A 69,866-nucleotide genomic window follows, 5' to 3' on the forward strand; every position below is an offset into this window, starting at 1 on the left:
TGGCGAACCTGGTGGTCTTCTATGACAAAGTGACTTGCCTGGCTGACATGGAGTGGGCAGTGGACATTGTCTACCTGGACTTCTCCAAGGCCTTTGATACGGTCCCCCACAGCCTCCTCCTGGAGAAATTAATGCGTTATGGCCTAGACAAGTGGTCTGTGCAGTGGGTGGGGAGCTGGCTGACTGGCTGCACCAAAGGGTGGTGGTAAACAGACCTTTTCCAAGTAGCAACCTGTCACTAGTGGAGTCCCCCAGGGATCAATATTGGGCCCAATGTTATTCAATATCTTTATAAGTGACCTGGATAACGGCATCAAGTGTAGCCTGATGAAGTTTGCGGATGACACCAGGCTGAGTGGGGAAGTAGACACTCCAGAAGGGAGAGCTGTTCTGCAGGAAGATCTGGATAGGCTGGAAGAGTGGGCCAGCAAGAACCTTATGAAGTCCAACAAGGAGAAGTGTAAGGTCATGCACCTGGGAAAACATAATCTGGGGGTGCAGCACATTCTGGGATCCACCTGGCTGGAGAGCAGCTCTGTGGAAAGGGACCTGGGGGTCCTGGCAGACAGAAAGCTCAGCATGAGCGAACAGTGTGCTGCTGCAGCCAAGGAGGCAAACAGGATGCTGGGTTGCATCAAAAAGGGCATCACCAGCAGAGAGAAAGAAGTCATTATCCCGCTCTACTCAGTGCTTGTCAGGCCACACCTGGAGTACTGTGTACAGTTCTGGTCCCCGCTGTATAAAAATGACGTGGACAGGCTGGAAGGTGTCCAGAGAAGGGCCACCAAGATGATCAAAGGAGAGGGAAGCCTGCTATACCAGGATAGGCTGGGAGAACTGGGTTTGTTCAGCCTTGAGGAAAGGAGGCTCAGAGGGGATCTCGTCACCACGTACCAGTACTTAAGGAGCAGCTACAAAGAAGATGGAGACTCCCTTTTACAAGGAGTCCCATGGGGACGACAAGGGGGAATGGACACAAGTTGCTCTTGGGGAGATTCCGATTGGACACAAGAGGGAAATTATTCACAGTGAGAACAGTCAATCATTGGAATAATGTCCCCAGTGCAGTGGTTGACTTGGCCATGTTGGACACCTTTAAGAGTCGGCTGGACAGGGTGCTGGGCCATCTTGTCTAGACTGGGCTTTTCCTAGAAAGGTTGGACTAGATGATCCCTGAGGTCCCTTCCAGCCTGTGATTCTGTGATTCTGTGTGATTCTGTGACTCTTGGTGGGACACATGGAGTTATCTTCTCCCTGTTTAGTATTTACTTTTGGGCACTACTTTTCACAAATTATGTGTAATGGACTTCAATATTAGTCATAAAATTGTCAGAACTGGTTTTTGAAACTCTAGGATAAATTAGCCCTAGAGAAAGCAACACCTCCCTCATGGATGTTCTCTGACGTCAGGTCAGAGCTCTAAAAGATGTAGAGTTGCTCTGCTTTGGGCGTGGGAATGGACTGGATGACTTTCCAAGGCCCCTTCTAGCTTGCTTGGTGCTCTCAAAAACATGCAAAACCAAAATAATCTCTAGGAGCCAACCACTGCGTTCACACAACAGGTTGGATCTTCTTCAGAAGCTGCTTCACAGAGAAGTCCATCTACACATGAGACCAAGCATCTGGGAGAGAACCAATGTTCCTTAAGCAAGGGTGGATGTAGCCAGACAATAGTGGTCCACTTCTGTGTGCTCTCTGGTGACCTTCCACTTCCACCATCTAAATGTCACTCCACCGCTCCATTTCTTCTGAAGGTCCATTCCTGAACCCTTCACATGCCATGTGTGAGTCTGCCACTGCCAAAACAGGACTCATCAATTCCTGCCTCCCATGGAGTGCAGCTTTCCAGCAACTTTACTCTCTAACCACTAACAGGCTGGCACCAGTGGAAAACTGGGCTAGGAAGGAAGTGATGAGTGATGTAACAGAACGAGCAAAAAAAGACATTACCCAACAAAGTGATTTTCTGTGATAAGGTCAGGTCTCTTAGGTGCTCTTGTCTTACAGTAATACATAGCAACCTGCCTGCCTTACCCTCATTCTTCATCCCTCTAAGTCCAAATTCATATTTGGATGAGGGCAATAAAGCAATAGCGACTGAGGATATACATTTGCTTCTATTTATTTTTTGCCTTGGTCTGCCTGCCAGATTTTGTTCTCCCAGAGCAAACTGCAGGTTCAGACCATTCACTCTTCAGCAACTGCCGCCTTTCCCGGGGGCTCCCAGCCCGACCTCACCAAGCAGCAAGGTCCATCTGAGCATCTGCTGCAGCGGTTTGCTGTTCTTTGCTATATGCTATCCTCTTCTGTACACTATCCTTCGCTTAAATGTTTTGTTGAGCAAACTTCCCCAGACAGAGACCTCTCTATGTGGCTCAAAAGCATCATCCCTGCCAGGAAAGGATTAGGGTTTCCGTAATTTTTATCTGTTTCATCTGATTTGAGCACCTCTGTGGTTGGCCTCCTGGAGCACACAGTCACTTCTGCAGAAGCTCTGTCCAAGCTGTTTCATAGGCACCTGCTGGTCTCCGTCTGCCCATGCCAGCTGCACCTCTACCTGGAGGGAGAAGGTAAACAGAGAGCAAGGCGTTCACACCATGCGTAACAAATGGTTCTTGGTACCGAGCTAGGAAAATTATCTCACTGAAACAGATAAAGGAAAAGGGTAGGTTTGTATGGCATAGACCAGACCTCCCTGACTCCCATCCGTGACGTAGGTTGTGCCTCCAGCTAAAAGTCCCTTCTGCCCTGGCTTCCTGCCCCAGACCCGACTTGTGGAGGCTTGTGTGCGTTGAGGACCTGCCTAGTGAGTGCTCGGCGCCATGTCTGTGACAATATGCCAGTCCATGGGCTTTGTGGTGTCCGCTTTAGGAATAGGAGGCATTATTGCATCAACATGCATGGACCAGTGGAGCACCCAAGACCTGTACAATAACCCGGTGACGGCTGTGTTCAACTACCAGGGCCTCTGGCGCACATGTGTCCGGGAGAGCTCTGGCTTCACCGAATGCCGCGGCTACTTCACCATCCTCGGGCTGCCAGGTAGGGCTTGCTGGTCGCAAGGGCAGAGAGGTGGGAGGGCAGAGCCATGGGCATGTTGCCTCCCACCTGTGTTGTCAGAAGCCATGTGTGAGCAGTGGTGATGAGTGATTTCCAGTGCAGAGTGGGGAACCCAAGTTTTAGCTAAAACGGACCTCAGATGCTCACCCCATTTGGAGGACAGGTCCCTGGGAGGCACCTCAGCCTGAACCCCCTCCCATGGCCAAGCTGAGGTTCAGCAAAACCCATTACAGCTGATTATGCATCAGGTGCCCGAGATGTTGTCCTGGCACTACACCCAGGGCAATGGCTGCTGCGCAGGGGAATTTGTCCCGTGCTGCGGCTGCCTTGGGCATACAATCCTACCCTAGCTGCATGGCTGTGCGTGGCTTCCCACCAGAAACCACTAATATTCTTGGCATCAGAGAAGATCCTTTTTTAAGAGGATATGTCACAGTTCAGTTCACTGTATTTCTGTATGGGCTAACAACACCAGGCTGGATTTCTCCCTAATTCTCCTTTGGTTCCAGTTTTTTCTTCCACGGGTATCATTCCTGTCCTGGTTGTGCCCAGAGTATCTGGGGGTGCAAACAATTAGGTTACAACAGGATTATCTGGATTTCCTTCTTGCCTTAATACAGTGAGAAAAAAGGCACTTAGACGATTATATCCATCTAGCCTCTGTGCTTTGGCACAGCAAGAACGGAGGGAAGAAGCCAATTATATCAGCAACTCATTGCAGAACTTCTGCAAAATAGCATTTCCAAAACACACAGAAATAAGCATTGTGCACAAAAATAGCTTCTTTCCTAAGTAGTCTATCTCTGTGCAAATCAAACCAGTATAACCCAATGCAGCTATGGCTTCAGACACCAGGAGGAAGGGTCTTTCATCTCCTCAGGTGTCTTTCCATGTCACTCATCTTTGGATCCTCGCTCCCAACTGGTGTTAGCTGTGCTGCAGCATCCCCGTGCAGGTGCCAGGGATGCCCATGAGCATCTTCCTCTCGTTGGATCTGTGGCTTTGAATGCCCTTGTTTGTTCACACAGAGTCTGGGGTGCAGGCATGCATTTTCCTAGAAGTCCAAGGGCTTGATCCTGCCTGGGCATCCAGTTGTGCAGTCCCTAGAAAAAGCTGTGCGTTGCAGCAGGTACAAGTGAATGTAGGATGACATCCAAAGACATCTGTGCAGGGCTTGTATTTGCACTCTGCTACCAGTCAGCAAGGCTGAGTAGTGTCATGAAGGGAAAATGCATGCAGCAAGTGGCAGGACAGGTTGGTAAAACTTGACTCCAGCTTTCTTATTTTATATGTATTTTATTTGAATAAGCTAATTGCTTATAGGTAAAGAGATTAAAGTTACCATATGAGGAACAAATAGAGGTGTAAAAAGAAAATCTTCCCCATGCACACATACACCCATCACACACTGCAGAACTTCCTCAGTTCTTCAGCTCTGAAAGCTTAAAATTACAGAAAATGTAACTCTACAGAAGAAGCAATTAAACTTTCCAAGTGTTCAGCTCTGGGAACTACTTTAATCTTTGAAGAAACCAGAATACTTGAAATTTGGGAATTTTTTTTTGTTCTTTCAAAATATCTACATTGCTAACCTCACCGTTATAGTGAAAAGCTAGAGTTGTTTTTTTGCAATTCCCAAGCCTCCAGACTAGTGTCTGTGGGGTGGGTATCAATTCCCTAAAATGGAAGTACACAGCAGTGTTGGGGGGATGGATTTCCTTCATTTAGCAGACTGTCTGCGGGAAGTCGGTCTGTCCCTCCTCAGCTATATCCAGCAAGCTCTGCGGCTCCCTCCTGGTTGCGGACAGACATGGGCATCCTGTCCTAAATGCCAGGGATTGTAATGAACTGGTCATCTTAGAGTGGAATTACCATGTGTGTTTGCTGGGCTTACTGCAGTCACCTACAGAAAGTGATTCAAAAAAGTCCAAAGAATAAAGCGCAACCTTTAAAAATAAAGTCGGGTGGGACCCTGAACCCCCAGAATTTGCTGTCCTCATCCTCAGTGGTGTTGGAGAGCTGGTGCCTTCCCCGCCAGTGTGTAGGTATATGAATATTTATGTGCTTTTGTCCCGACAAGATGATTTCTGTGACCGGTGCTATCAGCACTGCCCTACAAAGTGAGATGGACTTTTTTTCCTTTCTTTTTAATGAACAGGGCTTGCTCTTCTGAAGTCACTTCCTTGCTCTCCCCCCTTTTCCCCTCCTATTATATATTGTCTGACACTTCCAGTCTCTGGAGAAGCTAGTGCAAAAACAAGCATCCCACTGCTGTGCTTTATAGATTGGCTCTGTCTCCTGAATTCATCTGCTCCTACGGGTATTTCTTCCCACCTGCCGCCAGCGAAGGGCAGCTGTGTCCCAACCTGAGAGGAAAAAAATGCAGCTAAAAATGAAATTATTAATTTGTTAAGATATTATTTAAGTGGATTGTTCCAGTGTTTATTTTAACCATGCTGCATTCTGGTCTCTCTTAACCCCCCCTTGCTAACCACACCATAGTTAATGGTTTGTCAGCATTTCCATTATAAACCCCTATTTATTATTCTGACAATGGCAATTTATATTGGGAACAATAGTGCCGGAGTGAATAAAAATAATAGGACTCTAGCAAAGCAGCGAGGTGACCTGAGTACCTCAATGAAGTTTTGGTTTCCGAGGATTTTTTTCTCTATCCCTTGCTCCCATAGCAAAGGTTAAACTTGTCTTGCCCATCATCCATCTTCAATTTAGTTGGGAATTTTAATTTCAGCTAGATTGAGGAAAAATCAAGATAATAGATGAAAATGAGAAATAACACAGGTAGTTTATGGCTCTCTCCCTCGCTGCTCAGTTATAAACAGTCAGTCTCTGGTGAAATATGTCACTTGAGAAGTAAGCATGTTTCTTCTGATTTTGCTTTCTCTTATTATTTTTAGCTGCTTGCTTTGGCATGTCAGTAGGCCCTAGTGTGATTTTCTAGAGGACAAGATCTGAATTTGAACACACAAATAACAGACAAATAGCAATAGCTGAGCTCAGGCAAGGTTTTTATTTTCACCTAGTGCGGAAGTCACAAGGCACCTTCTGCTAAAACGAGCATTTTTCAGTTGCTTACAAGTTTGTTATGCTACAGTAACATGGGCAGTAATTTTCCTGTTGTCTGTCTTAGCCTCTTTTTTCCAGAACTCCTCAGCTAGACCAGTTCAGCCATTTTTAAAAGGACATTTTGTTCTCAAGTCAAAAGCCCTTTTGACGCTTTCAGAAAGGCTGAGGCACCTCTCTGCCGTGGAACAAAATGCTGGTGACTTGAAAAATAAGAATATTTTTGATTTTCCAACAGAAAACTTGGGAAGTCTGAGAGTACCCTGTTAAAATTCTCCAACTAGTAAAAGGGTATGTGTTGCTAGAGGGGTCAGCATGAAAATAGCCCATGGGAATGGAATCATGACTGTCCAGACTTTTGCATAAAACAACTGCTTTCAGTTTTGCTGGTGCAGGAAGGCAGAGATGCATAGATGTTTCCTGAGGAGAATTCATGTCTGGAAAGTCTTAATGTTGGCATCTCTGGATGTTTTTTTCTTCTATATCCATGTTCTGACAAGGTTTTCTTTTATTTCATACAACCAATACCCATTTTGTGGCATAACCCTAGGAAAACCCTTGCTCTGGGGATTTTGGAGACAGGGCAGCCCACTGGCCAAGGAAATAGCATCTCTGCTCCCTGGAACTGTTTCATGCCCAAAGTTTGTAAGGATGGGGACTGCTAATTGCTGTGTCATGATCCTCCACCTGTGCTGGCCATGGCAAGGCATCCTCCAAGCTCTGCTTTGTACTTAAAATCCTTTAACCCTGTCAGTTCAGCTCCAAATGTTGAAAAGTGTGCAGGCAACTGCTGTAACCTGCTTAAAGTCTTTTGAGACCAAGTTTTGAGCACAGAAGGGTTTAGGTGGCCCAGGAGGGCTGGAGACTTGATATAACCTAGCAAGGGCATGTGTGAGGCTGTGGTGAGTTTGCACCCACAGCAGGAGGTGAAGAAGGTGTGGGGATGTGAAAGAGCTAACGTGAGACCTTTAGAGAGGTCTCGGGCACCCTGATCCCCAGTGACTTTCAGGGTGGGGAGAGGTGGCAGAGTGTCTATCAGGGGATGTCAGGAAGCTAAATGCATGGATCACATCCTTGCTATTGTCTCGTGCCTTGACACTGCAAAAGGATGAGAGACATGAAAAATAATCCTAAAGAATCTGGGCTGAGGTCCAGAAGAGGAGCAAGACAAAGGAAATGGCAAGCGGCTGTGAAGATGTGGGGTTGGGCTACAGCTCATAGGCATGTAGGGAAGGACACAGCTTCATGTACCCCAGCTCTGCTGAGGGACCTCAAAGACCCCTCTGGACTACCTGAAGACCAATGGGGTAGAGAGTGTCTGAGCTGGGACAGGGGCCTTCCATGATCCCCTTTCCCCACTGAGTTTCAGAAAGGCCAGTCAGCCCTTCTCATGTTGTAGACTAATGGACCACACACTCCTGGAGGCTGTGGTCATCACAGTGGTGGAGGGACAGAAAGAGAAGGGTGGGTTTGCTTTGTTTCGGTGTGAACAAGCTGGAATTGACTGGCAGGGTGTGAGCTGTATTTGCAAATTTTAAAGCAAACATGAGCTGTAGGTGATTTTTGTGGGAGAGGCGGCGATAACATTCAGAAGTTGCAGTGGGCCCAGTGAACAGTTTTGAGATAATATAGAGTCAACGCCTGGGTAGATAAAGCAAGTATGAGATGAAATAAAAGTTGCAGAGCACAGCGGTCACAAAGTACCCTTCCTTTTCCTAGTTTGGGTAAACCGCTGGAGATGTCCCAATACTCAGAGTCAGAACCCTGTTCTCTGCTCCTTGGTGAGGAAGCTTGGCCTTTGCAAGAGCTGTCTCCCCACCATGTCCCTTCCTTAGATACTGCTCAGCATTACCGTGTGGCATGGCAAGGCCTTCAATGATCTTGCTGGAAACAAGCAACGGGAACGTGCTTGGAGAGAGATCCCCACCTTCAACCACTCCTGGCTGTAGACATCTCCCAGGCGTCGATGGATATGAGCATCAGGTTGCAGTAAAGGTGCTTAGACATGGTCTACAGCTACCCTATCACCCAACCACTTTTCAGGTTTTGCTCTGAGCCAACAGTTCAGGTAAAACTCCAAGGTCATCATCTGTTATTGCACTGGGTGCTGGGAAAATGGGTTGATGGGTCTTTTGCAAAAGGAAACATATTTTTGCTTACCACAAGTGGCTCAGAAACAACCATTAAAAATAAGCTTAAAATATGAACGTTTAGAAAGGCAGAGAAAATGCGCTAGTGGGAAGGGTTGGAATGGAAAAAAGTTTGTGTTTTTTCTCCAGATCTTTGCTTCAACCAACCATTGAGGAAGGTATTTGTGGGAGCTTTGAGATCTCAGTATTTACAAGTGTGATGCTATTCAGAGCATGAGAAATGGCAAGCAGCTAAATGCTGGGATGGCTGGATAGGACCTTAGGCAATATTCTTAGGGATAAGCAAGTAGAAACTCCCCCAAAACACAGTAATGCTTCAGAGATGACAATATCTGGAATGCTGAGCATGGTTGGGTGTTTGTTTGCCTCTTATCTAAGGACTGCAGCATGATCCCCATTACTGAAGTTGCTTTCTCAGTTCCATTTTTGGGGGGAGCATGCATGAGGTTTAAGGGGGCAATATGCAACCCTATGCTTGTTTATCCTCTTCAGAGACGTGATTCAATCTGGCCCTCAAAATCAAAGACAGACTGGTTCACTTGGGCTTTCTTGCATACTCAGAGACTGTTGCTGATATTTTTTGATTTCTCCACCACTGCTTTGGGGTTTCGATGCCCCTGAGTAAGAGGGATGATAAGAAGTGGCATCCCCCATCAGCTGGAGAAAACTATATCCCCAAGAAAAGGTTAATGAGGCAGCACTGCCTGGGTGGCAGACTCCATCTCAGGCACAATTAAGGGCAATCCAGGGGATGGCCCTCTTTCCAAGAGGTGTTTTTGGGGTGATGAATGGGGCGATGAATGGGGCTTGGGGATGTGAAATGGTGGAGGGGGAAAGAAAAAGAAGAGAAGATCCATATCGGCTGGAAGAGCTGCTCCAGCTGCATGCAGCTGAAACCAGCAGAAAGGGCTAGAAGAAGGAGTGGTAGATCCCCTCCCAGCAAAGCAAACATGCAGGCATGGTGCATGGGAAAGCCACCTTCACCTGTATTCATGCAACCACCCAGATGTCCAATTTAGCAGAAAAACCCCAGTAATTTAAAAAGTGGTAAAAATTTTTGGGAAAAAAAAAATCTGGAAAAAACATGTTTGCTCTTTGTATTCTCTGCCCTGTCCCCCCCCCCTTTTTTTCCTCCCCAGGGGTTATTTTCAGCTGTGACCAGTCCATGGGTCCATTTTTCTGTGCAGCCCTGCAAACCATTGCACACTAATGATGCAGGGTGGCATCACCCTTGGGAATAGGAGTTATGTCCCAGAGGAATATCTGTCCCTGGGACATGCTTTGAAGTGGTCTAGCCTGGAAAAAGTGATGTGGTCTCTTACCACTAGATGGCAAGAAGGCGGCAAGTCCTGGGGCACGAAGAAGGAGAGGAGTCTTGGCGAGCTGCTGAGGACCGTCAGAGCTTGGGTGTAACCAGAGTTTCTGGATTGGGATACAGTTCTGGCTGTGGAGCAGAGAAGAATGGGATGGAGAGCTGGCCACATTACTTGTTTAGCACTTATTGCCCTCCCAGCTTCTAGGTCCTCTCCAGCCCTGATTTATCACAAAGCATTATCCAAGATGAGGAATGTTAGTCAGCATGCCCTTTCCCTCACTGAGGATGACAAGTTCTTACCACCTCTGGTTCTTGCGGGCTCATTTCTGTGTTTTTTGTTCATGCTATTTCTTTGCTGGCAACTTCTGACCTTTAGATATGTTGGAGCTAGTCCTTCCTCTGATATAAACTTGCCAAAGTCAGTGGAAATAATAAAATTTTAATAAAATTTTAATAAATTAGCTTAGACAATTTTATTCAAAGCAAAGACAGCTTGTGCCTGACCCAGGAGGGCTTTGGTAGCTATGATTAGTGAACTTTAGACATGTGACTTGTGCGCTAGCTGTTACAGCAGAGTCCAGTGCAAAAACATTTCTCTCTCCTGCCCACCAGCTCGCTGCACAGGCACAAATGCAAAACGGGTATCCTGAGTGGTCCTCCAGAGGGCAGAAGCAATAGCCAACACATAATAACCCCATTGTAATTCATCCATCCACAGAAATCATCCTCTCCTCTCTTCCTGGTGGCTTTCACATGGCTTCACGATCAGGAAATGGTATTGACAGTGCATGTGGCACAGAGCAGTATCAGGACTTGTTAAAGCGGGAATTTGTTTCTAGGTCAGGGCTGAAGTAAATCAGTCGGAGCAGGGTATTAGATGAGGATGGATGGGAGTGAAGTCTGGAAGGTCCTTGTAACTCACTGTGCTCCATCGGCAAAGTGGCACGGTGAATTTATATTGGTCCCCTGAGTCTAGCACTTCTCCACAGTGCAAAGAGATAATTACTTTCCTAATTTTTATATCCCCTGCCCTTTTCCAAGACCATCCCCCCAGCCAATACAGACAAGCACCTGTAAAAAGGCACTTTCCAAACAGTCTCTGTCCCTCTCCCTCTCCTTCTCCCCAGTTTCAGTGGGGTCACATGACAGGTGATGGGGATCCAGGCAGGAGGAGAACAGGGTTGCAGGAGCTTTGCTTGATCAATATGGGGCTCTTGGCCCAGTGCCCTGGGTTGTACTATGGTCAGAATCAGAGGCAACTGCGGTGATGCTCGAAGTGGCTGCAAGGAACAGCCATGTCCCTGTTTGTTCCCTGAGTTGAGTGGCATCCTCCCACAGAGCTCACCACTGGCACCCCTATCTATCACCGTGCCTCTTATGTGGATGCCTGCATGGGTGGCCAGGTGTAGAGTTTTTCCTGTCTTGGCCTGATGGCAGATATTCTCCCCCTTTACATAAGCAGAAGGACAGGAAGGTGGTGACCTGGGCCAGATGGGTTCATCGGGGAATGTGATCCTTCCCTCTGCCCCATGCCAAGCATGCAGGAGAAGTCCGATGGACAGCAAAGGGTTTCAGGTGGAGGACGGCGCATGTTCCAAGTGGGTTGCCCAACACTTGATGGAGTGCGGCTGCTTAGCTGGGAAAGGACAAGCACTTCTAAAGGACAAAAGCTCATATCTCTGGCCCTGCCAGCACAAACCTACCTAGCAAGAGTGAAACTGGACTATCTTGCAAAAACACTTTGAGCAAACACACCGTTCAATGGAAAGCATCTGATAAGAGCTGCTGCATTTCTGGTGGCTCAGTCAAGAGGACTTCAGTGCTTCTATTAGGTCTGTGGCTGCGTCAGGGCTGTCTCACGTCCTCTGTCCAGGAGAGACACCATGTCCACGACCATCTGCCAGGTGATGGCATTCATCGTTTCATCGCTGGGTGTTGCAGGGTGCATCGTGTCCACTGCCATGGATATGTGGAGCACACAGGACTTGTATGACAACCCGGTCACCGCTGTCTTCCAATATCAGGGACTGTGGAGGAGCTGCGTGCGGCAGAGCTCTGGCTTTACAGAGTGCCGGCCGTATTTCACCATTCTTGGGCTGCCAGGTAGGGGTGAAAGATGCATCAGGTTTAACCCGGTAGCTCTCCTGTAGCTCTGCACAGTTTTCATCCAAAGTAGGAGCAGATATCTTAAAGCACTTTGCATGGAATAAAATTTCCAGGCTACTCAGTGTATGAGCATAAAAATATGTGCATATTTGTTACCAAAATAATACCTTTACTCAGTGGAGGTTACAACTTGGAGCACGTGTAGGTGATCTTTGGATGAGCATCATGGGTTCAGCCCTGTTGCTAGCATAAATCAGCACAACTCCACTGATGTAAGGAGAGTGACGATGTTTAAACCCACAGATATTCTGTCCCTTTGAATAGAAACACAAAGAAAACAGCTGCATGTAATTTTGCATTGTTATTAGAATAATGGTTTCCACAGATAACAATTGAAATACTTTTTTTTCCAAAGAGAAGACTGGAATTGAAGAAATCTGCCTGTGACCAGTGTGTGTAGGAAGAGCAAGAAGGGGAAAGGTGTGCTCAGTCACTTCACATTGCTTGGGGAGTTTTAGTGGTTACAGAAGGAGATTTCAGAGGGATATTATTTTCTTGATTGCTTGCTTACTTTACAAAAAAGAGCTGTTTCTCCCACCCCACTGCATACAAGGGTATTCCAGTGCTCCTGAGCTAGCTGGACCCACGGGAGGGGAGCAGCCAGCCTGGCTCACCATGCCTCCCTGTGACCTATCATGCCTGTGCCCTGCCAGCTAGCAATAAATTATGGCCCTGAGAGTGTTTTTAACTCTTGGTGCACAACTGCAAATAGGTACAAGCAAGCACTACTGCACATAGGCCTTTTGCATGTATTGATTGGTGTAGAAGAGAGCATGATGTGGGCTCTCAGCCCTGTATCCTTAGGGATGCCAGCCTTGCTTCCCTACTGTGAGGCAGGAGGGAGTGCTTTGGTGAAGACCAGTGTGTTGGCTGCAGTTGCTTTTGAGAAAAGCCTGTGACCATCCCGAAGGGTGCGATGGAATAAATGTGTTTCTTGTACCCAGCTTCAGGGTTGCTAGGTGACTTCTTTTTCATTTGGAAGGGCAAACCCGATGTTTGGAATCACTTCTCCATTTATTTTGAAGAAAAAAAAAATTATTAAACTATATATACAAATGTTGATCACTATATATACATATCCTTATAATACTGTGTGCAGGTGATTGTGTTTTAAAAGAGCAACGAGGCAATGCTAATCATCATTTTGATGCCAATTTATCATAATCAAGATTTTACTTTTTATGTTATTTTTAGGTAATATAGCAATAAGGAAATGTGCAAAGCAGTCACAGGCATTTTCTGTTGTGTCTTAGAGATATTCTGTCAGTTTTGTTTTCTTTATGTGTCCATTTAGTTGATGAGTACCTTAAAATGTAAAGAAGGAATGCTCCTGGTTGAATTTGGTTAACTTAAAAACCTTATTTTTTCCCTAAACTTTCTATATTCCATAACTAGTCATAAAATTAGATTTCCACCTTTGTATTTTTTTTAGTAACAGAAATGCAGGTGATGTTCATTTAGATGACTTTAAATTGTTTTACTTCACTCACCTCTCACTACTCATAGCAACACTGAGGAAAAAGACAACTCTTCAGTTGTACTTACATCTGAAAAAATGCAGTGACGCAAACTGTGGTTTCAGATCACTGACTTTTTTTTGGTGAATAAGCTTGCTTTTTCACTATTGTCTGTGCACACCATCCCTTCATATGGAAATCAGGTGTGCAAAATGAGCAACCATATGTGTGCAGGTATGAAGCAAAGTTATCCTACCTCATGCAAAATGTGTATGCAAAATGGCAGGTAGTTTTTGTGCTTGACTTTAACTATAGGGTTCTTTGCTACCTAGTGCTCCTGATACAATTTTTTTTTCCTTAGTCTCCTATTTTGTTTGTCTAAGCCCTTCCACTCCTTCCTTCTGGGGGAGGTCATCCACCTCCTATTCAGAGGACCTTTGATGGATGCCAAAATTCACTTGAAACTGCAGTGCTCTCTTTCCAAACAGCTCTCACTTTCAGTCCCATGAGCCAAGCGAAAAGTCTTTCATATCACAGCAGACCTGGAAGAACTTTCTTCTCCTTTCTGGCCCTTTGTGGAGATGGTGCATAAGTCAGCCTCATGGAGAGAAGAATTGCTACTGATGGCTATTTTGCATTTTTTCTTTTATGGCTTGCTGTTTTCCTCTCTCTCCCCTTTCCAACAACTGAAGATTGCCTCTTTTCAATGGAGATTCACCACACCACTTGGACTTCAATGCTTCAGCAGAAGTGCAACATCCCAGGAGCTGCTTGGCTTGGCCTGCCTGTTGTGTCCTTCAATGGGCACCCGAGGCACTGGGAACATCTGTCCTGGGAACCCACAATAGCCCTGTGAGGTCTTAGCTTAGGATCACTTCTTGAAGGGTTGAGACCATCACAGTGATGGCACCTAGGAACCATAAGTTCTGTAGAAAGCATCCCAGGAATTGATACTGTAAGTCAGCAAATATAAGAACCCTCTAAACCTCAATTTGTAGTTTTAGAAAGCAGGCATTCTCTACTGCAGCACCGGGTGCACAGGGGATCACTCCACCTAGTGTGCACGCCAAGTTGCTCTACTACAGGGGTTATATGCAATCAAAATAGACATATGCATATAAATTTATTGGAAATAATTACCATATTCATACTATTCTTGGAATTCATCAACATCTGCAAATGTCCTTAACTCATGCGTGTTCATGTTCATTAGTGGTCTTCCAGGGTTCTCTGGTGGTTGTCGATTGTCTTCTTCACCATTTCTGCTGGTTGAACTCAGTCTCTGGGCATGCTCAGTTATTTTTGGCTGGGTTACACAGTTCTTACTGATACTAAACTAGCTTATTCTAATACATTTCCCTTATTTATTCTATGCAAGCATACAGCGTCTCCGGACTCCCTTCTATCTAATCACATATAGCAAATTCTAAGACTATCTTATTCATAAAGTATTCCAAGTATTTAAAAACTTAGCTATGTTGCTCCAATTAGAGGACGCCATATGTTCTTTTGAAGCCAGTAGCAGGTATCAGAATGAAGGACTGTCCTGGAGACAACCTTCCATCACAATTCATAGTGTCTTATGCTGCCCTGGTGCATCAGCCTCTCCTGCCTGCCCTGAAACAAAAGCAGTTGCAAAGACTTAAGTGACTGTAAAGACAAACGAGTATTGTGATTTTCTTCTCTTTACAGTTTTTTGCTTTGCATCAGGTGCTACATGAACAACCTTTGAGGGCTGATAAGGCGTATCCGCCAGCTTCTTGTTCTCTGATGAGTAATAACTAATGAGCTCACACCTGGGGGCTGATGAATAGGAGATTGAATATCCCAGGCTCGTTAGCACTTGTTATCAGCTGATAAAGGCAAATTGAGTCATAAGAGCAGCAGCCCTGGTGGGACTGCCAGATGGGAGAAGGTGGGATATTCCCAGCCTGTGGGATGGCAGACTGCTGGCTTCCTTGTGCATCATGGTGCCAGTGTGGTTCTGCTCAGGCTCATAGTACTCCACAAGCAAGGAGACGAACACAGGCACCCCAGCACCCACCCTTGCCCTCCTGGGGAGGGTTTATAAACATTTATCTTCTCTATCCCTATGCAAGATAAGCAGTGTCTATTCCCTACTTTCCAGCACCAGTGCTTTCTTCTCCAGTCAGGACATACAGGACACTTGGGCACCATGACCATCCTGGCCAGGCTAACAAAAAGGGTGACAGGAAGGCTGAGTGAAATCTCTGGGGCTGCAGGATATGTTGCCTGCCCCTCTCAGCCAGTTACAAGCCCATGTCATCTTCCCTGAAGACAGACAGTCATGAGTGGGGAGCATCAAAGCCAGACCCAGGTCTGTAAGAGCCCATGGGAGGTCAAGAAGAGGCTGCAATTCATCCCAGCCAAATCACAATAGCCCTTGAAATATTTTCGACCACCCCTTCCCAGTGCTCTGCCAGCCCTGACGCCTTCCTGTCTCTGCCAGGAAGGTGTGCAAAGGCAGGGAGGAGAAGTGTCTGAGGTCAGCACTGAATTGCAGGAGAGATGGGATATGTGCCACCTTACCTAGAAAATAATCTTGGTATTTAAATGCATTGCCTTTTCCCTTCACTTCTCTATTTTAAAAGGTGCAAGTTTTCCTTTGCTTTTTCCCCTACATTTCTACTACAGCCAAGAAGAGCCTGGAGGGGTTTTGCTACCTTCATCTTATTGACAGAAGTGCTCAGATCCCATGGGTATGGCCCACAGGCATCACAACCTGCCTCCAAACAAGCATTCCCACCTTGACAGTGGGCTGCTAAACAAATTCAGGGATAGGGTATTTGCATGTTGTATTAATGAACATGGACAGATGTACACAAGACTGATATTACAAATAACCGTGGAAAGGATATGCTGGGGGAGGTCATTGCTGAAGGTTTGTTGCTCTCCTTTGGTGTATGTGTAATGTTTGTCAAGGTTTCCTCTTCTCCCGTGCCATGCTTTTTACTGTAAAGCAGGAACATACAGGACTTCACTTGAGACACACAGTAGTTGGAAATACCGTGGATAGCTGGGTAGAGCTGTCTGTTTTCATTGCTGCTTGGAGAGAAAAAAATGTTTTCTGAATCATTTCAGTTATGAAACAACCCATGCTTATCCCAGCTGTACACCAGCTCAATTTCAGCTGAATAAATTGTTACCAGTGCCAATGAATTGTCAAACTCTTTTGGAGTTGAAAAAACCAGCCACATTTCCAGACATGCCCCAAAAAAACCACTGAAAGTAGAACCGGTGCCCATTTTCCAAAATACGTTCAGGCTTTTCTTCTTTAATATTTTTAATTTTAGACAGAAACGATCTTTAAAAACCTCCCAGGCTCTGATGAATCTCATTTCAATTACTTAGAGTGGATCTTGTCAATTTGTTTTACAGCGATGTTCCAGGCTGTGAGGGCCCTCATGATCGTGGGTATCGTCCTGGGCATTCTTGGCCTTCTTGTGTGCATTTTTGCTCTGAAATGCATCCGTATCGGCAACATGGAGGACTCTGCAAAAGCCAACATGACTCTGACTTCTGGCATCATGTTTATTGTTGCTGGTAAGTGGGTGGTGTCATGTCTTTCATGTGCAAGGCCTTGAGGTTGCCTGGAGTTGAGGACTGGGCAAGGTCAACAACATCCTGGCTTGTACCAGGACTAGCGTGGCCAGCAGGAGTAGAGAAGTGATTGTGCCCTGTACTAGGCACTGGTGAGGCTGCACCTTGAATATTGTGTGCAGTTTTGGCCCCCTCAGTATAAGAAGGACATTGAGGTGCTGGAGCGTGTCCAGAAAAGGGCAACGAAGCTGGGGAAGGGTCTGGAGAGCAGGTCCTATGAGGAGAGGTTGAAGGAACTGGGGTCATTTAGCCTGGAGAAGAGGAGGCTGAGGGTAGACCTTATCGCTTTCTACAACTACCTGAAAGGAGGTTGTAGCGAGGTGGGTGTTGGTCTCTTCTCCCAAGTCAGTAGTCATAGGACGAGAGGAAACAGCTTCAAGCTGCATCAGGGGAGGTTTAGGTTGGATATTAGGAAAAATTGCTTTACCGAAAGAGTGGTCATGCATTGGAACAGGCTGCTCAGAGAGGTGGTGGAGTCACCATCCCTGGAGGTATTTAAAAGATGTATAGACATGGCACTTTGTGACATGGTTTAGGAGGCATGGTAGTGTTGGATTGATGGTTGGACTTAATCCTAGAGGTCTTTTCCAACCTTAATGATTCTACAATTCTATGATTCGTGCACTTCTGGTCACAGGTAGCAGATGTTCTGGAGCAACCCAAAGTGCTGCTGCTTTCATGAAATTATTGGCATTTGTCTTCCAGCCTGCATTTTTGGGGACAAGTGGTTTCTACCTCTGCTTAGTAAAAGCTCAGTAAAAGAAAAAAAATGTTTGTATGGGATGGAACATTGAAGGCTGAAAAAACAGCCCAGAGATAAAAAAGAAATTAAATATCTTAATTTGTTATATGTATATTGTGGTTACATAGTATTGTATCCTTTATTTTTACATAACAGTTTTATGAAGGGTCTCAGGCTTTATACATAGTAATTTTATGAAGACTCGCCGGGTTGTTGTAGCCTAGCTTGTAATTTTTTAATGCCTTCAGTTAGCAGGGAGGTTGCAGGAATGCCTAGTGTTGCCCAGCCACCTTGAAATTGCAAATGCATAAGAACACCACTTACAGGTTTTCCCACACTTTATTGCAGATGAGTAGTCAAATCAAACCTGTATCCTAATGAAGGGAAGGAAAATGTCCCTATTTAAAATGCTTACAGTTGAACAGCACTTACTTTTGCTGGGATATGAGACATCCAATTCAACTTAAAGATGTACAGGTGGGATAGAGGAAACGACCTCTTGCAACACAGCTTTAATTTTGCACTTAGAAGTCTATCATTTTATCGATAGGAATCAGTGGGTTGAGAATTTGGCCAATGAGGGTATCAGAAAAGCCCACCGTGCATTCCCAAAGAGAGGGTGTCTAAAACGTTGATGTTGCTGACTCATCCCTTGGTTGAGTTCACCCATTTCAAAACAATGTCCTTAGTCTCAGCTAGCCAAGAAGTTGGATACACACATGCAATGGTGGACCTGGCCCTTGGTCACACCTCTGTGAGCTGGCGGTTGTTTTTCTTGCTAAAATAAGGGCTGCTTTCAGGACAGAAGTGTTAGACTGTGACACTGAAGTACCACGATAGTGATGATTGTATGGAGACCTGAGGCAGAAGCACCACTAATTGTTCAGTCCCTCCCCAGAGCTGTGAGTAATTGGGTTTCAGGCTCAGAGGTCTTGGTGGGTGTAGTGAGGATAAATAAGACTTGGGGTGCTCAGAAAAGCTGGAGTCCATAATTCCTATGTGGGTCTCAGTCCACCCTTCTGTCTGATCTCAGGTCTGTGTGCCATCACTGGAGTGTCTGTGTTCGCCAACATGCTGGTCACAAACTTCTGGATGTCCACGGCCAACATGTACCAGGGAATGCAGAACGTCCAGAACAGGTAGGTGGTCATCTGACTCAGGGTGCTCCACAGTGCAGATCTCACTCAGGGCCAGGGTGTGCTGCAGCTGATGGAAAGGCAAACTCTGGGTGCATATTAGTCTGGTCTGAGGACTTGGAAGATTTATTGAGTCTCTTTCTTATCTGCACTGGAGATAATTCGTCCAATCAAATTGGCTGGGATATCTCTGTTCACACAGCTCAAGAAGGAGGTAGAAAACCCATTGAGGATGAGCCTGCAGGTGGGATGGTGCTCATGGGAACTTCTGCAGGACCAGAAAGAGAATGACAATATTCAGTGTGTTTCAGAAGAAACAGACTGGATCACTGTCACAGCGCTAATCAACCACGTCTCTGTGTTTTGTAGGTACACCTTTGGATCGGCCCTCTTTGTTGGCTGGGTGGCAGGTGGCCTGGCCCTAGTAGGAGGTATCATGATGTGCCTTGCTTGCAGAGGGCTGATTCCAGAAGAATCCCGGTAAGCCTGTCTGTGTTAAACATGGGAAGGTACTGCATGAAGTCTTGGGTGTCGAAATAGCGTGCAACCAGCTCACCACAGGACCTGTCTATGCATAATACCCCTGTTGTAAGAGTTATCACAATGATACATCTGTTTGCCTTGTATCATGGGTCAAAAGTGACCATTTCTCTTCCCTGACTACATGACTTGCAAACAAATAGAGGGGGCGGGAGAGATCAACCTTAAAATCTAAAATTTGCAATGTGCTGGCTAAGTTGGCCCATGAATTGCAGCTTTGATTGCAAATTCCATATCAGATCATCAGCAGGTATAGATTGCATCAGCTGAGCTATGATCTACATCAGGTAAGGCTTTGTACACCTACGTAGCTGGTTACTACAGATGTGTCCTTTGCTCAACCAAGGATTTACTCATGGGAAAGAAAGTGTAAGTTTATGAAAAAACATGAAAGATGTTTTTTCATGCAAGATGTTTTTTCATGGAATGCCCATGCATTCCATGCATTTCATGCATGCGTGCATTTCATGGAAAGATGTTTTTTCATGGAATGCCCATGCATTCCATGGGCAGCCTGCCCATGGAGGGTTGGGTCTGAGCTCACTGAGCGGCTCCAAGTGGTGACACATTGTGCAGTTGCCTAAAATCCAACAGCAAAGAGGAACACTGCGTGCAACGTTGGGTAGTCACAGAGCGTCCAGTGGCTGATGCCATCTTTCATGTCTCTTACAGTTACAAAGCGGTGTCCTACAATGCGTCAGGACGGAATATCTCCTACAGAACGGGGCCATATAAGGTTGGTTCAGGGTATGATCCTGAAACGAAGGCTAGGAAGGACGCAGGGTATGAAGAAGCTGGTCGAAGCGAGGATGGAAGACGCTCATACCCTTCAAAATATGACTATGTCTAGTAGACTTTATGGGCTTGTGATGTGCTATCTTTTATAAAATAGTTTTCACTTCAGAAGCAAAAAGTATATGCAAACAAAGCAGTCTGTAAATAGGATTGTGTTTTCTATCATATTTCCCCTACTCTGAGGTTGTACCCTAGCTTGTTAAGAACACTGGTTTTATTCAACTGCCTGCCTACCAAGAGGAGGTCTATAACAAAAGCTATGTCTTTTTATGCTCTCAGAGTAGAACAGTTTGCTCATACTTTACAGATAAACATTGATACCCAGAACCAGGATTATGCCTTGTGCCCTTTTCTAATTCTTCTAATAGGTTAAAATTTCCATTTAATAATAGCCCAGATGTAAAAGCAATGCTACCCCACCACCTTCTTCCCTTTGAGCAGGCTTTCATGCAATCAGACGTCATCCCCTACTTTCTCAGACTTTAGAAACATATGCCATGACCTTGGTGTCCCCTGTTCATCATAAGAAACAGTGTTTTGCTGAAATAGTAATGTATCTTTGCTCTGGTATTGCCACCTGATATTTTTTGAGCAGGTTGAAAAGCAGAAATTATAATCTAGTAGTCTCCTATATTATTTTGCTGTGTATTTTAAGTAAATTCGGTTGTGTCCCTTTTGCTGTGGCCAATGCATACAAGCCCGATGATAGTCATGGCATTTTCTTCCCTGTGACTGTTTCTACTGACACACATTTGCTTTGCTGGTTTTACTATGATGCTGATCTGCTGTGATATTTAATCTGATTTATGTTACTTAGACATTTGCTATAACCATGATATCAAAGTGTATTTATTTCTTCTGATCTCTCCAGGGAATAGATATAATCCATTGTTATTCCTATGCTAGATATTTGCTGTAATAGCTGAAAACCTCTGTGTGCGGCCGGTGTTCCTGCAGATGTCATCTTTAATGAAGCCTTATGAATTTCTCATTTAGAATTAATTAGAGTTACATTTGGAGCAGAAATCCCAGGGAGCATTAGATGTGTAACTCCATACCGGCATCAGGACTTCCTCATGTTAATTCTTCCCCCAATGATGTGAAGATTAACTCTGTAGTGGGACATTGCCTCTTCTAGACAATCCATCAGAGAGAAGGTTATTCAAGGGGGTCAGAGGAAGGGACACAAGAGCTTATGTGGGAGGGGAGAGCTGTGTACCATTAGCAAGTCCTCTCACCAGGCTCCAGAGCACATCCTAGCAAAGGTATGGAAAGTGCCTATGAGCAGAGCAAAGGGTACCAAGGGATAAGTTAGAGAAAAAAAAGGGGTCCAAAACCTCTAAAGTAGCCATTTTGATAGATAGCTGCAATAGGTTTTAGCCCCACTTGTAATGATTATAAGTTCTTTACAGGAGTTCATTGACAAATTGTTTTGGTGAAATGCTGATACTCCCTTGAGTGATTTCATGCTCTGGAGGGATCAGAGGTAGAGCTGAACATTTCTCCCGATTTGGATCTTTGGTATGTCATTCTGCCAGTCCAGCTGGCATCTCTGGTGGCTTGTATGAATAGGGGGGCAGGCTGTCTCACTGAACATGAGTGCTCTCAGTGAGCACAAACTATACTCACCAGCTCTCCACAACCTTCACGCCTCCATAAGCATCAGCGCTCCATCACCAGATGGAGGCACATCTCCAGCACAGGCCCAGGAGATGCAGAGAGGTTGCACCTCGGGCAGGTCAACGAGAGGAGGAGGGAACACCTGGCAGGGTGCGGCACCCAGGGGCTGATGGTTGGAGGAGACGACCACCATGCAGAGGGACGGGAAGAGCTTCCATCCAACAGAAGCTCTTGGTCCCATCTCAGGCTGGATGTTGGCCCCTGCTGCCACCTGGGGCCTCTGCTACCTCTGCTGGATGTCAGTGCTGACTCTCTCTTTTGTACTAGCGAAGGACTTGTTTTATGGATCTGTTTTTAAAAGAGAACAATTCAGTTTTGCAGAGGTAAATCCTGTCCTGTTTTTAAAACATCAATATTCTATTCAATGGTTTTTTCCCTATCTCTCAGTATAGACTTAGGTTTTCTGCCTCTTTTTTGCATGCTGGATTTATTTTTTTGTTGGTTTGTTTTGTTAGTTTTTTTTACATGAATATTAAAAAAAAGTCTTTAAGACCAAAATCACTGTTTTCACTTGTTCTCTCCGTGTCACAAACAGCAGCTACGAACTTTCCTGCTTAGCTAAACTCACCCCAGCTTTGGGTTCTGCAGCTTCTTAGGAGCAGTATGGACAAATGTGTGTGATTGAGGGAAAGAATAAAAGATTAGGCTTTTTTTTTTTTTGTCATTTATAAGACATAGTTAGTTATATGCTGAGACAAAATATCAGAAAAGTAGATGAATAAGCATCAGGGGACCCCAACTCACTGATGCAATGAAATCAGATGTCCTTGCTGGGACCCTGGGCTTGCTGACGAATACAGTTCCACGAGTGGGTCTTTTGGGGCTTGAGGCCACTTTCGACAGTCCAGCAGCTAGTTTAACTCTCAAGGTAGCAATTAAACTCTTCTAAATACTTCATTGTTCTTAGGAGGGCAGAAAAATTGCTGGTATGCTCTCACTCCTGCCAGCCTCCACTGGAAAGGGGCTGAAAAGCATGGGAATGTTTAATTTAGATAGGAAATGCATAATTGGTGATTAGGTGAAGGTACACAGGGTAATGAAAAATACAGAAAAACACCCGGAAAAAATTGAAATAAAAGTTTCTGACTGCAGTAGAACAAAAAAAGGCACACACAGAAAATCACAAGGAAGGACCTTTGAAAGTTTCATTTTCTTTTTATACAGCACAAATACTCTGACAAACTCACCAAGCCAGCCATCTCTCAGTTTCACTTTGATGTGTGCTAGCATGTATTGCTGGCAGGATTGCTGGCAGGAGCATTATAGAGAGTGGCAGAGAGCTGAGACAGAGCTGTATCCAGGAATTCCTGTCCTCAGTAGATTTCTAATCTTCCAACATTGGTTTTCATTTCCTTACCTTGGCTGAAAACTTGCAGTATTAAAAATTTTAATGCAGTGAACTTTACTGAAAAAAAATCAAATTCTGAAGCAAAGAATCATTTATTTATAAACCTGTTTGCTGTGTAACAACCCCTGATATTATGGCTGTTCCTCTCTTTTTCTGGCCATAATGGACCTTGTCTCTTAGTGGGCTCCATCATGAGTGGTGAGAATCATGCATCAGAGGAATGACAGGGTGGGGAGAATCAGCATCCACAGCTATGGAGCTGCGGTTCCTGCTGCAGACAGCACTTGGTGTTTCCCTGTCTTGGGGCATGGACCCAAATATCTCCTTTTGAGCTGTACTGATCTGTAACCTGAAAGCCCTGAAGCTGAAACCACCTGCTTAGGGAAAGCTCTCGGTCTTAGCTGTGAACAAAGTTCCTATTTCCAGGCTTTCCTGTGCAACCCACTGACTAAAAAAAAAAAAAAAAAAGAGGATACCGTAATTATTTCTTGGACTTTAAGAAAAAAGCAAAATCCAAAAGCCCTTTCAGGATGACCTAGCATTGTCTTGGTCATCCAAGACAGCTCATTGTATCCCAGGCAGCTCATTGTATCCCAGTGCCGCTGTGTCCCAACATCCACATGCGAAGGACACAAAACCCTGTGCCACGTCCACAGTCCATGGTGCTAAACACCAGCTGCATGGGGAGGAGGGACACCCAGTCCATATGCTGCCTGGGGAGTGCCCCGCGGCCACCTGCCCAAACCTCAGTGTCTGCACCCCATGCTGTGCATGGGTCCCAAGCACTGTAGGGAGGCACTTTCCTGAAAGGGTGTGAATTTGGGCGCTGAACCTGGCTCTACATTCAAAACTGAACTGCTCAAAGGACCAATACCCTGTGCTCAGCCAGTCATCCCACAGGCAAAAACTTGGGAGGGTATGGTGCTGTACCGAGGCATGCAGAGCAAAGCCCTCACCATCCTGCCTTGCTGCCTGGCTGCGGTTTGGGAGCAGCAGTTTAATATTTGCTGCGCTGACCTGGGCTTGCTGGTTTGACCAATTGCACAGCAACAAGGAAGTTTGTGCCTTTGTAAGTCTTTGGTTGCGTAAAGCCTGGAAGTAACTGGAGTTCAGATGCTGCAGATCTCTTGGCCTCGTGAATAAATCCAGTGTTTTCTCCTGGCATTGTTACTGGTGAGGGAAAGAAGACCCCGTGATGATTATTTTGCCTTTATTGGCAATAAACTGCAGGGCAAAGGATGCATTTGGGAGCACTTGCAGAGCCAAGGGGGATGAGTCAGGGAAATGGTGATTGACGAAGTGTGTGTAGATGTGCACCCACACTCAGAAATGGTTTTGTTTCCATAAATTTGATCGTCCTCTGAAAAATGCGCATCCTGTTTCAGAGAAGCTAATTAAATATAGGCTTGTCTAGTAAAGCAAACACTGAAAAGGCTGTGTGTATTATCTGCCAGCAGAGCTCTATATAGGTTCCTTCTGAGCTTCTGCAACATTTGTAAGTATATGAGAGCACGGCAGATTTGCATGGTCTTTGACCACGGGGAGCAAAGGGAAGCTATATCTGAAGCTACAAATTGGACTATGAGATAAGAACTCTCCTGAAATCTATATGCAATTAAAAGCCCAATCTTCCTTCCTATAGTGACAAGGTTATTGCTTTTATATAGCTGAACAGAGATGAATGAGCCTACGGATTAATAGCACTAAGATTTATGACACTGTGCTTGCCCCAAATATTATGGGAGAATAACTCTCTGGGTGAGATATTCCAGCTGAATAAATTTGACAGGATTTTTCTTTTCCTTTATTTTTTTTCAGCTTGGTATTATTTGGGAGAGTGGTGTTGCATTCAGAGTTCGTTAGTGCTGTGGTTCGATTATCTACTAATTGTCCCACACATATTATAAAAGTATTACTAATAAATGGAGTCCCACAAAGACAAATGTCATTTAAAAAAACAAAACACATTTTAAAAAGTATGAGACCCCAATGGCATTAAACTCCTGGCAAGGGCCTGACCAGCGATTTCTGTATAGTTGTGCTGCTTTGCACCCATGGGGAGGGGGTCATGCCTATGCCTCGCTGATGTCCTAAAACGGTATGGGTCTGTTACAGTGCCTGCAAGCTAGAAGCTGGTTTTGCAGACATCAGCTGGGAAAGTGTTTGTAAAACCAGCATCAGGTTTCTCTTTGACCCTTCACTTTGCCGTGGCAGTGCGAAAGTCCCTTTTTCAGAGGGAAACCCTGGTTTGCATGGTTTGTCCTTCATTAAATTGGCTGGTTCTTTATGTTGCTGGCTCTGAACTTGTTTTGCTGTTACCAAAGACTCCAGAGAGGACGAAGACAAAACTTCTGGTAGGAGAAACAAGGTTTCAGCAATTGTTGAAGATAATGGAAAACTCTCCGTGCTGTGCTAAACTGAAGATAAGGTTGAAAAATTACCGTGAGGAAAATAAAAACCTGCAGGAATTTAAGGGGAGCAGTGTGGGTATGGGAGGGATGGGGTTACATGTCCAGGCAGAGGATGTAGGTCAGGGCAGAGGGGTGAGGACTGGGCTGCTTGCACTGGAGGAGAGGTAAAACCATGGCAAGAGTCATGCTGAGGAAAAAGCATGGGTACTGCACAGGACCTGGTCCTCCAAATCATGCCATGATGCTAAGGTTGCATCTTCCATCATTTAACAAAACTGCAGGTTTTTTTAGCATATCAGGAAAAGCCTTTGTGTGTTAAGCAGCATGGACTGGCATATGTGCTCCAGCCCATGGACCGAGCCTGCTCTGCCACCCTCTCCACCACCTGCAAGCAAGCAGCAGGCTGGCGTTGCACAACCACAGTGTGCCGGTGGGCAGGATTTGACCTGAGGAGCAGGTGCCAAGGTTTGAGGGGGAGGAGAGATGCAACCTCAGGCTCTGAGACATGCTGGCAGTGTGAAGGCAGGATGCCTGTGGTTTGTACAGATCATCTCTGCCTGCAGCAGCCTCCCTGTTGCTTTCACTGCTAACAAAGTCACAGCATTGCATCTTTGCAGGGTGAAGGAAATGAATTTTGGAGGCGACTCTTGTTCCATTGTTGTTCTCCTGCGGAAGAAGCCAAATTTGTTTCCTTAATGCAGTCACAAAGAAATCTTTGTGCGAAGAAAATATCAGGACACCTGTCTGCCTATTTAACCTCAGCTGAAAGCAGGAGCCCGTGCTTGCACTTCTGACTTTCTTTTCCGCTGTGTGCTTTCTGCTGGCTTTGGTTTGTTTTGCTTTGTTTTGCATTCCCCTGGCTGCAGTAATCTGCCTGCTCAGGGAGCATCTCTGCTGCTTTCTGCTGATTTGGCATCTTGCGGCACAGCACGAGCGCTCGGCAGTGCCAATGGGCACGAGACTCATGCCAGGTACCCGGCAATGTGTCCTGATTTGGTGTCATCAGGAAAAGGACAGTACTCTAAAAAGGGGTACATGAGCAGTTGCTTTATCTGGGGAAGGAGCCCATAAAACAACTGGGGGAAAAAAAAAGAGTAAAATTTCTTTTCTGGACAAGACACACTGATAGAGTTTATACTGTTGGAGTTGCTTCTTCCTCTCCTCTTCCCTCTTCTGGAGACAGACATTATCACCTGTGATAACCCAAGGTGAATCTTCATGGTTCTTCCATGCCCATTGGGCATCCTCTGCCATGTGGCTCGCTGCAGCTTGCAGCACGCAGAGAACAACTTCCCATGGAACATGCTGGCTCAGTATGTCCAGTCTGAAATAAAAATTATTTGTCTGTATCTATATTTATTTGTCAGAGTGTCACCTTTCTCATAGCACAAGGCTGTCAGCTATTTTTGGAGTTTCCCAAACTTAGGAGAAGTTCTTCCCTCACCTTTCTGGCACCATCTAGACTTGGTGTTGAGTGCATAAAGCTCACTGCAACGGCTCAGAAACGCCTCAGGCATGAAAACTGCTTGTAAAACGAATATGAGAGTGATTCTTGCACTTTTCAGCAGGTCAATATGTACAGGAGCAGCAAGAGCAGCCAGACCTGGGGCTGCCAGGGTTTGGTCAGCAGTTGGCAGGACAGGTGTGATCTAGATTTTAGTGCCAGGCAGGGTGCCTGCCTTGACACCAAGCTTGCCATGTAGTCAAGGGGAAACAGCTTCTGCTTTCTGCCCTTTTCCTACCTTTTTGCTCTTTTGAGCAGAAATTTATTTTGCCCATTGGTTTTGGACTGTGGCAGCACCGGAGTCCAGCCCAGGGCTGCTGTATGGCAGGCAGCGAGGACAGAGGTGCATGAACCAGGACAAGTTTCCTATCACCCCTCTCACAGTGAATGCTCTCTGCTACCTCCACCTGTAATTTCATATAGATAAAAAGCTAATTTCCTTTTCCTGGTTACCAATACCAGTACTGTGAAAGGGGTGGAAACATCCCTTCCTTTAATGTATTAAAAGCAGTGTTATGATCAACGCTCACCAAAAAGAACAACAGCTATTAAGCAGGTAGTAACATATCTGGCAATAGTACTGTAAGCAATGAATAACACAAGCAGGTACAGTTCTTAAACTCGAACGATTAAAATGGAAAAAATACTTTTCAGGTCTGCAGCTGCGGAGCCACAGTGTATGGATGGGTGTAAGCGCACTGGTAAATGTGAACATGCTGGGGGACATGGGGATTTACCGAATATGTGGAGCTTCCTGCATGTTTGTGAACAGTTATCTGGAAGGCACTGCTGCTGTTCAGTGAAATTAAATTAACTCACCCTGTTCTGCTCAGTACTTGGTTAGGCTTGCTGCTCCTTAGCATTAAAACCCACATGCAAATGTTCGAAATAGGGAATGGTAGAAGTCTGACCCAGCAGTGGAGTGGGATGGAAAAGAGAAGAGAAATTGAGAAGTGCCAGTTTTTCCTGTTGCATTTTCAAAAATTTCGTACTTTTAAGGATCAAGATCATAAATGCAGTGCTACAAATGTACAAAATTCAGAGAGAATTAGGAAAATGAACTTAATTTACAGAGGTGAGCATTATCAGTGGAGTCAGGCTTATGTGGTTATGTTTACAGTGCAAAAAGTCATCCTTTGGGTTGGAGTTTCCATTGATCCAAGAAGAAAAGGAGGGAGGGGACAGCAGCTGTGGCTTGTTACTCTGTCCAAGTGCATTCAGGCCAGGTTCATCCTAGTGCAGAAAATGAGACCTTTTCCATCGCCCTTTGGAACACCAGCAGAGAGAGACACAACAACAAGAAAAGCTTCTTTCTCCCCTCCCTGACTCTGTTTTCTGAACAGCTTAAAGAATAAAAAAACCACACACAAGTGCTGCGTTGTGTCCAGCATGGACAGTTAGCCCCAGCCTGTGGGACGCAAAGTCCAGGGAGAGCTCTGGGGCTTCAAAAGCTCTTGGCACCACTGGACACTGTGTTATTGCTCATGTGCATGATGAAGGGAGAGCAGAAATCACTCCTTTTCAGACCACGCAGCTTTTATCCTCCTTGGTGCGATCCGCAGCGGCTGGCCAGGGAGGACCTAACCCTCACTGTGCTGTCTGGGAAAGCCCTAATATTGGGGTCTTTCCAAAAAGAGGGGCAGCAGGAGACCAGGAGCAGCCCTAGGGAGGCTGAAGAAGAACTGCTGCCCGTTTCTGGTCTTGTGGCACCATCCAGTGGTTGCTGGCAGAGGACTCCCACTTCCCTGTCACCACCACATGCCCCCTTGCAGCCTGGCTCCCCAGGACCCTGGGCATTGAGGTGGCCCCTGAGCATCAGCAGTGACCGATGCCGGCAGCTCGGCCGGGTCCTCCAGGGAAGAGGTCTCCAGCTCACTGCTGTCACCTGCAAACTGGAGAAAGCACAGACAGGGTGAGGGGGAGCAGACCCACACCCCACATTTGCACCCTGTGCTTCCCAGCTACAAATCAGCAGGGATTTCTTCTCTATCAGGCTGATGCAAAAATTAGAGCAAAGCGGCCCAAACATGGCTGCATTGGGATGCCACACAGGACACCCTTTCTCTACTTCCATGGTTTGCAAATTGTCCCATTAAAAAAACCTTTGCCAGACGAAGGCCCAGAATTTCATTGGCGTTGCAATAAGAAAAAAAACCTGCCCAGTATTTGTGCCAGGTCTTCCTTGGGTACAATCCTTTTGAACTTTTTTTTTTTCTAAAAAAGCAATTTGATTTTGACACTGCTACCACTTTAATTACATCAGTTGTCCTCCATAGATTGAGGTTATGTTTAAGTCCTGTTTTAGTAATTTAATAATTCTGCCATTGCATCATTCCAATTTTCTCTGGGTTTGTTCCACAGACCTTTTCTCCATTCGAGTCTCTGGTGCTTAGGGTTTTGCTCCCAATTGCATGAATACTGATTTTTTTTCTTTTTTTCTTTTCCCAAAGAGCGTGAATGGACAAACATTAGGGGAAGGACAGACGACTGTAACTGGATGGAGGGGCCAAGGGCCAAGTCTCTGCTTGCTCTAAGTCTGAACCCCCTGCGCACAGACTATGGCCTGTGGCACTCTGATGGGTAGGAGCTGAGAAGAGGGTTTGACATGCCTTTTTATTTTTAAATGGAAATTATGTCAGAGAACATCCTGGTGGCCACAGTTGCATGACATACCTGGAGTTTCTTGGTAGGCTGGCTGGTTTTGGGCAATGCTGAGCTCAGGGCTGGGAAGGGTTTCACCCCATCAGCCAGTCTTCGTGCTACTGCATCCAGGCATCTCTCCGAAATCCTCACCATCATGGATGGGGCTGTCCCTGTGCAGGGAAGAGCAGGTTAAAAGGGGAGTCCCAGGGTATGGTGATGGCACAGCTCGGTAGGAAGGGAGGGGAATACCAGCCACTTCAGGGTAAGTTGGTTTCTGAATAGCTTAAACTCACTAGTGCTGTCTGGATCCATCCCAGTGGACCTGTTTCAGGAAGCAAATATTTTGCACATAGGATAAAGCACAGGGGTTTCCCTCCCAGAGCAAGCACTGGGTGGGTGACGCTCCCATGCATGCAAGGATGCTGGAAGAAACCTCCATCTGCACATGCAGCCTGGGCTAGTGGTGTGCGGCAGAGCACCAACAGCTCTGTTTTGGCCTGGGGTACACCAAAGCCACACACAAGGAATACCTACTGCTGTTTGCAGCTAATGCATAGGCAAGACATGCCTCCAACTGCCCCCCCAACTCTCCAAGGGGCCCAGAAGCAGTCCCCGCCTTGTTCCCTGACATATGGTTCACATTGGGTTTTATAGCTGACAGTTAAAACAAGCTTTCCTCCTTGTGTTTGACAGCCCTTCTGTCAGGTTCCCTGCATCCCCTAGATAGTCTGGTTTACCTCTGTGCAAAGAAACAGCATAGGGTTTATTGGGGCCTAGGCAAATACCCTGGCAGGGACAGGCAAGCACATTGCAGATGGTTAAAGCCACTGGTGCCCCGTTGCCCAGCTAGGTATGGAGGATGGTGGGGTAAGACTTGGCCCACTTCAGCCCAAGGACGTAGATGACACAGCATCACTGATGGTGCTAACCAGGACTGTTCCCACCACCTCGCTGACCCACAGCAGCTGCTTACAAGAACAGGCAGTACCTGAACCAGTTGTTTCCTCCAGCGAGTCCAGGTCCCAACCATCTGGGTCAGTCTCATTCCCTGGCACCACTGCAGAGAGCGCTGGCTCTTGCTGAGAGCTGAGCCTCAAAGGGGATGGGGCAGGCTTCTTCCCTCCCAACTTTGCTTCTGAACTGGTGCACAGAGACATAGGTTGGGCATGGGGTTGCTCTGGTGTCCCCCTTTCCCACTCTTGCCGCAGATGCAGGGAAGCCCTGCAATGCTCTGCGCTGCGACCTGACCCTGAGCGGGGCAGCCCATGGAAAAGCTCTGTGTTGGCCAACGACAAGTCCATCACACCCACTGACTGCAAACACTTTCCTGCTGGCATCTCTAACAAATACTCACACCCATACCTTGCCTTGCATTTGGAAATTGCTTTGCTTGACTTTAAAACATAGATCTGGCCTTTTCTCGCTCCTGGAACAAACAAGTCACAGATGAGCTGCTCTTCCTCTCTGCTGCCATCTCGCACCCTCTCTATGATGTTTCTTCTCTGCATGGTCTGCACAGTTTTTCCAAGCTTTTATTTGACATCTTTACTACTTTTGCTCCAATACCCCAAGAGAATTATTTCATCCCCTTGCAGATGTCCTGGGAGGGGAAGAAGGAGCTGAAGGCTAGTGGGAAATGCCCCATGTTTGTCTCCAGCACCACATGGTGGGTACAAGTCCTTATATCTGATTTTGCTGAGTTGTTTGAGGTGGCCTGTATGGGCAGGGAGACCCCAAGAAGCTTGTTTTCCAAACAAACCCCTCTGGGCTACCACATCACCCACCACTTGGCAGTTTCCAAAGGTGCTGGTGTTTGGGCACCACTCAGCATACTTGGGACCAGGTTGTGGCCGAGGGTCACAGGCACTGCCCACCTGCCTGGAGAATGAAAGGAGGCAATAGGACTCACCTCCGCTGTGGGACAAGCCCTCGGTGGGTTCTGCTGGCTTTGGAGGTCTGCAGGATGCCCCAGGGAGTCCTTGGGGAGCTGCGGGTGGAACAGGCTTTTCTCCAAGGAGCAGGCTGGGGGATTGCTGAGGCTTCAGGCTGTACTACAGCTGGTGTTGTCATGGGCTGTGACCCACAAAGGGACCTGGGGCTCTTTGGGCTTTGAGCTGGAAGGCAATATTGAGAGCAAGGAGAATCACCACTCATGTCCTGGTAGTCCTGTGGGCTGCCCTTGGGGGAGCCATGCAGCCCAGCCAACACGGGGTTGTGTAGAAGGGGGGGAAAGGGATTTTCAAGCACTGCCAAACCTGTATTTCACTCTGCTGGAACTTTTGGGGACATCTGATATTTTTTCTTATATATGTCAGGCCAGCCCATGTGAGGTCAATATGCAGAGAGCAACTGCATCACCCTAAATGCCCTTTCCTGCCCTTTCTTTGTCTCATTGTCTCACTGGGTAAGGGAATGGCATCCTGTGGCCATCAGTGGGTGGCCACAGGTCCCCACAGTTGGTATGTAGAGAAGACAGGAGGTCACTTCACCTGGGATGATGGAGACCTGTCGAGGCAAATTAGTGCTGGGCTTCTTGCATCGCCTGACTTTCTCCATGACCGCTTGGACCAACTCATCCCTCAGGTGGAGGAGGCAGGGAAATTTCTCAGCCTTCTGTTGCTGCTGAAGCCTGACCAGAGCCTGGAGGCTTCTGTACGTCCAAGTGGAGATCCCCTTCGCAACCTAAAGCAGAGGATGGCTGAGGGGCCTGACATTGTCCTCCCACAGTGCCAGGTAGTGAAACAAGCCCTCGGCAGCACTGATCATGTCTCAAGAGCATCCTGCAAGCTCCAAGCCCTGTCCGAACCTCAAGGAAGCTCTCACCAGCCCTGACACCTATCATTTCCCCAGCATAATGTATCCCATGCAGACAGCCAGGCTTCAGTCATCGTTTGCAAAGCCCTCATCTGATTTGGTATCTGACCACTGAAGTGTAAATTTCAGCTATTTGGGGCAATTTCTAGGCTACAGGGTAAGTGCAGCATTTTCTCTTAGGAGGTATTTACAACTTGAGCCGGTTTTGCAACCATGAATGTCCTGGGCTTGTAGGGATTCAAAGTAATGAGAAGTGAAGGGTGAAGGGGGATGCATTCCTGTGGGTCTGGCTTTGGGCACCTCTGCTGCTTTTGACACCACCTCAGTGTTCCCGAATAACATGCCAGGAAAAGGGGGGACATACCAGGGCTCCAGCCTACGTGAAATGAAGCCAGGAGTGCCCCTTACAAGCACCTCCAGGAAACAATCACATGAGAAGTGCTTTCTCTTTGTGCCTTTGTGCCCTGAAACAAACGCTGCCTTGCTCAGAAACACAGGTCGATGGAGCAACGTGGGTCCCCAGCAGCTGTGCCTGCTGCCTGCCTGCTCACTGCCCTTGCAGCAGCTCTGCAAGGTGCTAGGTGGTGGTGTTGCATTGCTGGGAGCTCGGGAAGACTTGTAGGAGGTACTACTTAATATGCTTGGCATAAAAAGGAATTGGACGGTGAAAGTCCCCTTGAAATCCCCGTGACAGGGGCTGCTGTGCCCTCAAACACCCTCCTTTCCTAGAAGAGAGGGAGCCCTGGGTAATTTACCATATGAAAGGCTGCTTGGGAGAAAGATTTGCTGGAGATATATTAATAACCAACCTCAGAGATGAGAGCACAGCAGTTTATTCCCTGTGCTACTGTGTGATTCTGCCCCCACCTTCCCATTTGCCTCTCAGGGTGTGATTGATCCAGACAGGGCTTTTTTTTACTGCCTGTTAGTGTTTCAGTTGTTCCTCCCCGCAAAAAAAATCTGTGTCCCATCACCGGCTCAGGGCTGGCACTGTAAATGCTGGCACTGAAAGGGCAGACTTACCCTCTTGACCCCCATGCTCTCCAGCTTTTCCTCCAGCACTTCCTCCAGGATGATGCGGAACTGCTTCAGGAGGTTTGGGTTTCTCCACAGGGCTTCCAGCAGCCTCTGCTTCCCACCCAGGGCAGCCTCTTCCCTGTCTGGAGTAAAGGCGGGTACTGGTACCAGCACAGTGACACATGGTCTGTGGCCTGGGGAGTGGGCTGGTGGGTCTCTCCTCCTCTTCGGGGACATTGGTCCCACCAGTTCCAGAGCAAGCAACAGGTTGCTTTCATCAGACTACATCCCTCTACAAAGGGGCAACTTCCTCCTCTAATTTGATTAATTCCTGACCACAACCCACAGCCCAGCAGCTGCCCAGGACAGCTTTCCCAGGTAGGCAGCAGGGCTGGTCATGGTGCTGTCACCCTCTGCAGAGCTGAGAGGGGACCAGAGACCTCATCCCCTCTGCCCCCAGCCCACCACCTCATCACCACTGGCTTTGCCCAGCACTCCCTTGTCTTCACTACCAACACCCCAAGCCAAACTTCAGCTTCATCCTGGTGCTCCCAGGATAGGGGTGGTCCCAGCTCCAGTACGCACCTGCTGACTCTTCATCAGCCACCACTTTGGTCACCTCCCGGGTCACTGCAGGGAAGAAAGGAGCCTGTGAGGGTCAAAGGGGAGCCAAGATCCCAGCACAGAAGCAAGCGCTGATTATCACCTGGTTTTCTTATATGGAAAGTATGGACACACTGTCCATTTGGGGATTAAAGGCTGGCCCAGGTCCGGCACCAGCCCTTGAAGAACATCCCCAAGGGAAGCCCTGGGGCATCTGCCTGCCAAAGCCACCGGCTGGAGGCTGTCAGTGGGCAAACAGCCCACTACCCATCGGGGCTGGGGTCAACGATGTACCCCTTGGGTATTTGCTAATAGCCATCCCTGGTTTATGGCCTTTTTTGTTTTCTGAGCAGCAGCACCTGGCTGGGTGTGTGGCTGTGCTGCAGGCTTTAAAGAGCTGAGAAGTCCCTGTTTTCTTACCCTGGCACCTGATTATAGAAAACCCAGGCTGTAAAGAAGAAACCACAGCATGCCTCAACTCCTTATTTTTATGCAAATAACCACTGGCATAATTTCGGAGGAGGCAAGGTCATCCATTTGCTGTGAGCACTTGATTGAAATCTCACTCCTTTGGGGTATGGCTACAATACAAAACCCTTCCAAGAGACAAGTTAGTTTTGTGCCAGCGACCAGAGCTGTGGTCTATGCCACTGCAGCAGATAGTCAAGGGACTGGAAGGGGTCCACTCAATGGCTTTGTGTGAGAGGACATACAGCCAGCTCCCAGGAGAGGACTCCATGGCACATTTTTGTAGAGGGAGACAGAGAAGACATTGTGGTCTTAAGGGCTGTTAGCTTTGAAAAATTTACCTAGATCCAAATTGATTCACTTTAAAAATGCAATCATTACCTTCAGGTTTGCTTGCAGAGAGCAGCTTGATCTGTAAAGAAATAGACTGGGCATCATTCAAATATCATTTCTTTGTCTATAATTTTGGGTAATTTTTATTATTAAATGCATTAAAAAAGGAACAGAAAATAGCAAGAGTCTAAAGTGGCCACATACACTCCCCAAGAGCTATTTCCCTTAAGCAGACCATACCTGTAAGGGGTCAGCTTAGGGGCTTTCCTTTCCATAACATGATCACTGGCACATCAGATGCCATCCTGTTATATCCATGTGCTATTCACAGAACGTGTTGTTCTGGTGATCAACACCCTAATGGGCATGGTTCGTGCTGTAACATATTCATGTTACACTTTGTGTTTAATAAGTGCAAAAAAGAGCAGAATGTAGCAAAGCATTACAGAATGGTCTTGAGATTAGGCTTAGTCTTAACTCAGCAAATATTAAATATTTTAAAGCTGCTTAGAGTTAAACATCTGCTTAAACCCTCGTGATGAACTAAGTCCTTTTTTTTTTATTTTTACTTGCCACCTTCTCCTGGGACTTTGACACTTGGGGCTGCTCTTTGAGATGGGTGCTGAGGGCATCCATCTGCTGATGGATGCAGTCCATAACCGCCCGCTGGTCCTGCGATGGGACAGCACGGAGTGTCTTCTTCTCTTTCTTCAACTGAGAGGGGCAAAAAAGGAACAAGAAGACTTGAACATGGTAAAAATGGGTTTGAAGCCACCTCTTGCCTTTGTCAGCAAGGGAAGCTCTCTGGATTTTTATTCATTATTGAGATGTCCTCCAAAAGGCAGATCTGGCCTTTGCAGAATATTTATGGCCAGCTTCAAAGTCTGCTGGTGACAAGCTCAAGTCTTCTCATTGGTTGTGACAGGACACAGCTTTTGTCACTGCATTTAATTTGTTCTTTCCCCTTGATATCCTAATAACTATACTCTGTTGTGCTGGGCTTTGAAGTCCAGCCAAGGTTCATTTTAAGTGCGTAGCCCCACTCTTTCTGGCTACCACTTACTAGGCTGATCTGTAGAGAAGGCATCCCTGGTTTCTCTGAAAAGACCTAACATCTCCGGGGTTTGAAGCTAAGATGAAGAAAAATCATAAGGAAAACATCCAGGCCTTTTCTGAGAGAGGTGCCTGGGAGCTGCCAAGGACATCTGGCACCAACCTGGACCTCCTGTGCCCGGTTCTCCCTCAGTGCCTGCCTCTGCTCTGCCCTCTGCCAAATTAAGCACACACGCATTTCCCTTCTCAGGTTGCAGGCTGGGAGCTTCTTGTGGGCATGGGCATCCAATCATTTTCATACACAGAGAAATTCAGCTTCCCTTTGGGTGCTGAAGGACAGTTGGCACCATAACAGCAGTACCACTCCCACCCCATGCCATGTTCAGAGGTACCATGCATGGTAAAGCCTTCTTCAGATGTTTTCAGATGTTGAGAAGGCAGCTGATTCATGGGTAAATAAATGACTTTTGTTTTTTTGGTACTTTAAATGCTTTTTTTCCTTGTAGTGAGTTTCTGCAGTGGTCCACTGAAGATGGGTTTCCCTGCAGCAAGCAGGGCTGACCTGGGATTGTGACATGCCCTCTGCACTCTCCAGGTCCCATTTCTGGACTCGGACTGTCAGTGCTCTACACCAGCAGGAGCCCATCACTACCTGAATCTGAGTGGAGACTGGGACTCCACGAAGCAGATGCATGCACTGGTGCATGGATGGGGTCCAACTCCATCCAAGTGCATTTCCTGGATGTGCAGTAGGAGTAAGGACAGAGATACTACACTGCTCACCTGCACTGCCATCCTCTCCCACTTGCCCTGCAGGTCTGCTTGGCTTGGTGTCTGGCCCCATGCCTCCTCAGTATCATCATTCTGCAGAGTCCCCAGGTTGGACACTGCTGCCTCTCTGGCCTGAAGCTCCTGCAGTTTCTGGAGTGGAGACAGGAAGGAGCTGTGTGTCCCACAGGAGGATCCACTTTCCTCCTGCGGACCCCAACCTTGGTCAGCCACCGCTTCCAACCCCAAAATGCTTGCATGCCACAGGAGCAAAGAAATGTGGACTCTTTAGGCCATGAGCCTGTGATACCACCTGGACCAGGTGAGGCAGTAGGCTTAGACATCCCCTCACCTGCCTCGAGGAGCACACAGGGTGCTTGCTCACCCTCTCCATGGCACTGCTCCTGCTGGCCATGTCCTTGAATGCTGTGAGGAAGAGCTGCCTCAGGCCATCTAACTCTTTATGCAACTTTGCCCTCTCCTCCTCTTTCCACCTTTCCAAATCTCTCCTGCCGTCTTCTTTCTGGCGAGCTCTCTCTGTTTCCTAAGTGGAGTGGAAAAATGGGGCAAGAGATGTCTTGGCTGCAGACCAGAAGCACCAAGAGCCAAGGCTTCTGCCCTGCTGCCAGTGGGACAAGCACCAACACTCTTATTACACCCATCACTGCTCAGAACATGACTGCACACCATGGGGAGGTCAAGGCAGCACAGCCTCCCGGGCAGGCATGCTTACACAGTCCTTTTTCCTTGGGACATTTCCCATGGGAATTTTGGGGGGCAAATTTTCCAAAGAGATAAACACAAGCCCCACCATAAAATATTTTTCAGTGCCTTTTTTACCTGTGCTTTAAAAACATCCTGCGTTTCATCACTTCTCCTCCCCTCACTTTTTCCAAACAGGCAGCTGTGCCCTTGCCCTGTACCTGCTCCCTGCGCAGCTTCTCCGCTTCTCTCTCTGCTTCCAGCCGCTGCTGCATCTCCCGCAGTTTTGCCTTCAGCTCCTCCACCTCATCCTCCATTTTCTCCACCTGCTTCATCTTCTGCCTCTCTGCAAAGCTCAAGGAAACAGAGGTGCTGTAAGCAAGGGTGTGATCTGCCAGCTCTTACTGGTATTTTGCTTTGCATGGGGGCAGAATCCTACTGAAGTACCAAGCAAAACCACTGCAGGGCTTCAGGGTGGAGAAGCAGGTAGCTGAGCTTCAGGAAAAACCATGACAAATGTGGCCATGTGGCCTCTGATTTTTTATTATTTCTTACTTATTTTTGTAAACACAGAGAGATTAGCGGCTTATGAAGCAGTGTGCCTCTGCACTGGGTTTGCTCTCCCAAGCAGCCAAGTGCCCTGCTTGGATGTTTCAGGTTGCACTAGGGAAGGTGCCCCTGGAGCAAAGCTCAACCTATTGCATTGCATCAGCCCTGGGCTGGGGTTTTGACCTACAAGCAAACAGTAAAAGTAGCTTTGTTAACTGCCAAGTTCTAGAGCTGGGTGCAGGCAAAGCTGTAATAAGGCTCTGTGGCTCTCACACAGCATGTTACACCTGCAGCTTTCAAAGCTTTTTGCAAAGGAGCATCAATTCCTTGCCAAAAAAAGGGTGTGCCAAAAAAAGTGTGCTCTCCCACTCTAGCAAAACACTCTCCTGAACTCTCCACTGTAGGTCCATCCCCACAGTCCCATGGAATCTCTGGGTGGAAAAGTTCCCTAGGGAAAATGAGTTGCAGAGCTGAGCTTTAAATGCTCATGCAGTGTCATATTTGGCCACATGTCCTACCTGTGCTTGAGGGAAAGGCAGTGAGCAGAGAGCATTCAGTAAATATTCACAGAAACACAGAAGAAATAAGTTGTAAGAAGCTGTCTTTAACCTCCTACGGCCACTCTCTGGTTTCCCGCTTCCATATACAATGGGGGAAATCATGCCTGCGAAAGCGAAGGGAGAAATTGAGTGCTCACCCGCCTTGGTGGCTTCTGTGTGCTGGCACTGCACATGGGCTTGCAGGAGGGAGTCATTCATGAAGGCTTTATCGCAGAGGTGGCACTAGAGAGGGGGAGAAAGTCAGCAGAGGGACTGGGATCTGCAGAAAAGGGCACTCCCCACGTCCCCTGCTTGGCAGACAAAGCTTTGCTGCTTTAAAGCAAAATGGGAAACCTCAAGAGATGTAGCTGTCATGTTGGAGGCACACAGATGGAGGGTATTAGGAGTTTCTTCTGTCTGAAGCCAAAGAAAAACCCCTTTATGGGTCAGAAGAAGGCTAATTAAGGTATTTTAGAGGTTTGGCATCTATCTATGGTATTCAGACCTGTTGCTTGCCAGTCGGCTTCACCTTTGCTATAGATCCCACATAATCTGCTAACTCTTAAGTCCAGAGAACAACTGAAGAGAATTGTGATAGTTACACCATAAAAATCTTTTTAAAACTGTTAAAATAAAAGGAAACTGTACACATGTATCGGAACTCCTCTGTAATCCTGATATAATGACGTATGAAAGACTTGTAAAAGCACAGATATACTAGTGGGAGTGTAGCTGAGTGCTGTGTGAACACAATGCTACTCACGATTCATTCTACTATGGCTATATTCCACAGCTTTCTAAACACCTCATCTGCAAGTGAGTTCAGATACTACACAAGATCGGGGTAATTGTCTGTGCTGAAAGACTCTTTCACCAGAAGCCCGAGGACCCGAGGTAACGGCAGGAGGATGTGCCAGTGGAGGCTTAGGTTGGATATTAGGAAAAGGTTCTTCACCCAGAGGGTGGTGGAGCACTGGAACAGGCTCCCCAGGGAGGCAGTCACAGCACCAAGCCTGGTGATATTCAAGAAGCATGTGGACAACACCCTCAGAGACATGGTGTGAATTTGGGGTTGTCCTGTGCAGGGACAGGAGTTGGACTCGATGATCCTTGCGGGTCCCTTCCAACTCAGGGCATTCTATGATTCTATATGATTCTATGATGAGTGATACTGCTCGGGGGGAAAAAATATGCTGCTTTCCCCAACAGAACAGTGCAATAAGGTGGCCAAAGCAGCACTGAGGTCCTGGTTATAACAGGGTCCTGCTCTGGCTCTGGAGAAAGGGAGAGCTGCACTTGCAGGGATCACTAGGCTGTATGAACCTACATCACCTGGTTTGGGTGGCTTTTACTCTCCAGGAATGAGTGGGTTGATTTGGTGATGGAGAAGCAGCAGAAAAAAAAGGGTCAGGCTTCCTGCTAAAAGGGTGGGAAAAGCTTGGTGGGAAGAAAAAGCAAAATCACCATCCACAGCATCCAGAAATCTTTCACTGTTCTGGAGGATGTTTAAAGTCTCCCTGGCATGAGGCATGCCCCAGGACACAGGGATCTCATGAGATCTCCCCAGCCAGCCCTCTACCGACCCCCTCTCCCACACTCTGTGCAGCTCTGACTATCTGTAGTTAACACAAAAAAAGAGAGCTTCCCTAGCAAGGACTTTGCAGTCTCCATGAAGGTGATGAACCAGCTTTCCCTAAGCAGCAGAGCTAGACAGCACCTTTTCTGGGGCCAAGGCATAACTGCAACAGGGCTACAAAGGCAGGATGCAGCAAAGAGCATCCTGCACAGGTCTGTGCTTTACACGCCTGACACCTTTTCACCACACACCTTGCAGTAGGCAATGGGGCCAGCTTGCAGGAGAAGCTGCTGCATGGCAATCATCTTCTTCCACCTCCTGCTCTCCTCCTTTGCTCCCCGGAGCTGTGCCACCTGCTCTGCTGCCTGCTGCTGTGTGCAAGCCAGCTCGGTGTGGGCAGCTTGCAGGTGCTGTGCGTGCATGGCCAGGCTGGTCCCCAGGTGCTCCTGGCAGTGCAGCAGGTACTCGATGCTCAGCTGGGCCATCCTGAGCACCTTCAGCAGGATGGGGTCTGCCGGCTGCCCGCAGTGGGGGCACCGTTCTGCATCCAGGTTGCAGAAGGTCACGCAGGCAATGTGCTCCTGGAGAGCAGCCACGTCCACCTCCCGGGCCACCCGCTCCACATCAATGGCGCTGAAGCGACGCCAGTCCACACCGACCCGGCGGGGCTGGAAGTAGAAGGGGGGGATGTCCACTGGGATGGTGAATCCTGGGGATGCCCCAGGCATCCCCACAGCCCCGGGCATGGGCTGGTGCAGTGGGTGGAGAAAAGGTTCAGAAAAGGGCTGGAAGGCAAAAGGGATGCAGAAAAGGTCAGAGTTTATATTTGGTGGCAGAATACAAAAAATCTTCCTTTTCCCTCCCCGTCCAGAACTCCTATGTACTGCTTTGCCAAATTCTGCAAAAAAAATTCTGCCAGTTTGCTCACTATCTGCTTTTGGTATGGGAGACTTGTAAAAGTGTGGGATTGCAATTCTTTCCAATAACCTGTTCTGCATGAATTTGTAAATCCTGAGTGTACCTGTTTTAGGGAGACAGAATTGGCCTGTTTTCAAACAATACATGGTAAACACTGGACACGCTTTAATATCACAACACTGCTGCCTTCTGTGCTGCCTTGCTCTGACCTAAACCCAGATCATTCCCAGAAGTTTTTGCTCATTTTCCTAGCTGTGTCCTAAACAGTAATTAAGCAATTGTATTTAAAATATATAGTTTTAAATCTCTGAAATAGACCTATATTTTTGCTAGTCTCTAGCTAGGGATTTGCTGCTGCCCTATGTGTTACGATTTCCCCTCTGCTACAATTACCTCCCACTTTTAAGATACTTCATTTTTAAAATAAAGCTCTTTCCCAAAAGGCCACTTACCATGTTTTTGGATGCGATGGGTTTACCGCATAGGCTGAGCCCCTGGCATGCGGGCCAGAGCAGCCAGAGCAGTGTCGGTGTGTTGCTGGGTGTGCTGTGTACAATGGTAACATGACTACTAGCGAGCCCATCACCCTGCACACACCTGTGCCTCCTGCACAGCCTGCAGCTACTTTTGTGCTCACCAGACAATGACAAACGGTGCCAGGCAACACAGGGAGATATTGAGCAACTGTAGGCATGGTGTGATAAAGCCAAGCTTTCCTAGGCATTCCTCTGCTAACTCAGAGGAAGAGAATGCAGTGGTTATCACTGCCTGTTTGCAGCAGAAAGAGTGCCAAAACCAGCTTTTTTGCTCTAATTTCAGTCCCCCAAATGTTGTTTGCAAGTGGGAGGCTCCAAGGCTCCCACTTGTGTTTCTTCAAAGCTCAGCCCCACCAGGCACACAGGGTGATGGTAGCATAGGCAGGGCAGAGCACGGGTAAGGGTCCGCCAGGCTAAGCCAGCCCTCCTGCATGTGGTGTTTTCCAACTTAGAGCCTGGAGGAAACATCTTTTGCACTGCCTGTATGTGTCCTGGGATAAAATGATCCTGTTCTCATCTTTTTTTGATGCTGGAGCAATCACAGGGTTTCCCAGGAGTTATCTAGGGTTGCACAGGGTGGAGCCTATTAATGCTGATACTGCAGCTAGTGACGTCTGCAAGCTGGTGAGCATTTTCCATCCCATGGGACTGTTTCTCCACCCTTACCCCAGGGTCTCCGTTACCTTCACTGTCAGGATTGCTTCATCTGCACGGTACTTCTTGTGTCCTTGCAAGGCTGGTTTGCTTTCAGTCCAGCTCAGCAGCACTCAGACCCATTGCAAACTCTGCAAAGTCCCCTCTTGTTCTCAGAGACAGAGGGTCTGCGCCTCCCCTGATAATAGCTGCCCTGTGTAAGTCCCTTTACTTTGTCTCTGCCTTTCTCTGGACTGCTTAGTCAGATCTTCAGGCACCTAAATATCTTTTGCCTGCAGTCCCATCTTCCACAGGGTCCTCTCCCTGTTGCATGTAAACTAGTGGTCAGCGACTGCTCTCAACCATCTGGATCAATCTGGGTGGCTCTTTTAATCACTTTTTAGCTCTCCATCAGTTTTACCTGACCCTCTCTTCTTTCTCACCCTTCTCTCTCTTATTCCACTGCCTCAGTACGGCAGGAGACAGGAAAGCCTTGATTCAGGGCTGCAGCTAACCTAGGAAGAGGTTGCACGCTGCTGCAGACAAGGCATGAAAGCCTCCAGAAATGGCTCTGGACCAGTGTGATATTGTAGTCAACTATAGTTTCCCTCTGGGGTTTAGCTTATTTTTTATCTTTTTTTGGTGCCTACCTAAAAACACCAGATCAGCAAGCCTCATCTCTTTCCAGGCTTGTACGGCCAGCAAAGATCCTTACTGTTGTTATTGCTGTTATATACATAGTTAGCAGCACTGCAATGTCAAACAACCCAATTCATTGTATCAGGCAAAGTGTAATCATATATACATGCATACATACATATACACATGTATGTATATACAGGTGTAAATATAACCCTGACTCGTAGCTGCATGTTATGTAGACCTGTTGGGTAATGGTGAGTGGTCCCTGCAGGTGAGGTTTTGTTGCATGAATTCACCACTCCTGAAGAGGAGAGGTTTGCAGGGACCACTAATTAAAATCCCCTAATGATCTACAACATACCGCAGGAGGTAGGCTGTCTTACATAACCTCGTTAATATTAACAAAGTTTTCATGGACCAAAGCCAGCCGTGTTTCGCCCAGCCGTCAACACTGACCTGCTGCTTAGCAGCGTGGCTGCGCTTGCCCCATCGCCTGCTTCAGGCGTGCCTGCGGGCACTGGAGCCTGCTGGGTTTTCACCTCCATTTTATACAAAATGAAATATATAAGGTTCCATTACAGTTCAACCGTGGCTTCAGCAGGCTGTTTGTACAGTAAAACCACAGCATTAGGCAACCTGGGAACCCAGCTCTGAAGATTTATTTCCTCTCTTCAGTTCTTACTTGCATTTGCCTAGGACAGATCCTCAGCTGGTGTAAAGCAGTAAAAGTATTTCGACTTCCATGCTGCAATGCAATGCAACACCAACAGATGCAATGGAGCTGCTGGCAAAAGCTGCCTTCATCACCCACGAGGGAAATGTTGATATTGCTTCCCTAGAGCTGAGATTTTGCCCACTGGGGGATGAAGACGTCAGCTTCAAGGGTGCAGGTCCATCGCAGAGGTAGCACCTGGTACCACCCAGCAGGGCTTATTGCTGAAGGCGGTCCCTGCACTATTTTGACTCCACTGTGCATAAACCAGCTTCACCAAAGTGCTGCTAGAGCTGGGTCTCAGAAAGCATTGTGGGCTTTCATTTTCCAGGCTGGCAGATGGTGTGTTTGCTGTCCCAGCTCATGGCTGCTGGGCCGGGTTGTTACATGGTCCTCTTCTTTGCAACCCTCAGCCTTTAGCAGGGAAATTTTCCTCGTTTCCTTCTCCTCCACCCTTCCCCACCACTACACTGGGGCCCTCCTCACCTTCCTGAACTTTTCAAAGGCTTCTTTGTTCTCTGCAATGTCTAAGGGTGCCCCAGGTGCCAGCATTCCTCTACTCCCCTGCTGATCTGAGAGCCTAGAAACTTTGGGAGATGCCTTACCCGAAAGTAGAGAGGTGTCAGGAGACCCAGACTCTGCTTATGACCTGCTTGAGCTGCCTCCCTACCTCCTCCGGACCCTTATGAAACACGGCGATCACCTCCCTCCCTTTCCTCTTGCCGAAATGTGATCTCCCGGGACTCGTGTGAAGCAGCAGCGGCTCGCTCAGGCGGCTGCAGGAGAGAGCCCCCACGCAGGACCTTTCGTGAGGTCAGCTGTGCTTGCTGCCATCAGCACTGCTTTGCTAAAAGTTCTGACAATAAACAACAGGCAGGAGAGAGAAGTGAGATGGGTTCGGACCTCATCTGCAGAGGAGCCGCTATGTAACACAGCAGAGCATTGGAAATGTTTCTCGCCTGAGCTCATCTGCAAAGGGAGCTCGAGCAGGCCAAGTCTCTGCCGTCCCCCAGCCCCATCCCTCCCTTCCAGGGACACAGCCATTGCCCAGAGAGGGGAGCCTGGAGAGTCAAGCCATGAGGCAGAAAGAGGCAAATACTCACTTGTTGCCAGAGACAGAGAGATGAACTGAAGAGGGTGGACAAGGATGGGAGCAGAGAGCAATGAACATGGGTAGTAAGAGGTGGCCAGGAAGAGCCAGGGGCTGTCCAAAGCCGTTTGGGAAACAGGGAGGACTTTCTGGGCTGTAACCTTACACTCCTCCCCTGCATCTCCTCAGCCCAGGAAAGCTGAAGTCGTGGAAAAAAAGCAGCTCATGATGCCATAGGCAGGCAAAACCCGCTGTAACAAAGAAGGGAGAAAAACTAAACCAGTGTGGATGGCACCGGGGCATGAAACTCATGAGCTTCACCCTGGGAAAGGGAACGGCAAATATTCCCCTACGCCACGTAGCTGCTCTGACAACCCGCAGCACTCGCCTTGGCACTGCCTGCCCTTGTACGGGTGCAGCTTGACTGACTTTAGAAGTTACTGGGGGGGGAACGCAGGGCTGGAAGGAGACTTGAACTCCATGTCTGAACACAGCACGAAGCACACGTAAACCCTGTACGCAGAGGGCTTTCTTCTCCCAATTAATCCCGCTGTGCTTTCTGGTTGCAGAATCCGGGCTGCTGATTGCAGCATGCTCATTAGCTGCTGTGTTTACAGAAGATAACATTGTGCAGATGGCAAACATGTGATGATGGGCAACCAATCCACCCCCGCCTTTCTGTTCCCAAGTTAAAAACAGCTGTTCAGACAGACTCAGAAGAGATTTGCAAGCTGGGCTTCTTTTCAGGGGGTTGGGTGGATTGGCAGTACCCTGGGAAAAAAGTAAATGCAAGGGGATTCATTGCTTTTCAGCAGAAAAAATTCACTGGGTGCCCTGTTGGGTTTAAATGGGGATTTTTGCACAGGTGGACGAGGGTTACCAGAGCTGCTGCATCTCATTTCTAGGTATGCATTTATTTCAAAGGGATTTGTGAGCCCTGGAGAGCCACCCCTATCCTTTCTTGGTGACTCAGCATCTCCTTTCTAGGGGGGATGTGACTGTTCGCAGCCAGAACTGACATCAGAGGATGGGGCGGTGCAGCCCCTTCCTGGAAGGAGTGAAAGTAAAAGTGCAGGAGCACAATATTTGAAAAACAGGACTAATTTTCCAAGGGCATGCAGGGGAAAGCAAGCTCAGGAATAGTGGTTTATTAACCATTTTATTTTCACTTGCACTGGTAAGGTCCCTCTCAAAAATGTAGGGTGTAAATTCCATGTGAGAAAAACACAGATTAATGAAAAGACAGTGGTTTGGGCTTCTCTTCATTAGCAATTACTGTCATCCATCCTTTGCCCTACACTTGCCTCAGAGGCTTGAACCCAGTCTAAAGCCTCAACTCTGTGTTTGTGGCTTTTCTGACATGGGTAGCTGCCAATAGTGCCAAAAGGTGCAGAGATTAAATTCCTCCCAGGAGGCCATGCATCCTTTTAGGAACTTCGCCCTTGGAAAAGCTCACCAGTAAGGCCTGTAAGTCTGTTTGATTCAGGAAGGTTTGGTTCATGAGTACCTCTAAGGAAACAGAACTCAGTAAAGGTGTCCTTAGTGTTGCTGGAGGCTATGTCCGATGAATACCCACCACCATTCTGCACATGCTCCTTAGTGTCCCAATGGAGTAGGGATGGTGATTATGAAAAGGTCTTTCTTCCTCCTACAAAGCCAGCTACTGACACCAGTGGTGACTGTGTTTTGGGCCCAGGACAGGGAGGGCTGGAAGGATCACCCCCCTCCTCCTCACACCATCTCATGCAGCATCCTCAGAGTGTGTGAAGTCCTTCAGCTCTGCATTTTGGATCAGGTCCTCATATGTAGTGGGGCAGTAGGCTTTGTACAGTTTTTCAGCCAGTGTGTTGCTGCCTGCAACCACGGTTTTCCGGTTGCGGTTCATAAAGTTCCATAAGTGCAGTGCGTAGGAGTGGTTGAAATTGGGGCTTTTGTCCCACACCTTGTAGTACCGGCCCCAGGCTCGGTACGGTATGGGGTAGAAGCGCTGGGGATTGAGGAAGGAGATGTTCTGACACCTGTGGTCCTCGGTGCCTTTGAAATCTGTGAGATTGCAGATAGCTTTAAGCATCCTTGTCATTAAAAAGGGCCCCTGGTTTCCCCAGATGTTCCCATTGTACTTGAGAACAAAGTTCTCCATGCAGTCCCAAATAAATTTGTGATAGGCAGGGAAGCCAAAGATCCCGTTGCTGGAGAACTGCGACCTCTGTGCTGCAAGGAAGCTTTCCTCAGGGATGGGCCTGATGGAGATGACATCTGTGTCCATGTAGATGCCTCCATACTTCCAAATGAGTGCCAGTCTGCTAGCATCAGAGCTGATGTGGACCCAGTTCTTCTCGTGCTCCGGGACTACCTGCAGAGTGGGAAAGGTGGGACAGCGATGCCACCAGCAGAGAACAGACCACATCCATCCATTGGATGCAAATGGCACCATAAAACTGCACCTGCATGCCTGCCAATGTCACAGATGTTCTTCCTACAGCTATTGAATTTTATTGGAATAAGATAAGGGGGCAGTGGAGAGCAATACTTTGTTAATATAAATGAATGCAGGACCGTTTCACAGGTGTTTTAATGGAACCTACAATGTTAAATCAATGATACTGTGAATCATTGCCTGCTATTTCAGTGGGACACAACTCACTTAACACACTCCCTGATCACTCCCAGCTCTTTGAAACAGGCTGGAGGGTTTTCACGCACTGTTGGTATTTGGAGTCAATATTTCTCAGAAAGAAGAGTTTGAAGGAAATATGCCTGCCCCGCACAGTGATGGAGTCAAACAAATTGGCCAAAAGCTACTTGCAAGCAGTTTGCCAGGAACTTCTTTCCAGGGTGGAGCTTGCAAGATCCCACCTTGGTTTTGCATTTTGCTATTACAAAAACTGAAATACCTCCTGCATCTCATCCACTGTGGGCTCTGTCGGTGTGTGGCAGCATTAACAAGCACTCAGATGACTGAGGCAGCACATTTTGTTCCACCAGCTTCTGCTGAGAAAGATTATTAAGTGATGTTTTATCAAAATATGTATGTAATCTATTTTTACCACTGTTTCATTTGCCAAAAAATATGATTCTCCAGATAGGGGGGAAAATGCTGATAATATGTTCAATAAACAGATAGATGAATACACTGCAAAACATGGCAAAAATTAATCTATTCTGAACCAAAAAAAAAAAAGGTGACTAATTTCACATAGCTACTCCTGCACTTCTCCGTTCATTTTAAGCTTACTTCTGACCTTTTCCCCTTCCCATTTATAAGTTTTCCTATTTCCCTATTTTCCCCTTATTATAACACTCACCTGGTTGTACCACTGGAGCAGAGGGGTCTCCTGGAAGACAGTTTCCATCTGGAGAGGAAAAATGAAGACATTCTTCATAGAAGACAAAAGTGAGAAGGCTGCATAGCTGGAGTTCAAGACCAATGCCGTGTCGTTTGTAAGACCCTTCATGAAAAGGATGATAGGCCGGTCCTGGTAAATCCTGGCAGCAGACTCCACGGAGCAGCACACCAGCGGGGGCGGCTCCAGGCGATCTGTTGTCTCCAGAAAGATGATGCTTTTGCCGAGGTTCAAGACCTGCTCAGGTGTCAGGAAGTGCTTGGGCATAGGCATATAGGAGGAGCAGCAGCTGGACAGCAGGGAGATCTCATACAAAATTCCTGAGACAAAGAAGAAGCAGAGGCATATCTGGATTTTCTTCAACATTCTTGCTTTCCCTGGGCCTTTGGAGTCATGCCTCAGACATGGATGCTAAGGAGAGACAAGGAACAGCAAAAATATATGCCAGTGTTATTGCTTAGCAGGACTGAGAAATGGTAGGACATGGCTTTGAACAGTGTAGCATAAAGGCAGTTTGGTGAAGCTCGTGCCTTTTCCCCAGGACAAGCTTGGCAAGATGTCTCACAGTGCAGAGGGCTCTGTGCTGTGGGGTCAAGTGCTGGAGTCCCACCTCCTCATCCCCAGCCAGGCACAGGGTATCAGGAGCAGTCTTGGAGAAGGGACATGTGACTATGTCTCATGGCACAGCTACGCAGACATTGGGTTGGCAGAGAGGGAAGGACCAAGGGAGAGAGCAGGGAGAGCAAATCAAGAAGGACTGCCTCACCCCATGCCAAGGCAAGGAGCCCCAAGCCCACCTCTGGAGCAGGCTGATGTAGCAAACTGTTCCCAAGCACTGCAGCATCATGCCAACACATCCTTGTCCACAGGCAGGACATGTCTAGGGGAGTTGAGGAGCAAACCCTGATGTGCTAGTGGAATTAGGTGGCAGAGGGGGCTGTGAATGCCAGCGAGGGGAAGGGCATGATTACAGTTTGGGATGTGTCAGCCAAAGCTAAAACATTAGCATGTAGGCACTGAAGTCTTTTTCCCAATTTGCCCCTTCTGCTCCCACTTCATCCTCAACGGCTGTGAGGGACTTGGGTCCTGCAGTGATGGGGGCTGCAGAAGGACCAGAGAGAGACAGATGTAAGGAAAGAAAAAGGATGGGTTTGTACAAGCAAAGAACTAGGACCTACCCAGATTATAGTTCTGAAAAATCCACATATCCAGCTTGTTTGTTTGCCGTCGTGGTGGCTATCAAGCACCCTTGAAGCCCAGCTCCGTGGTAAAGACACTCAAACTGTTTGGAGCATGCAAAGGGATTTCTGAAGGCAGGACACTGATGCACAGAGGAAAACTGGCTCTGCTGCAGGCTGAATCTCAGTTGCAGAAACGTTTTGGTGCCAATGGGCCACCTAAAAGGACAAAACAGGTATGGGTTTTAGGCAAGACCCATCTCATGCCTACATCAGCCTGGCCCAGCTCCTCATTCCTGGTCTTGCCACGACATGAGCCCGTACAGCACTGGGGAGTTCCTGCGGGTGAGCAGCAGGATTGGATCTTATCTTCATTGCACTGTTTGACAGGCTTGTGATGCAAGGAAATTCTCTCCTGAAATGCCACCTAGTTGCATCTGAGCAGCCCACGTTTGCTCTGCAGAGACCACAAGCCAGTGTCCAACAGAGTAGAGACACTTCTCATGACAACCTGATGTCTAAGCCACCCCCTGGAAGTGTTTAAAGCTTGATTAATTAAAGGGGGTGGGAGGAAGTATGTCTCTGTGTGCCTGGTTAATTAATGAGATGCATTACCATGTCACCCAACCTCAATACAGATAAATCCGCAGCGTAGCAAACCCTGTGGAAATTCCCCTGCAACTGCTGAGTGCGTGCTATGAAGCTGTGGCAGCTCCTGATCCATTTCTCAGAGCTAGATCTCATTGAATTAAATATTAAAGCAATGACTGTTCCCATCAGTACAGCTTTCCATGCTGCATAGCAAATTTTGTTGTTTTTCATTGCCACTGCACAGAGCTCCTCGTTACACCCTGGGTTCCCACAACAGCATGGGAGAAGATGCCGGGGGTGGAGCAGGTGACAATGCTATAGCCACCAGGCATCAATGTGGCTGTGGGTATGATCTGCCGGACAAAGCCAGCAGGTTTGCAGCCTGCAGAGGAGGGAATGCTGCTTTCTTATTATTACTTTTTTCCCCTTTGTTTTCCCACTTTCTATCACTGCCCCAGCACTCTGCAGAGGACCCCTGCTGTGAGAGGCACTACCCTGCACCCGGGGCCTCCCTCCAGATATTGAGTTTGGACGGAAGACACGCCACCGAGAGCAAATACAAGTCGTTTGGAAATTACTCGTTCCCAAGCCTGCAGATAAAGCAGCCTGTGCTGCAGAGTGCTGCAGCCCCAGCAATGTCCAGGTGCAGCATGAACACCCGCTGCTAAGCCCACCACGAGAAGGCTCGGGAAACAGCAGCAGAAGTAAGATTAAAATAAACTATGTTACTTGAATGACAAAATTTCCCCCCACACTAACCTCCTGCCCTTTCCCAGACACATGCTTCTGACTTCCTCCAGCCATTTGAAAATAAAACAGAACAAAAATATTGTCTCCTAGCAGCTCCCTCACCAATCTCAGCTTGGGCAGATTTTCGGGCTTATTTTTTTTCCTAGTCCCAGCTTCAACCTAATCCATGCCTGCTGCTGTTTCTGTGCCGCCCCCATACAGTCCAGAGACTAGAGCTCCCTCCCTCTGTCCTTTGGAATTTTTAAATCTTGATGCCACTTTCTTGGCAATCTTTGCTTGAAGCAGAAAACCCGGGCTTTACTTTGATTAGAAATAGGACCATCAGGACATTCCCATTACTGGATTAATACTTCTTCTTTGATGGCCTAAAGATCCGATGTCTCAGGTCTTTATGAGCAGCCTAGCAAAGCTGTGCTCGCAATAGCCATTCAAATTTAAAATAGTCCTGGAGGCATTTTATTTGCAAATTGTGGGGAGAGAATAAGTAGGCACTCCAACAGATACTGGCGCTGTGTACGACATTGTGAAGAGAAATGCGAATCCTCATCGTCTCATTCTGGGAAATTGTTTTGCTTGGTTGGTTTTCCAAAACCCCTATGTGGCGAGTTATGAATTCTCATCACATTTGACCCGGAGGCTGCTGTTATCAAAATGTTCACTTCCCTGCTCAAGTTAAAAGGACTGCAGAACTGAATGTTAAAAATAAATCCCAGCCATTGAATAGATTACCCTGCAGAGTGGGTTGCTTTTCTGGATGCAGCAGACGGCATGCTGGCTTGATGGCCCATCTTGTAAAGATATTTCTTTTCTTGGGGCAATTTCAGTATTTCAAGTGCAGGATAAAAATGGGTGGGAGACTACAAGAGAGATTACTACAAATGTGTGATAATTCCTCTGAGGTGTCCATGAGACACACGCGGCGGGAAGGTACAGCGGGACTTTTCAGTAAATGTCACCAAAGGGAGTGAGTAAAGCAAAGCGCCAGCGTGCTTGCAGCCATACACACCCCCTGCACATCACGGCCTGACCCCATGGCAAACGCTGGACTTCCTGCAGTGGCAGCCTGGCCAGAGGGATCCCCTCCCCGGGAAGCCCATGGGCCACAGTTGGCCCCACGGGGACTCAGAGAGGGGCTCAGCTTGCACAGGGACTAAGTCTTCTCATCTGCCAAAATGATTTTTTAAATAAAAAAATAACAGCACCTGTAGCTTTCAGTTTGCACAGCCCTTTAGTTCAGATTGGATTTGAGTTTTAGACTATCTGAAGCAAGTCACCTGCATTATGAATTACAGTTTATGCACCACAGGTAAATAATACATGTGTCACAGTTCTCTGGCAATGCCAAACTCCACTGTCACCAGATCCTCATCCCACAGCTCCTGGGCATCCCTCAAGATTCAAAAGAGAGATTCCCATCTTCTTGTCTATCCCCCAAACTGCGAGTTTCCTCTGAGAACCAGTGGAATTTTGCATTTGGCTTTGCACCCATCCAACTTGGTGACTGTCAGTACTTCTCCTGGTGGGGAATAACCCCAAGGCAGTCTCCTTTTGTAACACACACGGCACCACTTGAACCTACACAGGTTTACTTTCATATCTTTACAGAATCTGGTCAAGTAAATTACAGCTACAATCAAGTTAGTGCACGTGCATGCACTTCAAAGCCAACTTCCTTCCAGATTTAATACCAGGAACATTTGGAAACCTCTTTCAAATGGAAAACCTGTAGAAGAATGTATCATATTCATTGCAGACTGTAATTAATACAGCCCTTCCAACCTCCAGCAATGCATGCCAGCAAAGGGGCTTCTTATTGCGCTGCTTCTCCCTGCTTTCTGATTCTACAACCTGACGTGTTTATAGAGATAAAGCGAAACTCACCTTTTGGCTACAAAAAGCAGGCAAAGCGTGCAGTCTGTTGGGAAGCAAAGCCAAGCTGACCCACACTGAAAGGTACCCACAGCCAGTGGAGAACCCTTTGCCTGTGCCAGAGGAGCTGTGCTGCCTCTCCAGTATCTTCTGCCCTGAGTGGCCTCATGGCTTGCTCTCCACCAGCTCTGGTGTTTGCATTCTTGGTGCGTTGAGATAAGGCTGAGGAAGGAGCTAGGGCTGTGTTTTCAAAGGTGCAGGCACACAGGAGCACGCAGTGTGAGGTCCTTTGAGCAGCCAAATATAAGCTCTGCCACTCTGTGAGGGTTAGGAGAGATGGGTGGGACTGAGTTGGTGCCAAAAGGCAGACCATTTGTCCATTTTGAGGGTGGTTTACATCATATTAATCCTTTTCTCTTTGCATCTAGAACCACACTTATAGAGGCTACTTTGCACCACAGCTTAGATCTCTTTGCTATATAGCAAAGAACAACTATGCTGGCGTGGCATTGATGCTCTGAATAGTTCCAAGGAAGGCAACAACAGGGCTACACAAACACATCCCAGATAACAGCACACATCCTGAACTAGCTGTCTGACAAGCTCAGATGCCTGCCCAGCTCCCCAGTAGAGATCAGGCAGGCAGGGAGGCTTGCTAGTCTGTCAGAGCTTCTGCTTGTTCCCACAACCTGTCCCCAGGAGGATGCCTTGAGTGGTACAGGAGTGCCGTCAGGTGCCCCAAGGATTGCAATGGCCCACTTCAGGTTGGCAGAATCCCCTGAGCTTTCCTGGCCCTGGAGTCTAAGGGGTATCAGTGGCTGTCCTGTCCTGGGACAGCAGAATTTGTAAGGGAGAGGTGGAGCTGTAGTACCAGTGAGAGCTCCCCAGTGCATCCCTCCTGCAGCCCTGACCTGTGCTGGACCAGCACCACGCAGCCTGTTCAAGGAGACCAGATCATCCTGCTGGGATGCAATCCCCACCTGCCAGTCACCCGCAGCAGTCAGGCTCTTTGCAGCTCCTGTCCTGTTCCTTTTTCCCTTCTCCTCCTGATTTTTCGCAAGGCTATATATCCAGGCTGGAAGCTTTGTCCAGTCAATGGGTGCCAGCAGCCCCACATGTTGCATACACGCAAGCAGGGCAAAAACACTCATTTGCCACGCAGAAAACTACGTCTCTCCAACAGCAACCTCTTAGTGCTTATAAGCCATCAAAAGCACTCAGCTCAATCCCTTCACAACTTCTGGTAGCAGCAAAAAGTGAGCCTTTCTGCTCTTAGAAATTACCCACCAAATATGTCAGGGTGTGCCCATTTGCTCCTGGCCAACTCGGGGGCACCCCACCTCGCCCCACTGCAGGGTGCAAAGGGCCTGCCCCCGGCTTTGTTTGCATTTGCACGTGTTTCCTGCTGCAGAGAGCTGGCGGAAGATGCAAGAGTGGCTAATGTTGCCGCAGCCAGGCAGAGCAAACAGTCCCTACAGAAAGCTATCGACATAGTCAGGGCTTTATCAGCAGATTGCACCCTGGGCAAAAATGCTAGGAGGGCTCCAGTTTCAATTGGGAAATGACGTAGGTGAGGAGCTCCCATGCCCCGAAACACCCCTCTGTGAGAAACCCTCTCCTTCTGCAAACACTTGTTCAGATCCATCATTTGCAGTCTGACTTGCAAGGAAATAGGATGGCCAGTGTCCATCTCCAAAGCCAGAAGCTCATCTGGGGATGAACACATCCTTCCCTCCATCCCTCCTTCCCTCCCTCCCTCTCTCCCTCCTTCCCTCCCTCCCTCCCTCATGCACATATGTAGTGTCTGCTGAGCCTAGAGGATGTATTAATACAGGGGCATGCATGGGAACAGATGACAGTGGTTATTAAAATCTTCCACCCAGCTTTTATCTTGCACAACATGAAAGTATCACTCTCCTGAACCAGCTCCCCTCATTGCCTCAATGTGCTACCAAGCTCCTTGGCTGGGACTTAGGAGGGTAATTTTCTATGCAACCTAATCCTGCAGAAGAGGCGGTGTAAAGTTGAAGTCTGGAGCAGCCCGTATCCCCAGCATACAGGGGAGATGGTGAAACTATGAGCTAAAATACACAGGCTCAGCCTGCAGCAGAAAGTGACGCTGTGCATTAATGCAGACTGCCCACAACCCTGGCTGCTTGGTGGGAGTATTTGGGAAAGTACTTTAAGGCAGAAATGGGGTTATTTATCTCAGTGGATTCTTCTGTCTATCTCCTGCACTTCTACAGGCACAGCCAGGATTTGGCTGGGCTCTGATGTCCAAAATGAGCATTTTTGCCCCAGAAACATGCTTTTCAGGGCTGGACTCATCCTGTCTCTTAATATGTCAGATGAACTGAGGCAAACCTCTTTGTATCCTTCCTCAGCCCCCACTTGGATGCTGTGAGCTGCCAGCATCTCACCAGGACTCTGCCTGGTTCTCCTCCTCCACGGTGTGTTGGGCCAGATGCTGCTGCCATGGCTTTGCCTGTGCCCTGCCAACCTGGCACAAGTTTGGGTCCCCAAAAGTCTGCTGGAAAGGCAGCAGTGGAGGACAAGCAGGCTCACACACATGCAGTGAGCCCAGTCTGCATGGAGCTGGGGGCTGTGTTGGTGGATAGGGCACTGCCAAGTTACTTGGACTGAGACCACTGCATGCTTCATACCTGCCCCCAAAAAAGAAAAACAACCTTAAATACAGGGAGTGGCCAAAATCCTGGTGCTGCTCTGTATTGCCCTCCAGAGGAGCCTGGTTTTTTGCTTCGCTGCATGAGGAGCCCAGAAAAATGGGAGCCTGTAGTCAGGGCCTGTGCCAGGTCCCTTTCGTCCTCAAGGGCTTGGTGGCATGGGCAAGGGAGGCAAAAATCCAACCCTAGTGTCACATAAGCAGTCTGCAGCAGACTGAGGCCCCAGCTCCCAGCAAGATGACTAGTGACAAAGTCATACTTTCCCTTCACCTCTCCATGCTGTTGCACATCCAACAAATGCAGAGCAACATTTCATCCTTGAACACCATGGGAGACTCACCATGGTTATAGGGAAAGCATTGCACCAGCTTTGGACCATGGCATGCCTGCTCAGGTTTGGTTCACATACAATGTTGGCCACTTTTAGCAGCACATCCAGTGTCTTGGGCTGTAGATGTTCAACAGTTTCACCTGATGCTGTGCAGCAGGGACAGTGTTCAGTGGGACAGCCTGGTTTTCTGCTCTAGAGCACACCCAAGCCTTCATCTTCTCCATAGCAGAGACCCTGTGGAGATTTCTTTTGATCCTGAATAACTTTAGAGACAGTAATCCTACAAAATTACCCTTGAGATGAGATTCATTTTATTCCTGAGATTTGGAACCTGCTTCAGTTTTGCTCCATGAAAAGATGAACATATTTGCTCTGGAGATCTCCCTCAAAACTGGACGTGTATCAATGTGGCTGCTTTAGGATGCTCCAGCAATGGCTGAGGATTGCTCTCCATAAGCCCAACCACCTTCTGGTCTGGATTTGGCTCCAGTAACATTCAGAAGGATGATTTCTCACCTGTTCAGGTATGAAGCCAGGGCCCAAAGGCAAGCATCCCACGTAGGCACTGGCATTCCCCTAGGAGCATAACACATTATATTATTTCTGTACACACACTCAGCATCACCCAAAACAGGTTATTAAATAATATTAAACAATAGCTCATTCTCTAAACCTTACCGAAAGTCTGCTTAGGTCAGTGCTCAGTTTTGAGTAAGACCACTGGAAGACCAGCCTGAACATTCACAAATATGGGGAGAAACGTGCCTGGATTTGCTCCCTTTGTACACTAATCCTTTTAGGCATCTTACTTGCTATTGTTAACTGCCAGCATGTATATCTTTTGGTATTTACTGAAAGCTTAGGCCTTTTTTAGAATTATGTTGACCAGGAAAAAAACTCATTTGCTCCTTTTGAGCTTTCTTAGTTATTTTACCAAAAATCAATATCTGTCACTTGGAAAACAGTAAAGCATATGGATGTAAAGTATATACATATATATACATAAAGTATATACATATATATATACATATATATATACACATATATACATATAAAAACACATATATATACACATACATATATACATATATATACATAAAGTATATACATATATAGGTAAACAGTAAAGCATATGCATGCATATGGACAGAAAAGAAGCAAAGCTCATATCAATTTGTTATAAACAGAGGGACCCAGAGTTACAACTCTCACATGCGAGCTTGTCGGTCAGTTCAGAAAAAGGCAGGGCCATAGGCACTAATGTATGAAGGAAAAAATATCAGAGGAAGGAATGCAAAGAGCCGAATTGTGCCAATTTACATTGTGCCAAATTATAAGCAATTGTAAAGCAATATATTTGTGCTTAAAGGTTTCCATATTTATATTTCTAACACTTGAAATGTCCATACAGCTTCAGAGATAAAGCAAGTGTAATGACTAAAAAGGCAGCCGTCATATCTGCAATATGAGAAGAGTTTACTTTTACATGCCTAATTTTACTTTGTTAAGCTTTTTGTAATTTCCCAGCTTGCAAGAGCATCACACTTTGCAAACATATGTGCATTATTATATCCTTCCTTCCCTTTATTCACCCTTTGTGATATTAATTTATACATCATTATATGTAGGATTTTGGACAACTAACTGACTTTAAGGGCTCCCTGTGTTGGACAGCGTTTGATTTTTCAAGAAGAGTAGTTAACTGAAGAAATTATGGTTTTGGTACAGTATAGAGGGAGATGGTTTAGTGGGGGGTTCTTCTAAACCTGCCTTTATTGATTAATATCATGAAAGTTTTTTGTGCCAGTATATCAGAGTGCAAACACCATTAGACCTTGGGGGCCTTGCTTAGCAAAAACACTTTCTAAAAATCTCCTCCCATTAGAAACAGTTCTGTTACGTCTGCCCAGAGCCAGTGTAAACTACCATTTTACATGCTAAATATTATATTTCAGCCACTGAGATTCAGGCTGTGTCAATCACAGAACTACAGGGGTTGGGAGGAACCTCTGGAGTTCATCTTGTCCAAACCCCTTGCTTGAGCAGGTACCCCTAGAGCAGGGTGCACAGGAATGCGTCCAGGCGGGTTTTGAATGTCTCCAGGGAAGGAGACTTCACAGCCTCCCTGGGCAGCCTGTGCTACTGCTCTGGCACCCTCACAGGAAAGAAGTTTTTCCTCATATTCAGGTGGAAATTCCTATGTTCCAGCTTGTGCCCATTGCCCCTTGTCCTGTCATTGGACACCTCTGAAAAGAGTCTGGCCCCATCCTCTTGACACCCACCCTTCAGATATTGATAAGCATTGACAAGATCCCCCCTCAGTCTTCTTTTCTCCAGGCTGAACAAACCCAGGTCTCAGCCTTTCCTCATAAGAGAGATGCTCCGGTCCCCTGATCATCTTGGTAGCTCTCTGCTGGGCTTGCTCGAGTAGTTCCCTGTTTTTCTGGAACTGGGGAGCCCAGAACTGGACGCAGTACTCCAGATGTGGCCTCACCAGGGTGGGGTAGAGGGGGAGGATAACCTCCCTCGACCTGCTGGCCACACTGCTTTTTATGCACCCCAGGATACCGTTGGCCTTCTTGGCCACAAGGGCACATTGCTGGCTCAGGGTCACCTTGCTGCCCACCCACACTCCCAGGTCATTCTCAGCAGAGTTGCTTTCCAGCAGGTCAACCCCCAACCTGTACTGGTGCATGCGGCTCTTCCCTCCCAGGTGCAGGACCTTACACTCACTTTTGTTGAATTTCATGCGGTTCCCCTTGGCTCAGCTCTCTAGTTTGTCCAGGTCTCGCTGGATGGCAGCACAGCCTTCTGGTGTATCAGCCACTCCTCCCAGCTTGGTGTCATCAGCGAACTTGCGGGGGCTACTCTCTGTCCCTTCGTCCAGGTCACTAATGAATATATTGAACAGGACTGGACCCAGCACAGACCCCCGGGGAACACCGCTAGTTACGGGCCTCCAGCAAGACTCTGCTGTTGATCACGACCCTCTGAGCTCTGTGGTTCAGCCAGTTCTCCATCCATCTCACTGTCCTCTCACCTAACCCATACTTCCTAAGCTTACCTATGAGGATGTTATGGGAGATGGTGACAAAAGCCTTGCTGAAGTCAAGGTAAACAACATCCACTGCTCTCCCTTCACCTCCTCAGCCAGTCATGCCCTCATAGAAGGCCATCAGGTTGGTTAAGCATGATCTCCCCTTGGTGAATCCATTTTGCCTACTCCTGAGAACCTTCTTTCACTCTACATGCCTGAAGGTGACCTCCAGGATGAACTGCTCCATCACCTTTCCAGGGACGGAGGTGAGGCTGACTGGCCTATAGTTTCTTGGGTCTTCCTTCTTGCCCTTTTTGAAGATCGAAGGGACATTTTCTTTCCTTCAGTTTTGGGCACCTCTCCTGCCCTCCATGACCTTTCAAAGATGATGGAAAATGGCTTTTTTTAGTGACAGCATCTGCCAGCTCCCTCAGCACTCATGGGTGCATCCCATCAGGGCCCATGGATTTGTGAGGATCCAGTTTGCGTAAATGATCTCAAACCAAATCCTCCTCAACCTTCCTTTCTCCAGATTTTCTCTCTCTCCTCTGAGGGCTGGGATGCCTGAGGGCCAGCCATAGCAGTAAAGACTGAAGTAAAGAAGGCATTCAGTAACTCTGCCTTCTCTGCATCCTGTGGTCCTGCAATGCAAAAATCCCTACCAAGCAGAACCCATTAGCAATTGGCAGGCTGTTCATATGTGAACAGGGTGGCCCAGAGCAAATCCACCCAGGTCTTATCCACTGCTGCAGGCCTGGTTTTTCTGGACCCCACAGAGGCCCCAGGCCCTAAAAAAGAGAAGTGCTGGAGAATTATAAAACTCCAGACAAGTGGTTGCTTTGCCTCTAAGAAAAGGGGGTTTTATAATAAACCAAACGTTTGTAAATGCTCTGTTAGCACAGTACCCTGAGCAGGTTGATCTGCCTCACGTTGATCCCTGCCCTCCCACGCTTTGCTCAATGGGGACAGAGCAGCTAATGACTGAATAATACCAGAATGAAAGCACTGCCTGCACCACAGGGTGAGCAGGCATGCCCGATCCCACCACTGCCATTGTGAGAAGGTGGATCCAAACATGCGGCAGGGCCAGGAGCTGGGTGCTGAGCAGTGATGGGTACACGTCTGGAGTTAGTGCATTAGAAACCTACAGCAAAAGTCTATCAGAAAATCATGCTTGATTTTATTACCATTTTGTGGACAGCCAGCAACAAGAGCTTTCTATATTCATGAATTCATCAGATTCGTATTTCAAAAATAATAAGTGTTGTTATTATTACTGGAATGAATTTCTCTATTATGTACTGAGTGATTGTAACTACTTACTGCCTCCAGCGCAGGAACCACCTAAAGAATAATACAAGCAAATAATTTTTCTGTAGTGGTTGCTACAGGGTTTTGTTAGTTGTTTTTTTTTTTTAAGTGAGAAAGGTATTAACCAGAACAACAGTAACAATCATAACAGAAATAAAGTCATTATAAGGTTGTGTATAACACTGCTAGCTTTTTTCAGTTTTCAGTTTTTAGTTTGGGGCACGACTCACGCTTCTATGTGATTTTTCTTGATTTCTTGAAGCTCTGCACCTAATAACAGCTTCACACTTTCTGCCTGCTTTATCCTACGTACAGAGGAAGGAAAGCGAAACATATCTCAGCAGAATGACTTCCTGATCCAAAGATTGTGAAGGACGATGATGAGGCCATTTGCTTCAAACCTGTTATTGACACCTATTAGCCCGTTTGTTCCCATGGCCCATGTGTGCTTTCCTGGGTTTGTGTACTTTGGAGGTAGGGCTTTCCCCGCTCATGGGCACCTTCAGCACTGTAGCTCTTATTCTCACAATCTTGTCCATAAAATGCTGTGCATTGACAAAAAGCAGAGGAGAAGAAGCAGCTGACCATAAATTATGCACTTGCAGGCTAAATCTAGATAACTAGTGGATAGAGCAGATCAGCTGTGAGAGATGGCTTTCCTCCAGCTAGCTGACAGCATGGGGAGTGGAAAAAAGGCAGAAGGGGCTGCAGAGCTTCCTGGGAGGCACTCCATCGACTGTGCTAGCATGAACCGGTCTCCCCTGTCATCACAGAAGGGTTTATGGCAGAAGTAATGAGTTCTTCTTCACCCTAGTTATTTCTTCCCCATGGTGATTAGAAAGTCCCCTCACTGCCTGCATCGGGCTCCATCCTGGCTTCCCTTTTCACATGGTGCCTTTATCCAAAGAGCAGCTGTGGCATTGTAATATAGAAAATTAACAAAACCCAAGACTTTCCAAGAGGCCCAATCTAGTTGTCAGCGTATTTTGACATGAGTCCAAGAAGATGGATTCAAAAAAGATGGGACCCACCATGCCAAAATGCAACATTTGGTTGAGCATCTGCTAAAACAAAACTAGCAGACTGCTGCGAAGGCTGCATTTTCCAGGTTTTTTTTTTTAGGAATGCACAATGGCAAAAAGAGGATCATTGTGAGCATCTTCAGCTCCCCAGCCTTGTGAGCAAGTACCCACTGATAGCTGGAGGGGTCATTTATTACAAATGCTAGGCAAAATTTAAACTTATAGCCCCAGTGTGATGGCAGGATGCTCTGCTGCCACACTATAATAATCTCAGCATATCCCTATCCAGAATTCAGGATTTTAATCTGCAATAATGTGGACTAATTCTGCAAGTTGTAGACCCTGGGTCTGTTGCCAGTCTGTTACAGCGGAGTGGAGAAACCAGTCACTTCCATGTTACATTCATTTCAGTCATGCCGTGTCATTATCTGATAAGAAAAATTAGAATCACATTTTGGTGGCTAAAATTCATAGGTCACTTGCCCGCATTAACTCTGCTGACCACCTGTGCACCTGTGACATCAGAGATGGTATCAGACCTTCCCATGAACAACACTCTGCACTGGCACATTTAGAGGAGGACTTCTTCTCTCCCAAGGGTAAGAATAACTTTTGCAAATACTTGGGAGTTGCAGGGGTGTCTTTGAGCCATTAAGCTCTATCCTGCATGGACAACTTGCAGCCATCCCTTCTTGCCTTCTGCCCTCCCTCTTTGGAAATTTGTGCTAAGACGAGGGACTGAGATAGGCTCCAGATCTCTGGAATAGGGAGAGTGGATGGAGAGATGACAGGAATAGACAAAAACAGCAGGACAGCAAGAAGTGAGGAGAAGGACAGAGCCAGACTGAGTATACCATGCACATGTAAGGGAAAAAGAAAATAATTGAAAGTTTCCTTAGTGAAATATATAAAAGTAGACAGAAAGCGTAACAGCCAACCAGGAAAACAGGACCAGGCTGAAGGGTAATCAAAGCATTCCCTCCAAATTAAACAGATGATAGTTTTTGATGGTAAGAGTGATGTGGATTGGGGAGTGAAGGCAGACAGTTACCTGGAATAAGAAGGGAAGAATGAAAGCAGCCACAGCTGCAGTGAAAGCAGGACCCTGGGGGGGACCCAGGTGAAGCCTGAGGGGTTGGGGAAGTCTCCATGTCATTTGGAGGGAAGCGGCATGTGGTGTACAGAGGGGAGAGCAGAGATTTCTAATGAGTCTTATGGGTCAAATGGCACTGATTGAACCCCCACAAGCAAATGGATTGTAAGGAAAGTAAGAGAAGATAAGGAAAATGAAAAGCATGAGCTAGCCAGCTATGGATGTGTTAACCTGTTTTTAGTTAAACACGAGATTGTAGGACAAATTCTGAAGGAAACATTAATTAAAGGCACTGAGAAAAATGAGATAAAGTGCAACACAGGTTTACCAAAGGCAGTTTGTGCCAGACTGTGCTGACATCTTCCTTTGATAAGATAATTGGTTTTCCAGACAAGGGAAATTTGGTAGATCTAATCTATCTGGAGTTCAATAAAGCATTTGATATGGTGCCGCATGGGAAATTATTAGTGAAGCTTGAGAAAATGAGAATTAACAGAAGAACTCTGAAGTGGAGAGAGCAGGAGTTGGTGCACAGACAGCAGCAGCATTGTCAAAGGGGAAATGTGACCGGAGAGAGGTTGCTGATGGGTGTCTGAAAGCCCTGCCTTGAGACCAATCCTGGTAAAGGCCCTCCATCTCTAAGGTTGGGAGCAGACTGGTGAAGTTTTCTTACTTGCCTGGATTTTCTGCAGCATGATTCACATGTGCTCAGCGCTCATGACCTTGAATACTGTGGATGGAAGCATCGCTGCAGACTTTGTAGGGATGCATCTGTACCATGAGATGGCAATGTTGTTCCACCAAAAAGCATCCCTCTTCTCTCATCTTCCAGCTCTAGTTTTCACTGTCTGGACACATTTCAGTACTTACTCCAAGAAACACCAGTGGCTGCAACTGTGAAACGATGATGATGGTGGAAGCTAAATTAGTCCCTGTGTGGCTCAAGCAATGTAGCTCTGGACAATCCGTCTTCGTGTCTCAAGACTGAAAATGTGCAGGGGACACGGAAAGGAAACATGTTTAAATACATCAGATGACAAACAAGGCATTGCTGTCTTCACTGCAGATCCAGTCCAAATAACCTTTGCCAGTTTACAAAAAAAATAAAAGCCCAACCCCAAACCAGGCAGTGTTGCTCAGGGTAAGTACAAACGCATGTGCGCATAGAAGAGAAAGAAGGAGAGGAGGAGGCAATTTTATATAGAAATAAAATCTGCTTATTCTTTCCTTGTATTTTTAGTTTAAATTACACCCAAATGCCATCTGATCAATTCAGCTGAAATGAGCCCTTAATCCTAATAAGTCTTGATCACCTTTTTAAACCTTGGGAAACAGCAGGGAATGTGTTTTCATTAAGTATTAACACCTTGATTCAAATTTCTTTGGCATGTATCTGACTTTATATAAGCATAAAATACTCCCGCTTAGTATTAAACAAGAAATTGGAGAGGGCCAAAGAAACACTTTGGGCTGTTTTTTCTTGCCGCACATCATGTCTAATCACTTCAGCTCTTTTCTCAAATGGGAAGGTATGGAAAGTACATTAAATCTTTATGAATTCACCACTTAATGCAGGAGTGGGTTGCTCTGCCTGGGCTGAGATAAATACACCCCATTTGGGCCCCTTCTGTATACTAGAGATGTTTTAAGCTAAAGTAAAGCAGAGAAGATCAAGCAAACAAGAGGCATCTGGAGACACCTAATAGGAAAATAGCTAATGCTGCATTACACCTGTGCTGTGACAGATTTAACCAAGGGTAGGACTCATAATTTTCTTTAATTCTTTGAAAAAAGCTTGGAGGAGGTCATTATTCCTCAAACCTAGAACAATTTTTTTTAGTTTTAATACATATTTTAAAATACTGAATTTGCCAAAGGCTGCTGTTTCATAGAAATGTGGGTGTTAGGTGTCCACTGTAACTCTTCATTCAACCATTAGCCATTATGATGCCTCCTGAATGTTGAAATTCATGCATTATTATTGTTACTTCCTAGATTTCTTACCTTTCTTTAGTACCAGTGCAATCATTTCTTTGCCAGTGGTAGCCTATACAATAAAATTGTTTCTTTCTCCCTCTTATTTCATAGCTACCCAGGAATTTCTTTAGGTCATCTATCACTTACTAAATTGTGGGTTAGAGTTGTAAGAGAGGAAAGGCTAACTGGCAGAATCTCCTTTTATAGTAGCCTTGCACAAGGCTGGCCCCAGCTGCTCCAAATTAGTGTGGACCCAGTGGTGTAAATCAAGATGTATTCATCTGAATGCAGCTGTGATTATTTTCCCCAGCTGAGTGTTTGATGTGGGGGGGACTTTTTCTGGTAACCTGGTATTGAGAGTGCTTGTTGTGCATGAGCTTCCCTGATCCTGATGGGAGAGGAAAGGTGTAGGGGAATCCTGAAGGTGGTAGCATTTCCATTCCTAACCAAGAGCAAAAAAATTTACTGTCAGCAGTAGTGAGAGCATCTCTCTCTAAGGATGGTGCCAGAGGTGCCCCATGGAGATGGGGTCATCTGTATCAGGGAAGGTGATGGGAGGCTCCGAGTGTGCCCTTGGAAGTGGGTGTGAGGATGGGGATTAAATGTGCAGTGCAAAATTGCTTGTACTGGGCAATAAAGTGGTGAGAAGAGAATAAAATTTATCTTAGCAGCCTGCTTTGCAGCTCAGTGTTAAAAGGCATAACTCAGCTGGGTGGGAGACCATGCTCAGGTCTCCAGCTTAGCCCTCTTCTGGGAAGAATGAATATAACCCATAGGAAGTGTGTGTTACCCTGCTCCCTTTGCTTCCAAAGCAAGGTAGAGGTAAAACTTTTGCAGGATCTTAATTTCAAAGGTATACATGGAAATGGGGCTCCCCCTGGGATCCACCACAAGGGCCATACCAATCCCATGCCCTTGAGCAAGGTGAGTGTGAGTATTTGGTCTCCACCTTCTACACATTCTCCTGTAGGGCCAAAAGGTGGCTTTGTATATCCTTTGGAGCTTCAGCTATGGCACACACCCCACCCCACCCCCCCCAAGCACTGTGTAGATCCCAAAGGTGGTTGTGCAGATACCTCTCCTCTTGTCAGCATTTTCCTTACTGGAGCCCTGCAACGACTAAACAGTGTTAGAGCTCCCATCCAATTTAGTTGTATATAAAAGGATCAAGGTCTTGACTTCTGGAAACTCACTGTGACCCCATCATTGTGCAGCTATGCCCAAAACACTGTATTAAAAAGGCAGGGGAACATAAATCTGGGAGGAGCTAATGAAGACCCCTAGGGCCACCGCTCTCCATAGCTGTCTTGTTAACATGATCTAGGAAAGACAGGGGGCCCTTAAAAAAAAAAGCAACAGAGATAATAAATGACTCATCAAAGTCAGGGAGAGACAGAATATTGTTAAGGCAGTGTCACAATGCTGGATGAAGTATTACAGAGCATTGCACTTGCAACCAAGCACCACTGCCAAGGGGATTGGGGGGGACGGTTATCCCTCTAAAACTTCAGTGACTTTCATGGCCCACCCAAAATCAGCATCACCATTAAAGGCAATGAAAGGTTCCATCCTGTGACTCATCCCTCACTGTCAAAAGTAAAGTAGAAGTGAAAGCCCTTTTGTTTTTGTCTTCATGCCAGTAGGGACTGAACAGCTTCTGAACGATGTGATATTAGGGTCTCTCACTCATTTAAAAGGCCTGAGATCAGTATTTTATGAGAGGCAGGAGAACTTTCAAAGGTGCCCAAGGTGGCTGGAGCAGAGGGCTGAGGTGTGAAAAGCTGCCTAGGGGATTCGTATACCCAGTACCCGTGAAGCGGTTGGAAATCTAGAATCAAATACAACAGGCAGCCTAAACATCCCAGCTCGTGCTGCCTTCCCAAATACTCAGGTACCCTCAGGGGCAGTGAGAAAGGCTATGGGTTGTTCTGTTGGTAAAATTACCCTCTGCCAAGTCCATGTGGATGCTGATATTGGAGATGGGAGTCTGAGTCTTTTGGTGATGAAGGTGGCTATGACAATGGTTTTGGTTTTGATTGTCACCTCTGCAATGGCTGATAGGGTGGCCAAGCCTGGCATGCTCAGACAATTGTCCAAGAAGCCCTGGTGGCCAAGGCTATCTGCCTGTGGATGACAGCAAACCAAAATAAGATGTAGCAGTGAGCCTCAGGTCCCCAAACTTGCATGTCCTTGCTCTCAACCTTCCAAAATGACTGGCAGATGGATGGAAAAATTGCATGGGACAACAGAGAGTCAAGTAATGATTTTAAAACTGTTTCCAAGCCTGCTGCTTTGTCATGGTTCTCAGATGCTACAGGACAGAATTACACTGGCTTTCCAGGTAATGCAGGCGCTGATTTCCCCTAAAATTGTATTTTGGCTGCTCACACTGCCATCGCTGTCCCAGCTGCCATTGGGGATCCCAATGGCACCAGGAATCAGGTGGGTTTCCATTGTGTTCATCTGTCAGCGAGGACAACGTGCCAAGACTGGATTAAACCTCAACACCAAAGACCTCGGGAGCCCTAGTACCAGCCTGTGTCCCTCGCTAATCCTATTCTCTATTCATTTGTTATCCCATTAACACCTTGCACATTTCTTTCTCTCACTGCTATGCTATCCTGAGAGACTTCTGGGGACCTTGTAATATGGTATTTTGTTGTTAAGAGTGTAAGCCAGCAAACTCTTCTCATCTAAGTGTAGAAATCCCTTGATAGAAAAGAAGAAAACCACTGCTTTGTTTCCTTCAATCAATACTATCCATTAAGATCTGTGTCTAACCGCTCTGAGTCCAAGTGAATAACTGAATGAGCTACCTCCTGCTCTCTTAAACCTTTGGAAATAGTAAATGCTCTTCTAAAAAGAACAATTTGATATTGCAGCCCTGTCTGGACCAGGCAGGGGGGCAGCTTTCCTCTCTGATGTATGAAAACAAAATTGCTCATGATTTTCAGAGAGCAATACAGGGCAGAGAGAAACACGACCCTGCTTGTCCAGAGAGCCCCACAGCACTGGGTAAGACATCAGCTGGGGTAGACCTCCCCTCCCCAGCACTCGTGCACCACCATGTCAGAGTTTGCAGGGGGCATAAGGTATAAAATCTCCAACATCAAGCCATCGGTGGTGAAAATTGTGCAGTTTCATGTACTTTAGGGGTTGGTTGTGAGCTGAGCCTGGTTGTGCTGCGCTGGCTGGGAGGTGCGGACTGCGGCATGGTTGGGAATTACAGGGAATATGGTACCTCCTGAGCACAGTTGACTTCAGGCTATCCAAAGCACGGGCAGGATCCTGCTGCACTATACCCACACCGAAATTAAGAGGTTTTTCTTGCAATCAGTAGTACTCATATTGGTGTTCCTCTTTCCTTGGGAACCCCAGAAAAAACTTTCTCCTTTAAGCAGGGAACCTGACAGCAAAAGGCCAGGTTTTCAGTCTAGGATGGCAAACCCTTCAAGGTGATCCTGTCAGAAAACCATACATGCAGGCCTCAGTTGTGTCAGCTAAGGGATTCCTGGTAGAGGTAGGCAAATACTCATACATTGCACAGGCAACTGCAACAGAGTGTGTTTCCCTATCAACATTTCAGAGAGAAACTCCAGTCAGAAACCATCTAAGAAAAGGCTAAGGCAGGGGACGGGGGTGGGATGACAGAAATGGAAAGCCTGTCTGAGAAGAGGTTGGTGCCTAGAGAAACATATTCACTAAGCCGTGCCTGCTGCAGTGCTTTACAAAACACGCGGAGCTATGGAATGGTTTTCCCACCTGCCACCCCATGGAGCGTACCACCAAGTGAACAGTAACTGAATGTGCTACAGGAATGTGATCTGTGTTCATTATTGATCTGAAGGTTCATCAGTTAGCGTCAACATGATCAATACTTTATTATTCCACCAGTCGATTCCTGCTTTGTTTGTGAACTTTACCCAATTGATATACATTAAAAAGTTTAGCAGCATTGATAAGGTTCAAATCGTGAGCTCTAGATGGAGAAGAAAAAGAAGCCATTTATAACACAGAGATCCTGCCTCTGCAATATCTCTGGTGTAGTGACACCTTGCAGGTGAATACTGCTCGGGTAGCCTGGGGTGCTCTTCTCTCCAGGCTGGAGAGGCTAATGACCTCTTGGTCACTTAAAGCCTAATTAGAGCTAGGCCCTGCATTGGAATAAGGTGAACAGGTTCAGGAGGGTTTGTGCAGGCAAAGTCATTGGGGCAAACAACAGCCAAGAGGCTGTTGCTCCCTGACTGTATTACTTGGGGGCCCTTCCTGGCTGTAGAGGTGCTGCTTGTGGGGTGGTGGTAGTGGGCATCTAAGAGCACCTAAGCACCTAAGAGCAGCTGAGCTCAGGCTACCAGAGACCCCATTGGGTTGGGAGAGTGACAGTGGTGCCCCTCAAGGAACTGTCTGCCAGTCCAGACTCCTTTCATGACATCCTGGAATAGTTCTTCTATTTGAGTCCTAAACGTCCTGAGCTCAGGGTGATCCTGGCTGATGCAGTCTGTATGAGGAGCAAGAAGTCTCCTGATGAGCCTAGACTCAAATTCTTTGCAGTCCAAATCAGAACCTGCACAGTGGCCTTGGAAAGAGATCAAGGAGTTCTTGGCTACATTGCCTCCATGAGCAGGACCACACTCCTCTGCCTGATGTATGCCTGGTCATCCAGTTGCAGAAGAAAACTCTTGGAAAAGATGCAGATCTGAAGTGAAATCCAGTAGTTTGCCTTATGGTGAGATGCAAATGGAAAAAAGGCCCCTACACAATGAATTTCACTGTTGCAAGACAAGAAGTCCTCATGCCCTGTCCAGGGAAATGAAACCAAAGTGCTGTTCAGGTTGCACACAGTGCATTTTCTCACCATCCCCTCTACACATCCAGTGCAGTGTTTTGTTCTCACGATTTTACACTGACTCCCTCTTCTTTTATCCCAGGCTCTGAATTGCTCTGGCTGCACATCCACCTGCTGTTTGTTTGCTTGCAATGCCCCCTCATCTGCAAATACACACGGGGTGGGGGGTGAGCGTGGGAATTTCAGTGCTGAAGGCTGGTCATGGACATGTGGGGTATAGGGCCACCTCTAAATACTCATCTACCATGCAAACAAACCTGGAAACACTCCACTTTAGCTCATGCCCTGCCAATCCCAATGGCCACGAAGGCTATTTCCTACAGGTGCTGTTTTGAAACAACTCTCCCACTTTATAACCAGGCACTGGTTGTCTCTGGACTCCAATGAAGAGTCACATACCCCTCTGTACAGCTGGCTTCTGGCTTCGAAGGCACTGCAGATGTGCATGAGCCTGTCCTCAAAGCGTGGTATCCCCATACATGACATCTACCCTGGCACTTCTTAAATCCTAGCCTGTGCTATCCTCTGGTGTAGTCCTGGTATGGATGTCATCCTTTGGACTACCCCCTTCCCTTTTTCTCTGATGGTTATCAAAGCAGGAGTAAGAAACATCAAGCAGCTTTTGGAGAAATAAACCAGACACATACATATACATATTACCAAAAGAAACCTGATTAAAACTGATTTTACAGCAGTATGCGAGCTGCAGCTGGAGTCATCATCCGATTTGCTGGCCCCCACTCTCACCAAACTACTTGTATATTATTCACAGTTGTAAATTGCTTTGAGATTTCTGGAAGACATTAGAGCGGATAAAACCCTATTTCTCTGCAGTCCTTTTAAACGTCCCCATGTAAAATCTATTATCGTTCAGAGGGATGCATGGGGATGAAAGGCAGGGGAAGAAAAAAAAAAACCCATCAGTAAAAGTATGCAGTGCCCCAAGCTTCATGCAATTTTACCTGAAAATGAAGCTTTTGTGAGTGTCTTTTCTCCATGGGGCTTTTCCATTCCCTGATGTAATCTGAACATTTTACTATTTGTGTCATTACTGAACAAAAGGGTGAAAATGTGATTTTTTTTTTTTTCTAAATTAAAGGCCTCCCCCCCTGAAATGGTAAAAGAATATCAAATTATGGCCTGACAAGGTACACTTCTGAAAGAGAATCACCACAGTACAGCAGATCTATATCTTATCTCTCTATGAAATTGCATGTCTATGTGGCAG

The 69,866-nt window shown here is 47.0% G+C and overlaps 3 protein-coding genes across 14 annotated transcripts; 1 reads left to right on the top strand and 2 right to left on the bottom strand.

The window, feature by feature from the left end:
• Nucleotides 1-2,822: 2,822 nt before the first annotated feature.
• CLDN18 (claudin 18) lies at nucleotides 2,823-22,502 on the top strand. Of its 2 annotated transcripts, none has more exons than XM_009508499.2 (5): nucleotides 2,823-3,042; nucleotides 16,632-16,796; nucleotides 18,629-18,734; nucleotides 19,101-19,211; nucleotides 19,944-22,502. In XM_009508499.2, the coding sequence occupies exons 1-5, from the start codon at nucleotides 2,823-2,825 to the stop codon at nucleotides 20,119-20,121; spliced, it is 780 nt and encodes a 259-aa protein (XP_009506794.1). In that variant the 3' UTR covers nucleotides 20,122-22,502. The 2 variants fall into 2 exon arrangements, with proteins under 2 accessions (XP_009506794.1, XP_009506793.1); XM_009508498.2 differs by lacking the exon at nucleotides 2,823-3,042 and adding an exon at nucleotides 11,368-11,712.
• Nucleotides 22,503-27,471: 4,969 nt separating this feature from the next.
• DZIP1L (DAZ interacting zinc finger protein 1 like) lies at nucleotides 27,472-44,723 on the bottom strand. Of its 11 annotated transcripts, none has more exons than XM_064457125.1 (15): nucleotides 44,619-44,723; nucleotides 40,326-40,859; nucleotides 38,657-38,741; nucleotides 37,632-37,756; nucleotides 37,094-37,252; nucleotides 36,724-36,861; nucleotides 35,461-35,601; nucleotides 34,936-34,966; nucleotides 34,069-34,113; nucleotides 33,490-33,626; nucleotides 32,142-32,334; nucleotides 31,562-31,766; nucleotides 30,641-30,792; nucleotides 29,683-29,822; nucleotides 27,472-28,901 (listed from the first exon to the last, which is right to left on the bottom strand). In XM_064457125.1, the coding sequence occupies exons 2-15, from the start codon at nucleotides 40,818-40,820 to the stop codon at nucleotides 28,758-28,760; spliced, it is 2,190 nt and encodes a 729-aa protein (XP_064313195.1). In that variant the 5' UTR covers nucleotides 40,821-40,859; nucleotides 44,619-44,723; the 3' UTR covers nucleotides 27,472-28,757. The 11 variants fall into 11 exon arrangements, 10 of the variants coding, with proteins under 10 accessions (XP_064313195.1, XP_064313196.1, XP_064313194.1 ...); XM_064457126.1 differs by lacking the exon at nucleotides 44,619-44,723 and adding an exon at nucleotides 44,121-44,191; XM_064457124.1 differs by lacking the exon at nucleotides 44,619-44,723 and adding an exon at nucleotides 41,445-41,641 and having other exon boundaries at nucleotides 35,464-35,601.
• Nucleotides 44,724-45,751: 1,028 nt separating this feature from the next.
• On the bottom strand, nucleotides 45,752-53,745 carry A4GNT (alpha-1,4-N-acetylglucosaminyltransferase). The gene is made up of 3 exons (XM_064455854.1): nucleotides 53,625-53,745; nucleotides 47,911-48,360; nucleotides 45,752-46,958 (listed from the first exon to the last, which is right to left on the bottom strand). The coding sequence occupies exons 1-3, from the start codon at nucleotides 53,724-53,726 to the stop codon at nucleotides 46,347-46,349; spliced, it is 1,164 nt and encodes a 387-aa protein (XP_064311924.1). The 5' UTR covers nucleotides 53,727-53,745; the 3' UTR covers nucleotides 45,752-46,346.
• Between the last annotated feature and the right edge of the window lie 16,121 nt (nucleotides 53,746-69,866).

Source organism: Phalacrocorax carbo, chromosome 7 (genome assembly GCF_963921805.1).
Source record: "Phalacrocorax carbo chromosome 7, bPhaCar2.1, whole genome shotgun sequence".
NCBI classification, from domain to species: Eukaryota; Metazoa; Chordata; class Aves; order Suliformes; family Phalacrocoracidae; genus Phalacrocorax; species Phalacrocorax carbo.

Bases quoted from the DNA above. Each gene is read 5' to 3' on its own strand.
- DZIP1L (XM_064457123.1), bottom strand. The intron at 35,602-36,723 runs GTGAGCAGTGTA...TGCCCCTCTCAG, and splicing joins GGGAGAGGATGGCAGTGCAG to TTGAAGAAAGAGAAGAAGAC. The intron at 33,627-34,068 runs GTGCGTACTGGA...CCTTTACTCCAG, and splicing joins GGCTGATGAAGAGTCAGCAG to ACAGGGAAGAGGCTGCCCTG.
- A4GNT (XM_064455854.1), bottom strand. From the start codon at position 53,726: ATGCAAACAAAGCCGGGGGCAGGCCCTTTGCACCCTGCAGTGGGGCGA. The intron at 48,361-53,624 runs GTGGGTAATTTC...GTCTCTCCTTAG, and splicing joins GGCACACCCTGACATATTTG to CATCCATGTCTGAGGCATGA. The intron at 46,959-47,910 runs GTGAGTGTTATA...CCCACTCTGCAG, and splicing joins TGCTCCAGTGGTACAACCAG to GTAGTCCCGGAGCACGAGAA.
- CLDN18 (XM_009508499.2), top strand. From the start codon at position 2,823: ATGTCTGTGACAATATGCCAGTCCATGGGCTTTGTGGTGTCCGCTTTA. The intron at 3,043-16,631 runs GTAGGGCTTGCT...TTTGTTTTACAG, and splicing joins CACCATCCTCGGGCTGCCAG to CGATGTTCCAGGCTGTGAGG. The intron at 18,735-19,100 runs GTAGGTGGTCAT...TGTGTTTTGTAG, and splicing joins ATGCAGAACGTCCAGAACAG to GTACACCTTTGGATCGGCCC.